The sequence below is a fragment of the Wyeomyia smithii genome, chromosome 3 (assembly GCF_029784165.1).
Source record: "Wyeomyia smithii strain HCP4-BCI-WySm-NY-G18 chromosome 3, ASM2978416v1, whole genome shotgun sequence".
NCBI lineage: Eukaryota > Metazoa > Arthropoda > Insecta > Diptera > Culicidae > Wyeomyia > Wyeomyia smithii.
In genome coordinates, this window is record NC_073696.1 from 116,904,601 (window position 1) to 116,969,423 (window position 64,823).

The 64,823-nt window shown below is 39.3% G+C and overlaps 5 protein-coding genes and 1 long non-coding RNA gene across 6 annotated transcripts; 3 read left to right on the forward strand and 3 right to left on the reverse strand.

Annotated features, from left to right (window-relative positions):
- Nucleotides 1-7,523: 7,523 nt before the first annotated feature.
- On the forward strand, nt 7,524-17,256 carry LOC129730326 (uncharacterized). Its single transcript, XM_055689599.1, has 2 exons — nt 7,524-7,681; nt 14,814-17,256. Exons 1-2 carry the CDS (start codon nt 7,670-7,672, stop codon nt 16,665-16,667), a joined length of 1,866 nt encoding a protein of 621 aa, XP_055545574.1. The 5' UTR covers nt 7,524-7,669; the 3' UTR covers nt 16,668-17,256.
- Nucleotides 17,257-34,830: 17,574 nt separating this feature from the next.
- LOC129730327 (REPTOR-binding partner) lies at nt 34,831-43,213 on the reverse strand. The gene is made up of 3 exons (XM_055689603.1): nt 43,032-43,213; nt 35,953-36,034; nt 34,831-35,868 (listed from the first exon to the last, which is right to left on the reverse strand). Exons 1-3 carry the CDS (start codon nt 43,074-43,076, stop codon nt 35,654-35,656), a joined length of 342 nt encoding a protein of 113 aa, XP_055545578.1. The 5' UTR covers nt 43,077-43,213; the 3' UTR covers nt 34,831-35,653.
- Nucleotides 43,214-46,387: 3,174 nt separating this feature from the next.
- Nucleotides 46,388-48,185, forward strand: LOC129730328 (protein RCC2 homolog). The gene has a single exon (XM_055689604.1). It carries the CDS (start codon nt 46,597-46,599, stop codon nt 48,031-48,033), a length of 1,437 nt encoding a protein of 478 aa, XP_055545579.1. The 5' UTR covers nt 46,388-46,596; the 3' UTR covers nt 48,034-48,185.
- Nucleotides 48,077-49,309, reverse strand: LOC129730330 (translocon-associated protein subunit gamma). The gene is made up of 2 exons (XM_055689606.1): nt 49,015-49,309; nt 48,077-48,954 (listed from the first exon to the last, which is right to left on the reverse strand). The coding sequence occupies exons 1-2, from the start codon at nt 49,145-49,147 to the stop codon at nt 48,533-48,535; spliced, it is 555 nt and encodes a 184-aa protein (XP_055545581.1). The 5' UTR covers nt 49,148-49,309; the 3' UTR covers nt 48,077-48,532.
- Nucleotides 49,177-50,744, forward strand: LOC129730329 (uncharacterized). Its single transcript, XM_055689605.1, has one exon. It carries the CDS (start codon nt 49,778-49,780, stop codon nt 50,726-50,728), a length of 951 nt encoding a protein of 316 aa, XP_055545580.1. The 5' UTR covers nt 49,177-49,777; the 3' UTR covers nt 50,729-50,744.
- A 3,586-nt stretch (nt 50,745-54,330) lies between these two features.
- LOC129730331 (uncharacterized) lies at nt 54,331-54,806 on the reverse strand. The gene is made up of 2 exons (XR_008728838.1): nt 54,704-54,806; nt 54,331-54,649 (listed from the first exon to the last, which is right to left on the reverse strand). It is a non-coding gene; the product is annotated as an uncharacterized LOC129730331 (long non-coding RNA).
- Nucleotides 54,807-64,823: the final 10,017 nt, after the last annotated feature.

Below are 64,823 nucleotides of genomic sequence, written 5' to 3' on the forward strand. Positions count from 1 at the left end.
GAACTAATCAACTAAATGGAACCATATTTGGCAGGTGAATGTTTTTAGTGGCAACAAATATGTTCCATAATCGACCTCAGGCAACATTTTGGATATTGTTTTTGGCACATTTTGCAAGTGTAGGATAAGTACAACGATACACCCTGCTCCAGTGCTGAGTCGAGAAAATTTCCAGTTCAAAAAGATCCTCGACATCGCTAACCACAGAGCCACGGGGACCACAAGAAAGTTACACAGGAGCTAAATTCGACCACAGATACCATTTTGAATTCTAATATGGCGACTTCCGGCTACGGAAAACCAGCGGCAAACGACCAAATACCACCCAATATGATTATTTCCGGAATCGTAATGATGCACTGGAGCCACAAATCGACTTCAGACACCATTATGAATTGTAGGATGGCAACTTGTGGTTTCTGGAAAACAGCCAAAAAATCGGCCATTTCCGTCTAACATGAGTATCTCCGGATCTAGAATGATACACAGCAGCTGAAATAGAAAATGATCAAATTACACCCAATATGGGTGTTTTTTTTCAACCAGAATGACGCTCAGAGGCCAGAAATTATATTAAATACCATTTTGAAATCCAAGATGGCGACTTCCGGTTTGTGAAAAACAGCCTAAAATAACCAAATACCATCCAATATGAGTATCTCTGGAACCAGAATGATGCAATGAGCTAACAATTGACCTCAGGCACCATTTTGAATCGCTAAATGGCAACTTATAGGAAACAGTCGAAAATGACCAAATAATACTCAACATGGATATTTCCGTAATCGAGATGATGCATAGAAACCAAACATTGACCCTTGACACCATTTTGAATTTAAAGACGACCACTGTTAGTTTCTGGAAAACAACCAAAATAACTAAATACCTCCCAATATGGGTATTTCCGGTGCTAGATTGATGCCAGAAAATTTGCTGAAAATGACCGAATACCACCCAATATGAATATATTCAGAATTAGGGCGATGTACAGAAGCCAAAAGTCGAGGATGTTGTCATTTCGATAAAACCAATAAAACCGATAAACCAAACGATTTGTCTTTTGACTTTGATCATATCCTATGGCCGATTCGTCGTGCATTTGCAGACATTGTACACATCGCAAGGAATCAATAACTTTGGAACGTTCAAATAGTTCAAAACCACATTCAAATTATGTTGAGGCCACATAAATATATCAATCAAAGCAGGTATAGTTTTAAATAGTCTTTGAATTTCTTTTTTTTTTTTCTATAACTTTTGAAATTGTTATGAAGTTTGTTATTTGTAAGTTTGAGAGATGACTCGTTCGTATGACTCTAATTATGTTCAAATAAGTCATGTGAAATAATAGACTATCATTGTTCTATTAACAATTTAATACATAACGGTGGCTTAAGTTCAATTATAATCAAATGAAATGGGAACGTATAGGGCAGCCAAACTTTGAAACCACGTGTTCAATCATAATTCATCAGTTAACCCTTAACTAGCCCGCTCATCTGATAATAATATTGATCAAATCGGTTGTGTAGTTTTTGAAATAATGAAGTTTCGTGATTTTCACATTTCAGTACTTTACAGACGAAGTTACAGTTCGATTGCAGTAAAATTCAATAGGGTGTTACGAGGCAGCTAGACATATTAGTTGACACTAATTTTGTGGAAATCGGGTCAGCCATCTCTGAGAAAAGTGAGTGGCAACAGGCAAAGTAATAGTCCGATTGCAAAACAAATCAATAGGGTCTTATGGGGCAACTAGACCTTCCATTTGACACTGATTTTATGAAAATCGGTTCAGCCATCTCTGAGAAACATGAGTGAGATTAAGTAGTCTTCAAAACACGTTTCTTGTCATAACTTTTGAACCACAAGTTCAATCTTTATGAAATTAAAAACTTAAGGGTTTTCCAGGTAGCCCGTTCATTTGAGACCAATTTTGTTCAAATCGGTTGTGTAGTTTTCGAGATAATGATGTTTCATGATTTTTACATTTTGATACATAACCTCTAAACTAAAAATCCGATTACAATGAAATTTAATAGGGTCTTATGGGACATTAAGACCTTTCATTTGCAATTAATTTCATGAAAATCGGTCCAGCCATCTCTGAGAAAAGTTAGTGAGAATAGAAATCTGCACATACACACACACAACACACACACACATACAGAAAATGCTCAGCTCGTCGAGCTGAGTCGAGTGATATATGCCATTCGGCCCTTTGGAGCACTTTTATACTTTCGGTTTTGCAAGTGATTGCTATACCTTTCTAGGAGAAAGGCAAAAAAAAACAAATCGGTTGTATAAAAAATCACAGAAAAAACCTAAATTAATCCACCTAGCGGTCAGACCCAGCCTTTCTCATTCAATTTATTATTTGTAAAAATAGATTTACATGAACGCTTCAATCCAATAAATGTATATTCACTCTTTAGGTTCTAAAATATTGATGTTGTAATCTTTACATATAAAAATGCAGTCAAGTCTGTCTGTCTGTCTGATCCATATAGGCCCGAAAACTACCGAACCGATCGACGTGAAAATTTGTATGTTGGGGTTTTTGGTGCCGATAAAGGTTCCTATGATAGTTTGAGACCCCTCCCTCTTCTGGAAGGGAGGGGTCCCATACAAATGAAACATAAATTTCTGCACAACTCAAGAACAAACCAAGCAAATGAAACCGAATTTGGCATGTGGATGTTTTAAGGGGTAACTAATATGTCCATAATAGTTGGATGAAACACAAATTTGTGCACATCTCGAGAACTAATCAACCAAATAAAACAAAATTTGGCAGGTAAATGTGTTTAGTGGTAACAAATATGTACATTATGGTTTGAAACCCGACTCCCTCTTCTATAAGGGAGGGATCCCATAAAAATGAAACACAAATTTCGCACAGCTCAAGAACCAATCAAGAAAATATAACCAAATTTGGTATGTGAATGTTTTTAGAGGTAACAAATATGTCCATAATGGTTTGACGCCCCTTCCTCTTCTGGAAGTCATGTTTCTTCACAAATTTTTGCACATCTCGCGAACTAATCAACTAAATGGAACCATATTAGCAGGTGAATGTTTTTAGTGGCAACAAATATGTACATAATGGTTTGAAACCCGACTCCATATTCTATAAGGGAGGGATCCCATGAAAATGAAACACAAATTTCGCACAGCTCAAGAACCAATCAAGAAAATACAACCAAATTTGGTATGTGAATGTTTTTAGAGGTAACAAATATGTCCATAATGGTTTGACGCCCCTCACTCTTCTGGAAGCACATGTTTCTTCACAAATTTTTGCACATCTCGCGAACTAATCAACTAAATGGAACCATATTGGCAGGTGAATGTTTTAAGTGGTAACAAATATGTTCTATAATCGACCTCAGACAACATTTTGGATTGTAAGATGGCAACTTCCGGTTCCTGGAAAACAGCCGAAAATGGCCGATTTCCACCCAATATAATAATATCCGGAACTAGAATAATACACAGGAGCTAAAATCGACCACAGATAGCATTTTAAATTCTAAGATGGCGACTTCCGGTTTCTGAAAACAGCAGAAAATGACCAAATACCACCCAATATGAATGTTTCTTTAACCAGTATGCCGTTCAAAATCCAGAAATTGTCTCCAAATGCCATTATGAAATCCAAAATGGCGACTTCCGGTGTCGGAAAAACAGCGGCAAATGACCAAATACCACCCAATATGGGTATTTCCGGAACCGTAATGATGCACTGGAGCCACAAATCGACTTCAGACAACATTTTGAATTGTAAGAAGGCCATCTCCGGTTTCTGGAAAACAGCCTGAAATGGACGATTCCCACTAAATATTAGTATTTCTGGAACCAGGAAGATGCACAGAAGCTAAAATTGATCACAGACACAATCTTGAATTTTAAGATGGTGACTTCCGGTGTCTGGCAAACAGCCGGAAATGACCAAATACCATTCAATATGAATGTTTTCGGAACCAGAATTACTCCCAGATGACAGAAATTGATTTCACAGGCAATTTTAAAGTCCAAAATGACGACTTTCGGCTTCGGAAAAACAGTCCAAAGTGACCAAATATCACCCAATATGAGAACTTGGAACGTTCAAATAGTACGACACCACATTTAAATTATGTTGAGGCCACATATATCGATCAAAGCAGGTATAGTTTTAAATAGTCTTTGAATTTCTCTTCTTTCCATAACTTCTGAGCCACATATCAAATTGTTATGAAGTTTGTTATTTGTAAGTTTGAGAGATGACTCGTTCGTATGGCACTAGTTATGTTCAAATAAGTCATGTAATCTTTGAGATGATAGACTTTCGTTGTTTTATAAACAATTTAATACATAACGGTTGCTTAAGTTCGATTATAATCAAATGAAATGGGAACGTGTAGGGCAGCCAAACTTTGAAACCACGTGTTCAATCATAATTCACCAGTTAACTCTTAACTAGCCCGCTCATCTGATAACAATAATCAAATCGGTTGTTTAGTTTCTGAGATAATGAAGTTTCGTGATTTTCACAAGTCGGAACATTACAAATGAAGTTACAGTTCGATTACAGTAAAATTCAATAGGGTCTTCTGAGGCAGCTAGACCATTCATTTGACACTAATTTTGTGGAAATCGGGTCAGCCATCTCTGAGAAAAGTGAGTGAGTCCAAGTAGTCTTCGGAATATGTTCCTTTGCATAGCTGGATTTCACATTTTTAAACATAACAGGCAAAGTAATAGTCCGACTGCAAAACAAATCAATAGGGTCTTATGGGGCAATTAGGCCTTCCATTTGACACTGATTTTTTAAAAATCGGTACAGCCATCTCTGAGAAACATGAGTGAGATTAAACAGTCTTCAGAACACGTTTCTTTTCATACCTTTTGAACCACAAGTTCAATCTTTATGAAATTAAAAACTTAAGGGTTTTCTAGGTAGCCCGTTCTTTTAAAACCAATTTTGTTCAAATCGGTTGTGTAGTTTTTGAGATAATGATGTTTCATGAGTTTTACATTTTGATACATAACCTCTAAACTAAAAATCCGATCACAATGAAATTTGATAGGGTCTTATGGGGCACCAAGACCTTTCATTTGCAATTAATTCCATGAAAATCGGTTCAGCCATCTCTGAGAAAAGTGAGTAAGAATAAAAATCTGCACATACACACACACACACACACACACACACATACAGAAAATGCTCAGCTCGTCGAGCTGAGTCGACTGATATATGCCATTCGGCCCTTTGGAGCACTTTTATACTTTCGGTTTTGCAAGTGATTGCTATACCTTTCTTGGAGAAAGGCAAAACTATTCAAGTACTGACTGCGATAGTTCTCAAGTTGTTACTCACCCAAACGAAATTCTCATGCAGTCCCTCAAACCTTAAGTTTCACCTCACACATTTTTTGTACAGAAGAGAGTAAGCAATAATTTACATACATGCAGATATGTAAACACTATCGCCACACTGGATCATTTCTGGGAAACAGATTATCAACGCTCAGCTCGGTTCGCACAGATGTTATCTTAAAAACATGGGATTGTCTAAAATAGCATAGGTTTAATTGAATGCATTTCTTTCATGCTTGCGCTTTCTCTCTCACGCCATGCTGTTTCATAATTCTACATGAACGAGCAATCGTAAGAAACGTTGTGATACTAGCCATAGCTTTATAGCTTACCATCCATTATAAAACTTTGAAATTTGAAAAATTCTGGACTTGGTAACCGTAATAGATTTGATTATTCAACCGAGGGTGTTATATTTCCTTGCAGTTTGCTACGTAATGTTGGAGTATGATTCATGACACTTTAAAACAACATTGTATGTAATGATTAATTACAATTGTCAATTGTGTATAATTATATTTACAACTCAATATGAAAAAAACGCGGATTGTTCAACATTTTAAGCGACGAACCAAACTGGAAAACCTCGCGACAAAGACACGGATAAAAACTTATCAACAATAAATCAAACAACATAAACATGCATGCCAAAATCCGCTAAACAAGGAACTAATTCCACGCGAACGGTGCCGCTCGCCTTAAACTATTACTGCAGCCTAACATCATATAGGCAGTGCTTGTCAGTGGGTTATAACGCTTTAAAGTGCTGCTCGGAACATGACGGAAATTTGTGGTACGCGTTAGCGCTGGTGTTCATATCGCGTACATGCACTTGTGCAAACGACGCAAGCACCTGCCGCCATCATCGGTAGACACAATTCGCGGAAATCGAGGACAATAAGTATGCAAGCCCAAGAAAGTTACTGAAGCACTAGTACTGCACATAGTTGAACGAACCTGTATGTGAACGCTGCTAGCATGGGGCTATTTATGATCGTCTTTGTGAATTGCGATGCCATTTCATCATGTTTTTATCGTACCGCCGGTACAATACCAATATTTCAAAACCTACCAGACTACACTAACGCAGTCGAATTGATAACGGATCAAGAGTTTATACTAGAAGACACAATTAATCGCACAGACAACTGAGTAACACTGTAAACCATCGGTGCATTAATTTATTATCCACGATAGTCAGCTGATTGCTGGGGATGGCTCAATTATCATGAAGTAGAGCCAGTTTTTTACAGAGATTTAAGCTGTTGTATTTCAAATTGAGTCAATATTTTATGAAGAGATAACACAAAAAAAAATCCAGCCGAAAAAAAAATTTACAACTCATAGAACGAATAAAAATAGTTTTGCATAAACTTTATTGTTGATACCATTGGGATACTAGGCAACATTTTCATATTTTGTACATGATAGAGTACAATTTTATTATCAGAGTAATATGATGCGATGTCACTCGTAATTGTACCAGAGAGAAATCAGGAATACAAGGCACATCCTTGAGGTTTAAAAATCCGCTTCAAAATAAATTAATTTCTTTTAATGAATGTCACCCCTAGCTCACAGCGCCAATAATAATAAAAAAAGTTGATTCAATTGTTGCAATGCTTCACCATTTAGGCACCGTTCCTCGATAAACCAAACGATGTGTAGAGCCATAGAAGCCGCGTCGTTGTGGGTGGCGTGCTTGCGCATCATGTTCGAAGGGTGGCAAGAGCGAAACGGAAAATAAAGCATCAACATAATCCAAAAGGCATCACTAATTTTCAACCGTCGAACAATTGGTAGCGGGAATCGTTTGTTTATACCAACGAAAACAAACCTAGTCACGAAGAGCCCCTCACGGACTCGTGCATTGTTATCATCCGCATGTTTCCATTTCATTTCCTCGCGTGGCTCAGCCGGAAAACCAGTCATAGTTAGTGGAAGAAAAGCGAAAGTACACCGCGAGGCGTTAGTTAGAGAACATAATTGGTACGAAAAACTGGCCCCTTTTACTTACGAATTATCTTCGTTTATACATGCCTTTGTTCTACTAATACTAACGGCACTGGAAAAAATATCACGAACACAACCCTATAGGCTCGCGTCCTGCAATATGCATCTGGAGCTGGGAAAACCACCCCCGTTGCATTAGACTGGCTTACGAAATATGTACAGCACAGGTGGTAGCAACAGGCAGTTTTCCGCCCGCCACGCTTCAATTGTTTAATTAATATATAAATAGACTAAGGCTCGGAAAATTCGCAACCAGTATACTTTCCTCTCTCAAACCATCTATAGGAGTATCGCAATGAAGTTAACGGTAAGCTGCCCCGATCCAGGTGAACATGACAATGAGAATGTGCTAAATGTTCTAAAAAGAATGAAGGACTTTTATAGTGACACTCTGGATAAGTGGAAAATTTGTGATAACATGTGCTTTGGACAATGAATAAAAGTTATGGTTTAAAATGTGACATTTGTAACAGATGATATGAACATAATGGAATAATGCATGATTTGGACTGGAGATGTGAATGACCATGGCAAGGACACATTCGTATTTTCGAGCAGTCTCAAAAAACTAATGTGATTGAGAAATGTATTGAGTGTAGCCGTAGGACCACGGAATTTTCATTACGTGTTTAGTTATTGTATAATTATGAACATCATACTCACCAATCATACATACCCGGAAATGACGCAGATTTACTGATGGTATCAAGGAATCGTTGGTATTCATAAACCGTTGAAAACATGACAACCTGTGAGCTTTGCAACCGGAAATATTTGGGATCTCAAGTGATGTGATCATTCTACTTCAACTGTTCTCCTGTTAAAATGATCAATTAGTGCTCTCCAGTTTCCAGTTTATGCCTCCATGAAAGCTATCGTGTTGCATCGCATTATGCAAATGTAATCTCTTCGAGTTTGATCAGTTATATGGTCAAGGTCTTACTGATAGTAACAGACAACAACATATCATTAACGACAAATAAGTGACTACGCTCTACTTGAGGCCTAGTAAACAGGTTCAGCATCCATGTCTAGTTTTACAGCTAACATGACTAATCAAAATAATTGTTTCGTAATCCTTGTTGAGTTCGTATCTTTTGTTTATAATATATCATGCTCAGATCAAATATTAATCATCGAGAAATTTGCAAAGGGGCATCATTGTGGCACTGAAATGGAAAATGCTGATACCAAAATTCACATGCCAACTTCACTGGTTAAAAGGTGTATATGAATTCAAGTACTTTTAGTCAATTACCAGCTGTTACTCGTGTACTAAAGCATGCTTCATTCAAAATCCGAACAAATGAAATAGCTTTATCTCAGTCAGTCAAAACGAAGTTGTTTTATTGTACTTTCAGAGGAAAATTTCAGAATGTTGTTCCGTCAGTCATCCGATTTAATTGCGAATTATTTGCTGCCCACACGCCTGGTCCACCCTAGCGACTATACCAATTTGTCACCATCTGTGAAGCATCCCGCATCATCTTTCTAGTCGTCTTCATTTTTCGTAATTATTGCCCAATACTTTTCGATTGGGCGGAATAGGGGGTATTAGGTTGGGTTGATATTCTTTGTGACGGAATCCACTAAAATACCCCCCGGCTGTAGTGGCAACTTACCAAATCCGCAAAACTCAACAGGAGGACCTCTGTATGCCCTAATAAACGGTAGAACTCGCTTGCTTGTATACCGTTGAGTCCATTGTGACAAAAAAACGTTGGTTTTCTATCTACAGCTGCAAATAATCAGCCCGATCATTAGTTTAAGTTATTACAAACTTAAACTTGGTGGGGCCTCACCCCGTGTTGTGGCGAGACGTATTGGAAAAAGGAATGGGTGACCTCTCTTTCTTGATTGAAAGGAATACAAAATTTTAGAGCATTACGGATAAGAACTGAATAATTTCGATGATTTTCTGGTGCTTAGTAATGTCTAGAGGTCCGAAGTTGTCCAGGGACCAGAACATGATGTTCGACAACATTTAAAATTCAAGATGGCGGGTTCCGGTTTCTGCGAGCTTTGTGAAACTGTGGAAAATAGTCGCAAACCACCTAAATATTGCTAATTCCGGAGCCTGGATGTCGCTTACTTACCTTAGCAATCAGACAAGAGCCGTGGTGACTCGAGCTGTATCAAGAAATTTTCGCCATGTTGCTCGGTTTTTGGCTGTGTTTCGCTAGTTCCTCAGGCGTCTTATCACCCGCAAGTCTCCTTCGATCTGGTCGAGCCATCGTGCACGCTGCGTCCCTCTATTTCTGGTGCCGGCAAGGTTGCTGAAAAAAAGTGATTTCACAAGATTGTCGTCCGGCATCCTTAAGACGTGATCGGTCTACCGCAACCTATTGACTTTCGCCAGGCGGGTTCTCTTCAAGCAGCGCTTGCAGCTCATGGTTTATGCCCCGTCTCCATTCTCCGTCGTCTATCTGTACTCCACCGTAGTCTGCAGCTCCTTTCGTTCTAAAGCACTAAGAGCGTTAAGGTCCTTCGCGAGAAACGTAGTTGTCTTGATCCGGAGAGGACTACCGGTCTTAACAGGCTTTAGTGTAGCGTCAACTTCGTGCGTCGTTGCACTCGACTCGATCGAAAGGCGTCCGAAGTGAAGAGTAGGCACGATTTCCAGCTTGGATGCGTCTCTGGAACTCTTTACTGGTATAATTGTCGGCGGTCACCAGTGGCCTCACATACACAAACTCGTTGACCACCTCAAGCACATCGCCGTGTACAGAGACTTGAATTGGGGGTTTGATGTTGTTCTCCTTGTATCCTCTTGCTCGCATGTATTTCGTTTTCGACGCATTTATTCGCAGTTCGTTTCATCCGACTTTAGCTTTTAGTCGGGCGTAAAGTTACGTGTTTTGATGTCAAAGTCATCCGCGAAGCCCAGAAGCTGAACAGACCTTGTGAAAATCGTGCCTCTCGTGTCAATGCCCGCCCTCCGGATCACACCCTCAAGGACGATGGTAAACAGCAAACAGGAAAGTACATCACCTTGTCTTAACCCTCTGCGCGATTCAAAGCGGCTTGTGTATCCCCGAAAAACGCACGTAACACATCACTTGCGCCACGGTGGCCTTGATCAATCGAGTCAGTTTATCCGAAAATCCTTTGTCGTGCATGATCTGCCATAGCTGTTCTCAATTGACTAACGCCGTGAATTCAATGAGGATGTGATGTGTGGGCACGTCATACCCGCGGCATTTCTGTAAGATCTGTCGGATTGAGAAGATCTGGTTCGTGGTAGCACGGGCTACCATGAAGCCCGCTTGGTACTGGCCCACGAACTTCCTGGTTAAAGGTGATAGGCGACGGAACAGGGTCTGTAAGAGTGTTTTGTAGGTGACAATGATAAGTGGAGTACCGCGATAGGTGCGGCCCTCCAGTTTGTCGCCTTTCTTGTAGATGGGGCAGACGACTCCCTCCATCCACTCGTCAGGTAGTTTTTCCTCCTCCCAAATCCTGGAATTGCAGCACTCTAGCCAGCGCCTCTCTCCCATGTTTAAATAGTCACTCGGTAGCTGTCTTTGCCTGCGGCGTTGGTGTTCTTCAGGTTCCCGATCATACAAAGAACTTCATGAACAGCGTGAGCTGCTACTCAGTCATCTGCTGCTGGTGCTCCTAGGTCAGTTTTTGCCCCGCTTCTGTTTACTGTATCACTATTCAGGTGTCCATCGAAGTACTTCTTCCACCTGTCGGACACCTCGCTGACATTCATGAGAAGATTCTCATCCGCATCGTTGCACATGTCGGCTTGTGGCACATAACTTCTGCGAGACTGGTTTACCTTCTCATAGAACTTCCGCGTATCACTTGCACGGTGCTGCTGCTCCAGCTCTTTCGTCTGAGAATCGTCTTCATGTCGTTCCGTGCCCGTTTGTAATTAGCCTTGTTCTCTCTCGTTGACCTGCCCAGGTTTATCGCCCAGGGTCGGTTCTTCTAATTCACCGCTGCCTTGCACTCCCCGTCATACAGTCGTTTCTGCCACTGACCACACAACTCTACAAACTGCCCAGCACTATCCAGCAGTAGCCAGCTCATTGGTTGTGCCACCGCTTTGGTAGCACTGTGCCCTGCGGCCACAAATCCTCTGTACCTTCTCCCTTTACGGCGAAGCTCCTGGAGCGCGACAATGTCGATGTGGCGGGGTTCTAGCTGATCCAGCAGAATCAGGTCGCCACCCGGGGCTTTCAGCGAACTACACTATCATGTACCGAGCTTCCAATTGTCGTCTTCAATTTTTGATTATTCGTAGTATTTTAATTTTCCGGCATGACGCCTTACTGGGGCTGCGGATACTTAGTCTCGCGGCGGGGCTGCCGTCTTGGGTGTAGCTGGCGAGACACCGCATTTCAGAATTCAGCCATTCTTTCCGATTCAGACGCTGTTTGAGCCGCCCCCAACATGAAGTACAGACGACCAGGCAAGCTACCCTCCTAGGAGAACAGCTCCCCCTACCCTGTCAGCATACGACCAAGTTGTAACCGGCTCACGGATCTTCCCCGTGGTTGCTCCCAGTCGGTACCATGTGGAAGTGGGGATAGGAGTTGCTGGGCATTATGCTTTGGACCACACTGGAGTATACTTTATGTCAACTAGAACGGGTGTATGGTGGTACGCACTGCCCAGCCGTTCATCAACCCAGGATGACACTTAGGAACCGAAAATCGGTGTCTGACGACAAATTGAAATTCAAAATGGCGACTTCCGATGTCGGGAGTTCTCCGAAAACCGAACATACTCTGCATTATACCTATGGATAACTTTTATATTCCCAACACTGTACGTAAAATATCGCGTTCCGACTGAGAGTGTAGAGTTTACATGGACCCTAGTAGAGGTGGGCAATCCGCTCACGAACTGATCTAAAGAGCTGGTTCTTCAAAGTGAGTGAGTGATCTATCGCTCTTTTTTAAAGAGCGGTAACTCACCCCTTACTTCAAGCAAAAAGCTGAAGCCGATTTTGTTGATCAGACACCGCAAACGAGAGCCATATGAATGTTTTACACCCCAAGCGCAAAGCGGCGTGCGACACTGCAATAGAACTCCCAGAAAATAGCTGCCGCCGGCTGCCTGCTCTCCTTTGCATAACCATCCACCCGCCGCGGGAATAAAAAATAAAATCTACTTGCCACAGTTCACACACAGCTCACGGGCTGGCTAACGCCGGGACGCAAACGAAAAGTGGAACGAAAAGAGCGAAAGAACTGGTTCACTGATCTTTTGAATCTATGCAGACAACCCGCTCCCGAGCTGATCAGAAAATCAGTTCTTTAAAAGATCGAAATCTTCTGATCGCGAGCGGATTGCCTGCGAGCTGAACAAAAGAGCCATCGGAAGAACCAGTTCTTCTGAGAGCGAAAGATTTCGCTCTTTCAAAGAGCTGAATCTTTTGATCAGCCTGCGAGCGGATTGCCAGATCAGTGAATCAGTTCTTTCGTTCTTTTCGTTCCACATCCATTCGTGTGCGTACTCGGCGTTAGTCAACCCGTATACCTGTGTATGGACTGTTGCAAGTTGTTTTTTTTGCATGCTATTGTGGCTGGCTGGTGGCTGGGTGATGAGAAATGCAAGTCATGCATATCAGGGCAGACGTTTGGTGGCAGCTTGTTTCTGGGAGTTCTATTGTAATTTTGCGCGCGACCTTGCGCTTGGCAAATCGGGTGTAAAGCTTTCACCTGCCTCTCGCTTGCGGTGTCTGATAATTAGCTACACTGATAAAAACCAAAAATTATGTAGGAACGAAAAGAGCGAGTGAGCTGTTAAAAAGAACTAGTTCATCTTAGTGAGCGGAACCGCTCTGATCCGCTGAACACACATTACGTAACGCTTAAAATCAAGAGTTCAGACCTTCTCCCACCCCTATGTAACCCCTAAAACTAAATAACGCTGAAAAAACCTGCACCTGCAATTCTACAAAAAAAAATCAATTTCTACAAATAAAAATGAAACTTGAATGCTAAACTAACAACTGAGCACTATTCGAGTAAATATCATTTAAAAAATATTGATCGAGTGCAAGATGACACTTGTCGCTCCTGTGGAAATTTAAACCTCAGAACATCTGCTATGTAGCTGTGGTGCACTGTACACGAGCAGAATCAAGTTTCTAAACAACGGTTGCCTACTACCCAGTTAAATAAGGTCTGACTGGGTGAGTGTCGGTGTAATCAACCAACCACTCGATCAATAGTGGATGGCACTCCGCAATCAGAAAATCCACGAAAACTGATTACACATCTTTCATTACGAGTATTTCCTGTACCGAGAAGACGGCAGAAAACCGGAAATTGGTGTCCGAAAGTTTAACCAAGTTATGATGGATTTTCTACATTGGAAATGATTCAAAACTTGAAACTTGTATTATGGAAACTTTTTGGATATACTCGATAGTTTCCTGGAAGCCGGAATTGTATGTCCAGAAACACTCCAGAAAAGCTTCGTGAAGTATTTCCGGAATCAACCCGTGAGCCCGAGAAAACCCGTGAAAATCGTTCATATATTTTCAATATGGTCTTGTAGAAATTTTTTATGATCTTTCAGTTATTCTCAAGGTACGATGCTGGCCTAACAAACCAGTCGTCGTAGGTTCTAGTCTCAGTTCGGGAGAGAGACTGTTAGTGTCAGCAGGATCGTAGCGATAGCCCGCAATTGTCTTTACATTAAACAGTTGACTGCGAAATTTCCGAAGGTCAAGTTCCGAATCAGAACCAAGGCTCTGCTTTTATGGTCTTTTTTTAATGATATGGCGACCAGAGACCGATATGTGACACCATTTTTGAATTCAACATGGCGAATTCCGTTTTCTGGAAAGCTGGGGAAGGGCTCAAGTACTTCCCAATATTGGTATTTCCGGAACTGACTTGACACCAAGAAACTGCCAATGAACAACACGAAGTAAAACACGTCTAAATACTCTCTAATATTGATATTTCCCGAACCGGGAATATTCTCAAGAACTGAAAACCGGTGTTTGATATTATCTTGAAATCCATAATAGCCATTATAGCCATCCATTATAGCCAATCTATCTAGAAAGATGAGAAAAGCTAATGAAAATATTTAAACACTTCCTTGAAACCGAAACTGGTCCCTAGATTGCGATTTCCAATTTGCGGGAGACTAGCACAGGTGTTTCTTGACATGCCCCTGATTGGCGAAATGATCCTCGTACAGTTTGAAATTATATATTCAATGGTAACCTCAATAGCTTCTAAGCCACCATAACAACAAGAGCTCATATTGAATTCCGAGCATGATACTCAGTTAGTATAATATTTGTATAAAAATTAATGAATATGATATAAATTTTCACAAACATCTTTGTAAAACTGCCATTTATTACTGTAGAAAATAAGCTATTATTCCATTATCGTATCGTTACATTTCTCCTACTTATCATGTATTTTGAAAAAGCTGATATTTTTTAATATCTCTTCCAGATACTAGCCGCTACCCTGGCCGCGGTATGCACAGCGGCACTGGCAATAGAGTCCGACAAAAAGGCAACCGCAGAGCGTGACACACGTGTGGAACAAACTCCAGCAGAGGATCGACAGTGGCCGACAGCCACCGTACGCAAGGTGGAGAAACGGCACAGTGGCAAGAAAATACACATCTATCTCGGTAAACCTGGAAAGAGCAAAAAGTCCAGCAAAAAGCACTCGGACAGCGATGGCGCTGAAACTCAAACAAGAAAAACTCCCGAGTTGACCACCCGTTCGGATAAGACCGAAGATCTGGCCGCTTCTGCAACATCAGACGCGCCGGATGTTGCCGTTGGCGAAAGTCAACACTTTGAAATTCCAGAACATCAAATCGTAAAAGAAAAGATCAAAATTAAACATCATCACCATCATCACCACCATAATCACGTCAAAACGGTTGTGAAGAAGGAGCCATATCCTGTGGAAAAGGTAGTACAGGTGCCGGTTGAAAAGATTGTTCACGTGCCAAAGCCGTATCCTGTCGAAAAAATTGTGGAGAAAGTTGTACACGTTCCAGTAGAAAAGATCGTTCATGTGCCAAAGCCGTATCCAGTTGAGAAAATTGTCGAAAAGATAGTCCATGTGCCGAAACCGTACCCTGTTGAGAAGATTGTTGAAAAACCAGTTCACATTGCTAAGCCTTACCCAGTGGAGGTAAAAGTTCCATACCCAGTAGAAAAAATCGTTCATGTTGACAAGCCCTATCCAGTGGAGAAAATCGTTGAAAAGGTGGTTCATGTTCCCAAGCCTTACCCGGTGTACAAGCAAATTCACGTTCCCGTCGAGGTGAAGGTTCCTTATGAAGTTCCCAAGCCAGTTCCATATCCCGTAGAGAAGAAGGTACCGTATCCGGTGGAGGTCAAAGTACCAGTTGAAGTAGAAAGGAAGGTACCAGTGCCGGTAAAAGTTGAGGTGGAGAAAAAGGTTCATGTACCATTCAAGGTTTATGTGCCTATAGAGAAGAAGGTTCCGTATCCTGTGCCGGTGAAATCTACTGCATATCAGTTCCCATTCGATAAGGACATTGGATACTCGAGCACAAAATTACATCCGTTCGAATCACAACAACATGAAGTAAGACATTATGACGATGAATATTCCAACGGTGAGGAAGGATACCGAAGGACAACAAAGACTACCTACAAGAAAAAATCATCCAAAAAAAACAAAAAACAACAACAAAACGAAGACTACAGGCAGCAACAGTCAGGCCAGCAATCGGCACCAGTGACAGAGGACATCCAGGAAACTCAATCAGGTTTGGGGTCGTACTCCGGTAGCGCTAGCGCAGAACATCAACAACAAGTCCATCAGAACGGAGCTCATTATTCACAGACCACGATCTTTACTCATCCATCCTCTCAGCAGCAGCAGCAGCAGCAACAACAACAGCATCAACCACAACAACAAGATCAACAGCAATACAATAGCCAGGAAAGTAGTAATTACTTCAACCAACAGCTAATTCAATATCACCAACAGCCAAGATACGGACCCTCGGTGTTCCCTCAGCAAAATGACTATCAGGCACAGTCCAGTAGCAATGAGAACCAATACAGCCATCACGATCACTACGGTTCCGGAACGTCGCAACAGGAGGTGGTCGTCACTCCACCATCAGCAGCAGCTGCCCCATTCAGTTTCGACATGTCCCAGCAGGGAATTCCACAAGCCTTCGCATTAACTGCACCTTCCAATCCAGGTTCAATGCTGCAACTCGAATCTCAACCCCAACCATTCCAGCTTGTTCAGCTGTCACCATTCCAATATCAAACTCCAACGGGATTCTCTTTACCAAATACTAGATAACAGCTATATCTTCCAACTTCGGCTGAATAGTAGATCGTTGCCTCTGAACAAGAAGACTGTGAATCAACTGAATTCCCCCGCACCGTTACCGTGACCGTTGGACCTGTTCCATGGTTTGCAAAGCTATTTATAAAAATGAACCTACAAATTTGACAATCTCCCGAAAACTATTTTTGTAAAATAGTATTTTACCGTGGTTTTTATCCAGTTGTTTTCTAGTGCCCTAGCTTTTAAGCGTTTTCACGAGGTCAGTTAAACATCGCATCATTGCACACTGTCACCGTGAATGTTATCGAGTGGTTATGTCCCGAGACGGATCTTGTACTGTTTTAAAATGTATTGATAGGATGAAACCAAAGCTCATTATCAATGTAAGCGTGATATTAAAGTAGTTTTCTTTTCCGGGCGAATTTTGTGCTGAGTTAACTCTTGGCAAACTCTGGGCCAACCTAACGGCCAGCCAAAAATGAAGCCATGAAAAGAAAAATACCGTTAGCGAATCTTTTTGTAAATAACATACTTCCTTCTATTGAAGAAACAGATTGTGGTTAAACTAATGGATGCTAATAGTTGCAAATACACACGAATATCGAACAAAATAACTTGGCTTTTTTATTTTCAAAAGGAATGTTTATGTTTATGCGACATCCATAAGTTACGTAACGCAAAAAACCCAATTTTCGGTCCCCCACCCCCCATATGTAACGAAACGTAACGCCAACGTTAACTAACCCCCCCCCCAGAAAAATTACGTAACGCTGAGAAGAATTTGCTTAATAAAAATGCTCGTTTTTGGAGAGTCTCTTCAAAGCAAAGATTTTTTGTTACGTAACGCTGATCTTACCTCCCCTCACCCCTATGTAACAAATCGTAACGCTTAAGGACACCCCCAGGGCCGAATTTAGATGCGAGGGGGCCCGGGGCAAATTTGTCTGTGAGACCCTTTTCTTAGAAGATTTAGAGGTATCGTTCTGGAAGGCTGCGAGCAAAAAAAAGGTCGCCCTAGGACCAGGGGGGGGGGCTTTAATCGGGAGGCCCGGAGCATTTGCCCCCTTTGCCCCCCCTCAAATCCGGGCCTGGATACCCCCCTCCCCCTATTAGCGTTACGTAATTTATGGATGCCGCGTAAAGCACCATCATGGATGCACGGTCTTTAAGCACATTTCAGTGGTTAGTTTTTTTTTAAGGGGGGGGGGGGGGGTATTTGTGTTTATGATGAATATTAGTAAATAATGAGTATGTGTGTCCAATTACAAATGGCGACTTCTCAACACTGCTAGAAATTTGAAATTTCAATTGTTAGGATTTGTTTGCTTTCGCAATTGGGACTTATCATTCGTAGGGATTTAAACCTACTTGTAAAAAAGGGGAAGTAAACTTACAACTAACTTAATTGCTAACTGATTGGCTATAAAGAGAGCTCATCGTTGCAATTGAGGATTGCAACGATTTTTGTCGAAAATTGTTAATAATTTTATTTGACATAGCTTGTTGTTTGATGTTTCAACACCAGTAAGTCTATGTAATTCGAGTGCACCAAACCAAGGAGGACGCTTCAAAATCATTTTCAGAATTTCATTCTGAATCCTTTGAAGCGTTTTCTTCCTTGTTGAACAGCAACTTGACCAGATCCAGCATAAAGCATTGCTGGTCTAAAAATTTGCTTGTAAATCAAAAGTTTGTTCTTTAAACAAAGTTTAGATTTCCTGTTAATGAGAGGATATAAACATCTCGTATATTTGATGCACTTGGCTTGTATACTCTCAATGTGCTCTTTGAAAATTAGTTTGTTATTGTAAATTAGTCCCAAGTACTTAACCTTGCCAGACCAACTTAAAATAACCCCATTCATCTTAACAACGTGATTATTGTTTGGCTTGAGGAAAGAAGCCCTAGTCTTATGGGGAAAAATTATCATTTAAGTTTTTAAAGCATTGGGAGAGATTTTCCACTTTTGCAAGTAAGAAGAAAAAATATCTAATCTTTCCTGCAATCGACTGCATATGACACGAATACTTTTTCTTTTACGGATATGCTTGTGTCATCGCAGAACAATGACTTTGTGCATCCTGGAGGCAAATCAGGAAGATCTGAAGTGAATATGTTGTACAGAACTGGACCCAAGACTGAACCTTGAGGCACACCTGCTCTGACAGGAAATCCATCAGATTTTGAATTCTGATAGACAACCTGCAGAGTTCGATCAGTAAGATAATTTTGTAAAATTTTGATTAGGAAAATTGGAAAAATATAAAGTTTGCAATTTCGCAATCAAACCTTTATGCCAAACACTGTCGAATGCTTTTTCTATGTCTAAAAGATCAGTTCCAGTGGAATAAGATTAGCTCGTATCATATAAATAACTCTGAGCAATTGATGAGTAGTGGAATGCCCATGGCGAAATCCAAACTGTTCATCTGCAAAATTGAATGATGTGTAACATCATTCTGTTAAGAATAATTCTCTCAAACAGTTTACTTATTTTCCGAGACACTTTGTTTTTGGCAACCGTATCCAAAATCAAAACAAACTTCGATTCTGACAGCACATAGAATGATACCACTAAGTGTTTTGACTGATTTTTGTGTTCCGTTGGTGATTAGTAGATTTTCCTGATACATTAACAACGAAAATTTATGCAGACAAAAACAGCATACTTCACAAATTCAGCGTGGTGTTTGAGATAGGCCGCGTTCAGTTTGGCCAAATCTATCAATAATACAGTTCACTAGATTACTAGATAATCAAATTCATGAATGCGAAAAAAAACGTTTGATGTTGGGAAGGCGACCCTTCAATGTCAGTTCCCCGAAGTCTTTACAAATGAGATGGGACCCGTCTTGTCCACTTACTCATTTTTCAACACATAAATTGCTTCACATCAGTTTGTTAGTAGGCATTGTGATGAGCAAATAAAAAAGCACAACGTTCTTGAGCGGTGCCTTTGCGCGTAGAGAGTGCGGAATATGACTACACATATGAGTAGGCGAGCCAAAGCTGCGTGCTGTTGAGAAAATTAACTATGTCTGAGCTAAATTTATCATAGACCTGCACCGTGATAGTAAAAAAACTCAGTGAGCATAACACAGTGAGCGTAGCGCAGAGCCTTACGTAGACGCTACAGAACACGTTATTAAGGAAACAGCCAGAAAAGTTTTCAACCAGCTAAAATTTTCATCATGGTGCCCTTATCAATGAGCAATACATGTGCGCTATCTATATTTTATCAGTTGTAATCGAGAAAGTCTCTCTGCGAGAGCTTTATGCGCTTGCTCTTCACAATACAAGCTTTCTGATGTTGCGTGTTTGGCTTTCTATACACAGTGTGCATTTGCTTCCAGTGCACGAAAAAAATAATCAACTCATCCGTTTTTTGAAGTAGAATACTTCTCTCAGGAAGTTCGGCTACATAGGGATGTGAAATGAAAATCTAAAACCGAAAAAAGTGAAAAATATGTCCAATTTCAAATGCTAATAGATCGGTTAGTATTCGATGGATTTCCTTCGTTCTTGCAGCAATAGATTGGAAAATCTTCTAAGATTCTTCCCAAAAGAAGATAATTGTAATTTTATTATTTACACTATTGTACTATTGAAAATAGTCAAGCCTTGTCAAAACGAAAAATTCGGCCTCTGATTGGTCGTTCTATGATTGCTTCCCAAGCACGGTCGACAGAATCATATACCTTGCAATTGAGAACATGCTATTTGGCCTTTATAAGAGCCTGTTTCAACTGAAGTCGCTCATAATTGTTCTAGACAGCGACAGCCGCAGTCGTCCTTTCTTAGCAGCAGCACTAGCCCTGTGGATGATCACCACGTCTCAGGGGCAGCGCGGTTCTTCTCAGCGTGTGTCGCCATACTGCCATTTTTTCCCCCACGTTAGGGCAGCATGAAGATTGCCATCAGGAAATCCAAATTTGGAAATCAAAATGCCTTTTCCAAGGCAAATAAACAAGTCATTGAAAGTTAACAATTTTAGCGCAAAGGCTGTGATAAGCATAACCGATTTTGAATAACAAACTGTCCTGTTAGAACGCATTCACAAAAGCAGTTAGTTCGACTATGCAGTCAATATGAAGTCGATTCAATCAATCAGCATGAACAGAATTTCGTCGTCTCCCAGCTGCCAAGTTGCAACATGATGCAACACGCAACAGCGAGCAAACGAAATCGCTTGATGTTACAAATCGCAATAAGATACGGGTTAAAACCGTACCGTGTGTGAGAGCACCATCGGTGTTTATTCGCTGGATACAGAAATCATATGCGAATTGTGGAATAATTCGTCTAAAGAACATTAGGAAATGGTAAAACTGGAATGAAAGGCGTGGCCTATTACGTAGCACCCTTCGGCTATAAAAGAGTGTTTCTGGGAAAACTAGCTACATTCATTAGTCGGAAGGTGAACTGGATGGACCGTCCACAACGTTGACAGCAGTAGCAGCAGATATCGGCACTCGGCAGTAACAGACCATAGCAGCGGATCGCGCCTGTGGCTGGCTTCAAATTAAACACTTGCCCTGTGGTTGGTCACCACGTCTCAGAAGCAGCGCGGTTCTTCTCAGTGTGTGTCGCCAGACTGCCATTATTCCCCCACTGTTGAAGTCATTGAAAGTTAATAATTTTTGACAACGCAAGCAAGCATTCTGTGTTGGATCCTAGCAATTGAAATCTGTCGCACCAGTCTAATTTACTGAATGTGAAATAGCTTCCACAGTGCATGTTGTCCGTGTATCTTGATCCCCGTACTGTTAGGGCAGCTCAAAGGTTGCGATCAGCAACCGATTTTAAGTTCACCATAACTCCCGCTATCGGCGCAACACAGAGATGCAATCAGCGTCATATCCGATTTTAAATTCAACAACAAACTGTCATTTTTAGGACAACCAAACAAATGAATTGAAGATTTAATATTTTCTCGTTCTGAGCTTTAACCAAAAGATAATTATCTTAATTTGAATTTACATGTACATATACTCTAACAGTTGAAACTTGTTTGCGCCGCAACGAGTTTGTTCTTTTCCTGTTTAGTGAGGTCGTATTTATCAAGGTTGTTAATACGATAGAATATCGTCGACAATCGTCATCGCCGTTACCGATAACGTATGGTATCGTTATTGACGATGACGATACCGTCTTCAAACATTAACGTTATCGGCGATGACGATAGTCACTAGACGTTATCAGCTCACTAACGTCTTATGTCAATTTTGTTTGCTGTTGTAGCGAGTGATGTAACGATTTGACCAAAAAGCAGGCACGGGGTGAGGAAACGTTTTTTCACTACGGAGGGTTGGAGACGAAGCATCACTAGGCAACAGAAAGAAACTTTTCCTTATTTGTTTATGTTTCGCTTCTCATCAGGAAAATAAATGTCCGAGTTTTGATTGTTCTAGCTTTTAAGGCACTTTTTGTAGCACGAAATAGCAAGGCATTGAATAGCAAGGTATGTTGCATTGTCATATTTGCGTTTGAAATGCATCTAAATGATATATTTAATGATGCAAAAATTGGTCTTGCAGTGGTTGTTAATAAACAAAACAAACGTTATCGATTCGATACCATCCAGCAGTTATCGCCTTTGACAATGACGATAATGTTTGAAGACGTAAGCGTCATCGTCGATAACGATAACAGACGGTATCGTTATCGGCGTTTTCGATAGGTTATCGATTAACAACCTTGGTATTTATATGTGCAAACTGAAATTGAGTAATACTTCAACTTCATTTGCACAAAATTTTCAATACTGCCAATGAGCGGTCAACATTTATTTGCTAGGAAAAATGACTGACACGCAAGCAGCCGGGTTATCTTTCTTGTAAAAGTATTCTACTTCAACCTTGCGGTCGTCGCTTTGCATACAACCTTCCTGTGGTTTTTTTTCAACATGCTTCTGTGTTCTGTGCAAATTATATGAGCCTCTTTGTTACACACGATGAGTATGCCAAGACTGGATGGGACTATGTAAAAAAACTCCCGTCAAACTGGTTCTCAAGGGCAGTCCCAAGCCGTTCTTCAGACAAACGTGGCCGGTAGCTTACGCTATGGACCGTCTTCTAGAGGATGAACTGTTTCACCTGCAAAACCTTGCCATCCTGAGAAAGGTGGATTTCAACGTCTGGGCGGCACCGATCGTCGCAGTACGGAAGCCAAATGGAACCGTCCGTAGATGGAACAGTGTCCTTTAGCCGAACCAGTATCCATTACCATTGCCCGATGATATTTTCGCGTATATGACCAACTGTCGGGTTTTAGTCACATTGACTTATCCGATGCGTACCTACTAGGGGTGGGCGAAACAGCTCTTTTGCTAGAGCGACTCTGAACCGCTCACTCACCGTTCTGAACCGACTCATATGAACGGCTCATGGTTCATAATGATTCACGAGCGTTGACAGTTCGTGTTTTCTCGGTGAACTTCGGGTTCGCACAAACCTATCAGTTCTGGTGCGCTCAAAGAACCGTGGCTCTTTTTCGTGAGCCGTTCGTTCTTTCCCTCTTTTCTAGGAACCGGTTCATATGAACGGCTCGTGAGCTGCTCGCCCATCCCTAGTACCTACAGGTAGAGGTGTATCCGGTTAGCCAACCGCTACTCACCCTCAACACCCATAAAGGCCTCTTCCAATTCACGCGCCTGTTACCCGGCATCGAGTCAGCCCCGGGCGCGTTTGGCATGCAGTAGGTCAAATTGATGAATACAATGTTGGCTGAGCTCAACTGCACTGTTGGTTAACTCGACGATATATTGGTTGGAGGTCGCTACGAAAAAGAGCATCGACGCAATCTACAGCTAACCCTCGAATCGCTCATCAACCTCCTGACGGGACGTTCAAAGCAATTTGTCACGAGTCAGATCAAAAAGGAAGGTTTGTCGCTAGTGTTCGCCGTTACCCGCTTTCATCGAATGTGGTTCGGCCGGAAGTACATCCTCGAAACCAACCACAAAGCGCTACTCGCTATTTTTGGATCGAAAAAGGGGATTCCCACATATACGGTGAATCGTTTGCAAAGATGGGCAATGACACTGCTTCTTCGTGAGTTCGATATTCGATACGTTTCAACGGAAAGTTTTGGTCATGCGGATATTCAAGATGGTTTTGCTTGAACCGATGACACACAACAAGTTATTCGGTTCGTCAAGGTAAATAGGCCTTAAAGGAAGAAATATCTACGCAACCCGGACGAACACATACGATTCGCATAGATTCTCTAGGATTCCTCACATTGGATTCGTGAGCGTCCTTGAAAAGGATTCCTGAAAAAAGAATCCTCAGGAATGCCCTGTATATGACTCTAGGATTCTTGAATAAGAATCGTGAGTGGGAATCCTCCGGATCGTGTTTATTTATTCATTTTGTCAATCAGAAGTAGACAATATACAATATTCTAATATTCTAATACAATGTTTACTTACAAACTATTTTTTTCAATAAGCGTTGCGATTGCGTATTGAGCTAAAAAAGTGTTTAAGCTCTTGCCGAGACATTGTTAAGTCAATGGTTTCGCAGTATTGATTGTAAGCGGCCATCATACGATTCAAGGGTTCGAATTTTGCATAATTTGTGCGGTAATGATTGGTGGCAAACGTGTTTCGATTTCGAAGTTGTCTAAGAGGTGCGTAGAAATTTAGCTTAGATAAAAGTGTAGCTGAATCAATGCGCTGCGAAACGATGTCGTTTACAAATGACACTATTGCGAATTCACGACGCTCTTCCAATGATTGTATGTTTATGAGCATGCAACGAGCTTCATATGATGGGAGAGGAAATGATGTCCAACCTAATTTACGAAGAGCATACAATAGAAATTGCTTTTGTACCGATTCTATTCTTTCTTCGTGTGTGATTGTATAGGGTGACCATACAATGCTGCAGTACTCCAGTATCGATCTTACACAGGCTATATATAATTTTTTGATGGTATACGGATCCTGAAAGTTGTAACAAAAGCGCTTTATAAATCCTAGCATGTTATTAGCTTTGTGGATTATTGTGTTGTAGTGGTCAATGAAGGTTAGTTTGGAGTCTAAGACAACTCCTAAGTCCCTAATTCTTTCACAATTTGCTACAGTTTGGTTTCCTAATGATATTGTAATGTTTGGTGTTGTTCTTTTTCGACAGAATGATATGTGGTTGCATTTTTTTACATTTAACTCTAGTAAGCTTTTTTTACACCATGTATGTATATTTGTATATAGTAGAATATGTATATTTGTATATAGTAGAATATGTATATTTCATTCTGGAATGCATTGATGTCTTCTTCATTTCTTATTTCCAAAATGAGCTTCATATCGTCGGCATAAATTAACACTTTTAGTTTTTTGAGAATAAAGGAAATGTCGTTAACGTACAAGATGAAAAGAAGAGGTCCTAAATGAGAGCCTTGGGGACCACTAGAAGTGACTAGAATCGGATTTGAGTTTTGTCCGTTAAATTTAACTATTTGTTGGCGATTGGTTAAATATGATTCGAGCCACTTCAGGAGTTCTGGCTCAAGTCCCGTTTTTTGCAATTTGAAAAGTAGCATTGATATGTCTATGCGATCAAATGCCTTACTGAAAGCTGTGTAAAGAGCTTCTACATGGTTTCCATTATCCATTGCATTTAATGAATAATTTATAAATTCAAGTAAATTGGTCGATGTTGAACGGCCCTTGAAGAAGCCATGTTGCTTCTCAGTTATTCGGTTTTTAATTTGGGAAAATATTTTTTCATTTACAATTGCTTCGAATAGTTTAGGAATGCAAGAAATTAGGGCTTTTCCACGATAATTACGTTTGTCGGATTTCCGGCCTGATTTGAAAATAGGCACTAGAAACGAGCTTTTCCATTTTGATGGGAAGCATCCATATTCCAATGACATGTTGAAGAGCCAGAACAATGGAGCTGTAAGTTCCGTTGCAAGATTTTTCATAAATACTGGCGGAATTCCGTCAGGTCCAGGACCTTTAGAGGCATCTAAGCTATTCAACGCCTGAAAAATATCCTGCACATGAATTTGGTTTACACCAATATCCCTCGAGAAGTTTGGATAAAATGCAAAATAATCGTGGTCGCGATCCTCTTCAGAAAATGTTGTATAGATTTCTTAGAAAAATTTCGCAAAAAGATTGCAAATCCTTTCCGAGTTATCCCCGAGATTTTCGTCAAGATGCATTATCGAGGGAAAATTGTCAGATTTTAGTTTAGTTTTCACGTAACTATAGAAGTTCTTCGGACAGGATTTTATTTCAAGTTCAGTTTTTGCGTTATATTCATCAAACGCATTACTGATGGCAAGATTCAGTTGATCACATATATCCAAATAGATTGCTAAATTTTCACTACTGTTGTGTCTTTTATAGATTTTATGTGCTTTTTGTTTACGGTTTTTCAAATTTTTGATATGACTATTATACCAGACAGGATTTTTTGTATTTCCAGTACGTCTCCTTTTCTTCAGAGGTATTTCCTGTTTAATTATATCAAATAAGATTTCAGAAAAAGTATCCACCGCCACGTCAACATTTCCTCTATTCTTAAGAATAAATTGCCAGTTAACATTGTTTAATCTATTGCGAATATTTTCATAATTTGCCTCTCCATATTCAAAGACTTCCTCGTATTCATAGTCGTTGGGTTTTTGGTGCGCATGTATAAATAAAGAGTATTTGATTGCCGTGTGATACGCCTCATTTTTCCATAGAGGATTCAATGATTCAGTCACACAGAAATCATCATAAATGTTTGTAAATAAAAAGTCTAAGTAACAGTTCTGTTGATTTTTGATGTGGTTGATTTGGTTCAGTCCGAAATTTGCGGTTTTGTCAAAAATAAGTTGCAGTGTTTCATTGTCCCCAACGACTGGAAGAAGAATACATTCATTTTCTGAGTCCTTCATGAAATCTGCATGGCGTTGATTAGTCTCCATAAATATGGATTTTAGCTTCGGGAGGAAGACAAAATTTGTTCAGTAATTTGGAAGAAGGTTTCATAAGTGGTTTTGTGAGCCTGGTCAGGAGGAAAATACACTGAGGCAAACACGTGTATTTCACCTGCTATGTGGGATTTAACCCACACATGCTCAAATTCCTTTACTTTTGTTGTTTTGATAGTTTCGGAACTATAGTTAGACGAAACAGCTATCAATACTCCGCCGCCTGACTTCTTTTGGGACTCAACAAAATTCCTATTATCTCTGAATACATTATAGGCGCTACCAAAAATTTCTTCACTTTTTATACTTTCATCCCAGCTGGTTTCAGTAGCCAGAATAATAGAAAAGGATGCGCTAAGTAAATTTTTATAAATTTCCTTCATTTTTGCAGGGCTTCTCATGCGATTGAAATTTTGACAATAAATCAAAATTTCATTCGCATTCTGTTTCAGTGAAGAAATTTTGGGAAGTAGGTCGATTGACTGAGAATTGTTTACCTCTTTCTCATCGAAAGGAGTCATTATTTTCGAAAAATCGGTCTATAAAATTTGTCGGCACTTTCCCTTGCGCGTTGCAGGGATTGAATCCTCTGGTTGTTCAAGTGTCTACTATAAAAATTAAGGTCTACGGAAGCCGCTTGTTTCGGTACGCCGAATTCTTCATGTACCTCGAAGAAAAATTTCCTGAGCTCCTCCGCAGCTACTGGTAGTCCCTCTGATGCCAAAGTAATTTGTATGCTGGTTTTCGTCATACCGTCGTAGCAAACCGTTGGGTCTTTGTCATGCATGTACGCAAGGTAAAGACGTACAAGGTGCATAATTTTTGGATCTCGTAAACGCGCCTTCAGAAAACGCCCGTCTCCAACAGCTGATTGTTGTGTTAGGTTGACAACAGGAGGCCGCATGGGATCGAGCGACCACGAGGTTGGGTGCGATTCTAATGTTGCTGACGAAGTAGTGTTCTCATTTGGTGGCGATTCAATATTATGTTGGTTCTGGTTGTCTGAACGGTAAGGGTTTATAGTTTCACCCTTCCGGAAGTTGATGAAATTTGGAACTGCGAGGCCTGCTATAGGGTGGTCAATAGTTGATGGTGGTCCGGCAAATTTAACTTTGGCGGTTGCCAGTAATTGTTTATCCGATCCATTGACACGGATCTGGTCGTTTTGGTAAGTGTGTGTGAACTTGTGGTTGTTGTTGATATAGTTACTATTCGTTGTCTTGTTACTGTTGCTGTTGCTGTTGATGGTATGGTTTCGATTGCTGTTGAAGTTTTTCGATTCAATATATTGTCGCCTCCTGCGTTTCCTGTTTCGTCTAGATTTTTCGGCAGCCTTTTCTTGGAGCCTACGAGTCCGTTGTCTAGCATCATATTCCGACCAGTCTGGCATCCAGCGCCATTTATTGCCCAAAAATCGCCATCCTGGCGAAGAATGGTCCATTATGGGCTTCGTAGCTTTATTGTTAGCTGCCAAAGTTTGATTTAATTCTTCATGCAGTGACTTGTGTTGTTGTGATGCGCTAGTTTGATTAATTTGGAGACTGGTAATAGCTCCAGAGACAAATTTTACCTCGTCGAGAATTTCACGAAGAGCAGAATCAGCATTAGACTGCGCTGAACCGGTTTCAATTGTAGCGAGTAGTTTGTTTATTGACCCTGTCGTTGAGTTTGTAGCTGCTGCTGCTGCTGCTGTCGCTGCTGACGTAGCCATCGCTTCAACAGCTGCTGAGGTGTCCGAATGTGTATCAAGAAGTGTTGACATTTTGTTTTTTATTTCTGCGGCACTGGCTTTGTTGCTGCTCGCGGCGTTGGTGATGGTAAGTTTAATTTCATTCAGGCTTTTTTCAATATGCTCCAGCAAGTTATCATGAGTCGCGCTGAGATTTTTATAATTCGAAAGCAGCTTATGGTTTACTTTAAGCGTCTTTCCGATATTTTCTGAGATGTTTCTGAGATGAGATGTCAGAGCCTTAAGATTTAGGTCGGTCACGAACTTTTCCTGGCAGTCCTGACATAGCGGCAGCATAAAAGTCCGCAGGATTTCCTCGTGATTTCTTTGTGCACCTATGCACGCAGCATGAAATGTTCGGTTACAGATACCGTGACAACGCCAGAGGGAGCGATTGTCACCGTGCGCACAGTTTACGATACCGCACTTCATTGCACTCGCTACGTTAACAAATGACCGTATCAAGTAAAAACAAATAAACTACTTTTGAATGCTTGCGCGCGTTCCACACGTCGTCGGTTGGATGAAAAAAAAATGTTGAGGTACAAAAAAAAGTTAAGTAGTAAAAAAAATGTATATATATATACAATAGTGCAGCACGCGCGTCCGAACTCGACGACGGTCCGTAAGAGACGATTTGCGATTCCTTTCACGATTCCGTCACCGTGTTAATCGGTATCCTGGGGATTCTTACTCAGGATTCTCTGCGTGTTAGTAAGGGAATCCTCAAGTAGAACAGTTTTACCTGCGACGCGATTCAATCAACGTCGTAGCCGGTTATCTGATGTATGGAGAGCGCTTAGTTATTCCACCCAAGTTTCAGAAAAGGGCGCTTCAGCAACTGCATTAAGGGCATCCGGGCATGGAATGAATGCGGTCGATAGCGCGTCAGTACGTATATTGGCCTCACATCGACGAAAACATTGCCAAGCTCGATCAGACCTGCAATGAATGCACCAGCCTGGATGAAACCGACCAACAAACAAATCTGGAGTTCTGGTCAGTTCCCGAAAAGCTGTGGCAGCGAGTCCATCTGGACTACATCGGTCCAATGGATGAATGGTTCTACCTCATTCCGGATTCTTTTAGTAAGTGGCAGGAAGTTATTCGAACCAGAAAGAACACCACACTAGCTACTGTAGGAATTTTCCGAGGAATCTTTGCAAGGTTTGGAGCTTCAGAAACGTTGGTGACTGATAACGGGACACAATTTACTAGTGGTCCTTTTGAATACTACTGCGATCAAATGGGTATAGTCCACCTCAAAGCAGCTCCCTTCCATCCGCAATCACACAAGAGCGATAATTCGAAACAAGAAGCACACTTCAACCAATCCAGCAGCTTTTTTGTTTTTCAGCCGAAAAACCTGCCGTCGATTAAAACGTGGTCGATTTGGTTCTCTGTCTGTTGGTCGGGTGATCTCCAGGTGGATTTGTGGATACCTTTGCGGGGGAAGAAGGTACTCCGGACTACCATACCACGGGAGGCCGCAAAGTTTACGCACCGATGGCCGTTATCATTAGACACGGCATGCAGGCTATCTGGTCCGATTACCGGTCTGTACATTGCCTCCCGTCCTACCTTAGCATTCAAGTCCCCAATAACGATCTTCACGTCCCGTCGCGGGCAGCTATCGTAGACCTGCTCCAGCTGCGCGTCGGGTCTTCCGTTATGTGGGCAGTGCACGTTGATGATACTGTAGTTGAAGAACCGGCCCTTTATCCTCAACTTGCAAATCCTTGCGTTGATCGGCTGCCACCCTATCACGCGTTGGCGCATCTTACCCAGCACTATGAAGCCGGTTCCCAGCTCGCTGGGGGTACCACAACTCTGGTAGAAAGTAGCCGCCCGGTGCCGGCTTTTCCATACCTTCTGTCCTGTCCAATAAAGTTCCTGCAGCGCTACGACTTCGAAGTTGCGTGGATGTAGCTCGTCATATATTATCCTGTCGCATCCTGGAAAGCAGAGTGATATGCAGTTCCATGTCCCAAGTTTCCAATCGTAGTCCTTATTTCGTTGCCTAGGTCCATGCCGATTGTTCCGATCCGTATTATCTCTTACGTTGTTTGTAACATGTTGTTTTCCGGGGCGGCTCGTTGGGCCTTCCCCAACCCCCTGTCTCGCCGGGGGACCATCGTGTCAGCTCTGTTTAGAGTCCCACGCTGCCACCAGGACCAACTTCCCGGCGAGCTATTGAAATACGGTGGGGGAACACTGGCTAGAGCCGTGCACTGGGTCATTGTCAAGGTTTGGGAGGAAGAACGAGTACCGGAGTGGATGGAGGGTATTATGTGTCCCATCTACAAAAAGGGCGACAAACTGGAGTGCTGCAATTACCGGGCAATCACTCTGTTGAACGCCGCCTACAAGGTACTCTCCCAAATACTTTGCCGTCGACTATCACCATTTGCGAAGCAGTTCGTGGGGCACTACCAGGCGGGATTTATGGGTGCCCACGCCACCACGGATCAGATATTCGCGGTTCGGCAGGTTATGCAGAAATGCCGCGAATATAACGTGCCTACACATCTTTTGTTCATTGATTTTAAATCGGCGTACGACACAATCGATCGGGACAAGCTATGGCAAATTATGCACGACTACGAATTTCCGGACAAACTGACGCGGTTGGTCAAAGCGACGTAGATCGAGTGATGTGTGTAGTTCGAGTTTCGGGGGCACTCTCGAGCCCCTTCGAAACCCGAAGAGGTCTAAGGCAAGGTGATGGTCTCTCGTGCCTACTGTTAAACATTGCCCTGGAAGGTGTCATTAGAAGAGCGGGGATTAACACGAGTGGCACGATATTTCAAAAGTCGGTTCAACTGTTTGGTTTCGCCGACGATATTGATATTGTGGCTCGGACCTTTGTGAAGATGGCGGATACGTACATCGGACTAAAGGCTGAAGCCAAACGGATTGGACTGGTCATCAATGCATCGAAGACGAGGTACATAAAAGGAAGGGGTTCACGAGAGGACAGTGCTAACCTCCCACCTCGAGTTCAAGTTGGTGGTGATGAAATCGAGGTGGTTGATGAGTTCGTGTATCTGGGCTCACTGGTAACTGCCGACAACGATACCAGCAGAGAAATTCAACGGCGCATTATGGCAGGAAATCGTGCATACTTTGGTCTCCGGAGGACGCTCCGATCGAGTAGAATTCGTCGCCGCACCAAGTTAACCATCTACAAGACGCTGATCAGACCGGTAGTCCTCTACGGGCATGAGACATGGACCAACGCGCCCTTGCAGTCTTCGAGCGAAAGGTGTTGCGTACCATCTTCGGTAGACTGCGGATGGAAAACGGAGTGTAGAGAAGGCGAATGAACCACGAACTGCAGGAGCTGCTTGGGGAGCCATCTATCGTCCACACCGCTAAGATAGGCAGGTTGCGGTGGGCTGGACATGTTGTAAGGATGTCAGACGATAGCCCGGTAAAGATGGTTCTAGAAACCAATCCGTCAGTGACGAGACGGAGAGGTGCACAGCGGGCAAGGTGGATTGATCAAATGGAAGACGACCTGCGGATCCTACGCAGACTGCAGAGCTGGCGAACTGTGGCCATGGACCGAGTGGAATGGAGACGACTCTCACGTACAGCAAAGGCCACACCACGGCTTGGGACTGTTTGGTAAGGTAAGGTAAGCACACTTCAACCGAAAGCATTGAACGATCGTACGGTCATTAAGATGTCGTCTGGGCCGTAACAACCAATGGACCTGGGAAGCAGGAACAGTGGTAAAGCGTATTGGAACTGTTTTGTATAATGTTTGGCTGCCGACGAAGCAAAACCTGATAAGACCACATTACAGCCAAATGCGAACTCGCAATCAATCCGACGAGATTCAACAATCACCAGTTTCCAGTCCCTCTAATCATCCTGTTGGATAATAGCGACCTAACTTCTACATCGGCTGCAGACACAGATGATCCTCCGAATTTACCGGAACAATCTGATCGTGGAAACCAACGCCGTGTCAATAAAAACCAATTGAAATCATCGATTCCTGTATGCCAGTCTACGTGGGCTCGTATACAACCCGTTAGGTATGAAGCCTACCAGCTTTTCTGAATAGGGTGAGGTGTTGGGAGGCCCCCCACCGTCATCAATACAGAGCTCATCGACTGGCAGCCGTCAGCCTGACAGATTCCAACGCGGACGTCGGTGACCGGATGAGAGAGCCGACGTCATCTTGTTGTTCATGTTCATATCGCAACATATGGAACGCATGATTACAAGAAATAGGACTATAAGAATAACACTTCAATAGCATGTTGTGTTGTCTAATTAGGTTGCAAGGCAGGCCCATTTTTCCTTGATGCAGTATCACATAAATATTTTACCAAACGTGGAAAAAGCTGAGGGGAATCCTTTTGACGTAGGACTACGTCTAACCGCACTATATCGAGATACATTCCGCGAAAACTAAAACCAAGATGTAACGCCGGAATGAAAGATTTCAGACGGTTATACTGATGTAACCACATGATGGATCACAATAATCAATATGTCGTTGGATTGATAAAATGATGGACAATTTTGTGGTTCTTCAATTTTCATTATCACTTTGTTGTTAAACAGTGAAAATTGAATAAAAGTTTCAAGGTCGAATTTTCACCAACAATGTACCAACCATATGCGAGCACGCCTGGCACAGACTTCATGAATAGACACCAACTGCCTGCTGAGATATCCTGTATAGCAGTGGCAAAAAAAAATTTGACATAATCTCCCCGTCCCAATTGGTCAACTAATGTTAGCTTCCATGAACCCAGACTATTTTGATGTCTTGAAGGTGAAGCTTTTTCGGAAAGTTCGTAACCACCTCCACTATCAGACAGTATTACGTTCTGCTGTTAATAAATATGTTAATGTTAATAAAACTGATGTCCTGAAGGAAAACATGCTGGCACAGGCAACAGTACTGCACCGAGCATTGTATGAATAGAGCGCTGGTCACTCGTAGTCTATCAGTGCAGTAGAACTCGATATTCATTTGTGTGCAGCCAAGCCAAGTGAAAACTACACTGCCGCTGTTGACGCACAGTGGGGCGTGGAACACAATCGAATTGCCGTTTGAATTGTCTTCTTCTTCTTCTTCTTTTTGTTTCGTATAGCAGCAAATATCAGAATTCATTTCGATTTTTCGGGTGCCGCAAAACACGCTGCGCCAAAGACAATAGAAAACTAAAATGCTCCGTACAGATCTTTGAATAGGTAGTTAAACGAGCTGTACTGATGATTATATTTAACTAGCTAAATGAATCTAGTCCAATATGACAATACATTTCATCTTGCTATTAGAGTTCCGACATTAGTATTTGTATTTTTCAATTGAAAATTTTTTTGAATTTGCATTTGCAAGGAAATATTACTTTCCATAACCTTACTTGTAATTGAACAACGCTATGCAAACATTAATTGCTGAGGCTAATGCTGTTCATCACTCTTGCCCAGTTTTTTTTTTTTCGAAAATAACAGACATATAACCTTCAAATATGGTATCTTCGTTGTTCTTTGGTATCTTGAAATTGATCAAATTTGTTCTAATTGATTCTGTATACTGATAAAATGTTTAAATTGACCTGAATTGAATGGTAACATGTTCATAAAATTCTATGTCAATTTCCAATTTTCTGTGAATATACATTTTCTACTAAAACTGTAATTCGTTATCTTTATTTTTTCCACGAGCTTGTAACTGCAGAAAAAAAATTGATGTGATATCTTTGCCGCTTTGTGATCGGTGAGTGAGCCAACTTTAACAAGACAAATAGATATAGAAGGAAGAAGTTTAATTTCTACTAAACCGTACTCAATTAAATATTTGCTGGTTGCCTTTTCGCGTATTAAAGAAAATTCGCTGTATTAGAATGAAAGGTATTCATCAATGGTCCAGAAACCAAATTTAGGGAGAAATTTGGGTCTAGAGCTCTATAGCAATATTTTAGAGAAAAACTTTCTTCTACAAAGTTGTTACATATGATAAAGCGCTTATTGAAAAAGTATCAAAAATTAGGGTGACCATAATTTTCGATGCTATCAAGTATCTAACTTTTTTATTTTTGTAGATAGAAAACCTTGTTCTTCAATTTTATGGCTCCAATAATTTTAAGTAACTTTGAACAAAAAGATTTTCTCTAAAACATTGCTATAGAGCTCTAGACCCAAATTTTCCCCTAAATTTGGTTTCTGGACCATTGTGAATGTTAAAGAGAATATTTTTTCTTCTAAGATAGAGTGCTACAAAGAATATAATCAAAATACAGACCCCGTTCGATTTTGGCAACACGCTAGAATATTTTCTGTTGCCAAAATCGAACCATGCCAAAAATGAACGGTTCTTTTTTCATGACTTTTTTGACTTTTTAAGTGGTCAAAGACGACCTTAACAGTAGAAATGGCCACCAATGAACTAGTATTAGTTCCAAGTCGTTAGAGGTGCCGCTTGATGAATATGGGCTGACGACCTAGATACTTGATATTACCACCCGAACCAAAATACCTTCCTTTTGGAAGATGTTGAGTTTTAATTGGTTAAAATAAATCAAGCAAACTACAAAAGTAAAACGAGCTCAAATCAAACATAGCTGCAAAATAAAAATATAAAATTATTATAGTCCTACGTCAACTATGCGGTCGTGTCTTGGATACCACCCTTCTACTATTTTTTCTCATTTTATAATAAAACAGCAGCTTTTCAATCCTTTAGCATTGATGTTGAAATCTGTATTATAAAAATAGTCATTGGTTGTATTCTGTGTAATATTTTACATTGCTCTGGAAACAATTGTATCGATAGTTAAGCTGTTAGTATATTTTCAGTAATCACCATGAGATTAAATTATAACAGACTGTAGTTACTGCTATTTACATAAAAGGGCCATATAGGCATACTGTGATTAACATTAAGATACATTTAAAGCATGTTGAACTTTCGATAGGTTTCTGATACAACAGCAATTGTATTTCGAATATAATGCATATCTTGTATATTTGGGCTGGTTGTACTTACTGTTACCTATTTATGAGGTCAATTATCAAACCGTTATTTTTTCAGCTTTTTCGTATTTTTCAATATTTTTGCGAGTTTTTCCTTTCACATTTTTAAAAACACAAATTTCTAGATTACTAAGTTTAAAAACAAAAGTTACACAACTACATAATTTTACTCAAACACCATTTAAACGCAAATATTCAAATCAACTTACCATAATATGGATAAAGCGAATTCATAATCCAAACAATAGTACGTACTTATAAAATAATAAAACATATTCGACCGAAAACAAAAACGAAAAAACAAAATCGCTCCGCTCAGTCCGACAAGAAATTACTCCTGCTTCAGGGCACCCAGCTCTTCCAGTAGTTCCTGTAAGCCCTCTGGAAAGCGGCCAGCATCGACTTCCAACGCCCAGTAATGTAATTTCTCCAGTTCGCGGCGTAATTCGTACACGGCCTTCTCACGATCGCTGACCAATTCCTCTAAATACTGATAGCGCAGCTTCTTACGTGCTCTGCACTCCCGGGCACTCTGTCTGCTACGTTCTGGAACCGATAGAGTAAAAATCCAAATATGATCGATACTGCACAAAGAATACCACACCGTTATAGATTATTCAAACAACTTACCTAATTTAGCTTTCATATCGACCCGTTCAGCTGATGCTTTGCGGCCTGGTTTGCGCCCCCGTTTGCCGCTTTCTTTCCTTTCCTAAAATTCGACAAAAGAAAATGTAATTTTTTAGAAATTGTTTTTGAAATTGGTTTAGCTGTTACTATTCAGACAGTAAATGTTATTCTTTTACAGAAGAAATTTGAAACACGGTGTAAAAGTAATACTTCTCGAATAAAATAATAAGTAGTAGTAAAAATAACTGAACTGAAAGATTTGAGTTTGAACACTCTTTCCTTGATCCTTATCCACCCTTTTATTAATCCAACCTTTGTCGACAAACTTTGATATTTGTTTTTAAATGTTTTATATGTATGCGGTCGAAAAAGTTGTTTTTTGCGATTTTTTCAATATTTTGAACTTTAAGGGAAAAAAATTGATCTTGCATTTAAGCTTCTCCCAAATACAAACACTCATTTTAAAATGATTTGCTAGAAGCGGATGTGATATCTGATAATTATAACCGAATGTAAAATGTGTTGTTAACTGAGTTTCGATGTATTCTAGTAAATCTGAAATACATGTTATTGTGACTTATTCATGAAATACGTAGCGAAAATACGAAACATTGGCATTTTTAAACAAAATACAAAATTTGTCACTTACTGTAAATGAGATAATTAATTATAGAGTTTGTAGAGTTACAGCTGCACTATAATAGTTTTTAGTACAGTAATATCTGAGATAATAAGAGAATTTTCAAACAGTTTGAAAAATCAGCAATTATTTCAACATTTCAAAGTTCAGAAAGTTCACCAAAACAATATTTGTTTTGTCGGTATTTATACAAGTTTCATAGAACTTAACTATATATTCTGTTCTATTTCGTATATTATCTGTCTAGCTTTCCTGGCGTAATGAGGGGCTAAGCCTTCAATTCGTACCCCCGTACAGTCTTTTGCGTATTATGTGCTGCATATATCTTTGGTAGACTGCTGGGAGACCATGTTGCGGTTTTATGCTTTCGACGCCCACCGCTCTCCCCCTTTTCGGTACACTTGCAGATTTTTTGCGACGTAATAACCGTTTTTATAACTCAAGCGCAACAGAGCATCGCCACTACCACTAAAAACAAACAGGCCGCGTGAGGAAAAGAAGGCGCAATTTTGAATGTTGTCGGTCGACAGTCATCGTGCCCTTAGCAACAGGCAATCCGACAACTGGTGGCCAATTGGGTCAGGGTTCATTTAAGAAACTACTGGATCGGAAGAGGTACTGACCTGCTTATCAAACGAGAAGCTTATGTGCGTTTGAAATCTACGCGTAAGCCTACTGCGCCTCAAGATGTTCAATGTCGGTAGGTTTTACGAGAAATTTTCTTATAGAGCACTTTGGAGACCGCTTGGCAATCAAACACACCTCACCCACCACTCTGGCACACTCCTTCACTCACAAACCTCTAGCGGTGGCACACGGACTGACCCCGCAGTAACAACTGACCACTGATCACGGACGCCGTCAACGGAGAGCGCCTTCCGATATGATGTTACATTGGAAAGAATTAAGACGCAACTGATTCATATTCAGTCACCGACCAGTTGGTCTACCGCTAGAGCCAGAGCCAGTCCCAAAAAAGCGGTACACAGGCAACAGTGCACGATATTTTCCTCTCTCTCCTACTTGCCGTCACTATAATGCGTTGCAGCAATGAACGTAACGACGCTCGCGTTTTCTAGCTCCGCGATGTAGGACCAGCAGTGATGCTAAATGCCATACCTAATGCTTTTGGAGGTGATTGGGAAACAAGGTATTCTATTTTATATTTGACCATTGCATTTATTCTAATGTTATTATTATTTTGTTGAATATAAGACAACGAAACTTTACTTAGCAACACGATTGAGGTATCTTGTAGTATTAATATACATTTAGAAATTAATGAAGAGATAGAATTTGGGAGAAAAGAGAATTTAAAGCTCAAATCATAAAAACGTGAATTGGGCACAAGCATCTTCAGTGTCCTCCAAAATCAAATTTAAAAACCATCCCAACTGGTAACACTGCTCGATTTGCTCAGCAAAAACCACTCTCTCACTCGCGTTTACTACTTTCAGGTATAATAATTGAAACAGCGCAATAAACGTTGCGATTGCACGTCTTTCTTCTTTTACAACCGGCGCGAGTCGGCATTCATGTTGGTCTCCTATGTGTCCAAACAGTCTCCCCCCAACCTAACGCGAACCCCACAACGGTGAACATACTACGCATTTTGTTTTGCCGCCATGTAGGTATCACGATGATTGTGTGTTATCTATCAAAACGCCTCATCTTCCCCACAGTGTACGGAACGGAAGACATTTGCGTTACTACGCACAATTTCTCTAGCAGAATTTATGCCAGAATCTTTGACATGAAGCATGTAAATTTGAAAGCTGAGTGAAACATAATTTTATAATTATGTGCTTGAGTCGGTTTTGTATCTCAGTTTGTCTTTGTATCTAATTTATTATACGCGCACAAAACTGTCTACAAGCTGACTATCAATGCTGTGTCGGAGAACTATTGGTACATGTGATATAGCATTTTGTAATTTTAAGAACAATTACTAAATTTCAAACCCAAATGTTGCCTATATTTTAAAAATATTAGTTTTTTTCTTTTCAAGAAAACTGCTTTTTCATAAAAATCATTGGAATATGTTTTCACTTAAGTTTACTATCCAGCTTTTTAAGCTCATCACGAAATCAGCACAACAAATTTAAATTTCATTTCCCAGGTAAAATTCTTCAAAATGCTTGATCATCAACGATGATGACCTAACAAACAGTCATTTTCTTTTGAATCCGAGCTGGTAGAAACCCCTACGCGTCGTAGCGCCAACCGCACAATTGTCCCAGACGCATACGAATGCCGGCGAAATACGTGTCGAATAAACGGACTGTCAAATTCCGAATCCAAATGTAGCACCTGTTGTGTTTAACAGGGCATACCTAACTGAATTCGTTTAAAATTTACATCGCATTTTTGTAAAGACATACCCAGGGCTAGTAGCGAACTTGGAGCAAAATAATAGTGACTTTAGTGACTTTTTTTATTAAAATAGTGACCAAATAGAGATTAAATAGTGACCAAATAGTGACCAAAAATATACAAAAGAGAGTTTTCAAATTTATTGTTGAACCATAAATGAATTAAATTTTATCTGAAATTTATGTCTTTAGAACATAAGATGTGCAATGATTTTTTTTTTTCTATTCTCGCTTATTTTCCGTCGGTCTAGTTCCGCCACTGTTGTGGCCAATCGTCGGCGTCGAGCGTGGTTGGCGGAGACGTTACCAACCACACTAGGCCCCCGCTCTATGTGCAATGATTTGTTCTCATAGAAAATAAATAAAATCTGTATCATAATTTCACATTGAAATGGTTGTAATAACACCTTGTTTAATATATTCGAATACAAGTTTTCGAGTTATAAGTGTTAATGAAAGTACGTGCACGAATATATGCACTCTCGAATACGCATTGGTGTGTTGGTGGTCTGTTAGTTGTATTTAGTTCTTGATGTGCGATGTAACAAATCCGGAAAGTCGTAGTAAAACGATTTTTGGTCAGTGACTGCCCTTGCACAATATTCAAACATCTCAAATCATGTGAAGCTAGGCGAGATTTCGTTTATTAAACCATCGAAAAATACAAGGAAACATTCTCTTTGGGGGATCGTTGAAAATTCTGTCGGCCACGATCTGCAAGGATGCCGCAAGTCGTAAAATTGTGACTGTTATGAAGAAGCGTGTCCGGCGAAATGATAACGTTCAGTTTGTAATTCCCACCCATCTGAGTGTAACTATTGAATCGGTCCACAATATTTTGGCCGATTCTTTTAGAAAAAGATAGAGTGAAAATGATACTTTCACAACTCGCTGTTCGCGAGTTCATTGTTTCTGATGAGAAACTATTTGGCCTGGAGTGTGACTGGTTACACAAAACAATCGAGCGTGGGCAGCAGCAAGAGACAACATTTCAGAGTTCTAAAGGAGTGTTCCTCGATTGCAGAGTACAGCTTTAGTGATGGTCTCGGGAGCAATTTGCAAGCGAGTAAACTTCCTCTGATTTTCATTTACAAAGACGCCGAATTTAATGCGGTTTATTATAAAACGGTAGTTTTGGAAAAAAAACGTTACCCCGTGTCTGCGAAAACTCTTCAGAGCTAATTACTATTTGTTCTAGCAAGACGGTGCATCAGCGCATACTGCGAACTTGACTCAAGGTTGGTATAGGGACAATTCGAGGGACTTTTTGCATAGAATTAAATTGCCGTTAAGTTCACCTGATCTCAACTCAACAAACTTTTTTACAAAATCTCCAACTTGTAAAGCGGTTAAAGCGGTTATCCAGAAAATCTGGGAATCCGTGCCGCCTGTGACAGCTTCGAAAAGCGTTTGAAGTTGGTTAAGCTAACTAAGGGAGGGGTTTTTCAAAATATATTAAAAATAGCATTGTTCGTTCCGAAAATCTGCAAAAACAATACTAAGCCTGTTTGTCCCATCAATGATTTTCCACGCATATTTAACCCACTTGACATTCTCTCATCAAATTCGTCCCACTAAACACTCGTTTGTTTGAACGGGTTATCATTATGGAATTTCGAAATGGTATCTGGTAAACACCGATAGGTTCGGATGATTGAAAGCAAAATCCTACGAATTGAGACCTCAACACGACTATGCACAATATAAGCTCCAAATTTTTGAATCCACTTCAACCAGGAGGAACAGTTGATTTGAGACAAGCAAATCAAATTACAAACGTAATTTCACGCACAACACTGGTTTAGGACGCGAGTAGCTTGTAGAATAAACCTTTACATTCCTTTGCAGCTCTTAGACAATTCGTTCGTAACTATTCTGCACTGTTCACTTCGATGAGAAATTTGAAATTTGATTTTCCTGGCATGAAACTTCTATGATGGAAAAGTTAACAAAAATGTCTTACAAACCGAACTGTCCAAAAATGCTGTAAATGAGAAGCAAGCTTTCTAAAGTATGTTGCAATACAACAATAGTTAATTTATACATTTAAAGCTAAAAAAGTGACTTTAGTGACCATTTTGTCGTAAAATAGTGACTTTAGTGACTTTTTAGTGTAAATAGTGACTTTTTAGTGACTAGGCTCAAAATAGTGACAAAAAGTGACTCGCTACTAGCCCTGCATACCTACCGGTTCTCCCGATTCTATATTTGAAAAAGCTTTATGCAAACATTTTGCTGCAATTTCAACTCACTATACTCGTTCTTCAAATAGTAATGAATGACAATGTGCACAGCATAGAACAAATGCAACCATGTAAAAAAATATACACACCGAAAAACAAAATTTTTTGTGCGAAAATTTTTAAATGAGCACTAAATTTTGATTTACAAAAAAGACTTGAATTTTTTTTTATTTTTTTTTCAAAGAGGTCCAGGATGGAGAAATAAAAACAATTTTTTTTATTGAAGTTGAAATTTTAGAAAAGTTATCAATTTCATCATTCAAAATAATTATGTTCTACTCTAATGATGCTAAAAAACTCAATTATGTAGATAAAAATCAAATTCAAATGATGCAGTATGATTTTAATAGAAATTTTATACATAAAACTCTTGGTAGTAAATTCTCTAAATGCATCTATTTTCTAGGTATTTTAAACTTAAGTTTAAGAATTTTCAGTTTCCTATTAAATTACACCTTTTTGTGAGTCATTTTCTCCAGCAACAAACAAAGATTTATTGAAAAGTACGGCAAAAGAGTGAAAGAATGATTTCGGGCCCAGTGTGCACTGTTTGAATGTTGACAGAGTAATTTTTGTTCATGAACCGTTCGCAAGTTGATTAAAGTATAAAAGGGTTAATCTTTTCTGCGTTTTTTATCTTTGGTTCTGATTTACAATCCTACAAGCATGCGGTAGTTATCATCGAAGACATATTTTCACTACAACAGCAGTTGTGTTAAACTGAAGTTAAATACATTTAATGAGCTGTTGAGATGCTTCCGAATATCAACTTTTGAAGTTACGGAAAATAAGGAATCATTGTACATATAGTGAAACCGAGTTCACGACTAGCGAGGTTGTATTTTTTTTTAATCGATTGTTTATTTGACACGGTTCATTATTATAAAAAAATGCGGAGAAAGCAATCCTCTTGTAAATTGTCAACAATGCCGTCGACAAACTATTTTCGAATGATAATAAACTTTTTTTGTTTACTAATTTCTTTTTGATAACAAATTTTTCCGTCTTCAAAAATTACTGTTATTAAAAATATAACTACTTTTTTCCTGATTTCTCCATGATCGTATAGTTTCCATTGTTTAGGTAATCGTTGATAGTTTTTATAACAATCTCGGATCAATACCTATCCAAAATAGCATTTTTGAAAATAAATCTTGTTCCAAAAAATTAAACAAACAGCATAAAATGCCATCTTTTGCCCATAGAAACGTCTACGAAAAGTTTCAGCCAAATCAAAAATGACAATTCAAAAAATATTAAAACTGGGACATTTTTGTGGAACTGCTCTACAGTAAGAATCTTTCAAAACAAGTAATAATCGCATATTCACACAACACAAGAAGCAGACACCCTAAACGCAACAGGATATCATTAAATTTCAATGATTCCTTCAAAATATTGAAATTCAATCCGTTTTTTTTGTACAAATAACGACGTCATCAAACTGGTCTCGTTTTCATTCGCACACAACCAATACCGATATACATTGTTGCTGATTCAAGTCACAGATAGTCAACAATGTGGTGGTCAACAACTGGTAGCATAACATGTTTACCCGTGCTCATCATTTCGCAAATTCTAGAACAGTTTCGTCATTCTGTTTCTTGTCACAAAGCATTGCTCGAAAACCTTGAATCACGTGTATGCTTTTTGAAAACTTATTAACTATCCACCAAATATCAATAAAATTCGTACGGGACATCGTTTTAAGAATTCTGCAACCAAAACACAAACAGCTTACGTTTGTTATTCGTCGCCATCTTTGTTATGATGGCCAGTCATATGGTCCCACCAGGTTGAGAATTGTATTTTTCGCATACTTACCAACTGATTTTGCTCCTCTACTACCGTTAATTCGTCGTAGTCCATCGTACTGATCAATTCTCCACCTATTCTTCACTAGTTAATGAACTTTTTTCAAAATTGTACCAGAATTTTCACCTCACCAGAAGTCAGCACAAGCGCTTTGTTTTGAACTGTGCAATGCAATGAAGCGCTGATACCTACTTTAGCTACTTTACCACCATCAACGAGGCGCAACAAAAACAAAAATTTGTAGAGAGAAGGAAGAGCGATGAATGACGCCGTAGAATGAAGTTGTAGTTGTATAGTCTGAGAGGTCATTGTGTTTGAAACATGGGATCGACGTGTATGAATGAAGCAGAGGTGCCAGCCAAATTTGAATTTAGTGGGTACACACAAACTCTTGCGTATTTCGACATCTGTAAATTACGTAACGCTAAAAATCCAATTTTTGGATCCCCACCTCCCTATATGTAACCAAACGTAACGCCAACACCATTCCCCCATAAAAATTACGTAACGCTGTAGAAGAATTTGCTTAATAAAAATGCTCGTTTTTGGAGAGTCTCTCCAGGATTTTACCTCCCTCCCTCCCTCATCTATGTAACGCGTTACGCTTCCCTGTATGAGCGTTACGTAATTCATGAATGCCGCCAAAGTACTTTATTTAATGCATTAACGCTTATTTTTTATTACTCTAAACTGAGTAAGATATCACTCATTTTTGTTGAAAGTGGAGGTACCCTAATCTGAGTTCTTTTACGATTACTCACTTTTGAGTAAAGCTTCCATACGTCAAAAACTGAGTAAAACTTACTCTGTTCATGCAAGCCTGAAATTAATAAAATGGGTAGAAGTTACCCAGTTTGAGTAAAATGATGAAGTTTTATGTTTGTGGTTTTTTGTAAACCTGACCCAATGAATATAACAATTTTAAAACATTCAACAACTTACATTTATTTTACACTGAAACCTTATAAATGTTTTAAAATCACCCGTATCTTCACATGTTTTAAAATCACCCGTGGAGCACATGGGGATTGCGGCGAATTCTTCACAAATAATACCACCAATAAGAGCTGATTCATATATTTCCAAACCCGCTGTGATTCTGACGTTTGGCTGAAATTATTGTGGAATATTGATATCTGTTGTTTGTAATATAATTTATTAGGAAATTGTTGTTTCGATGACCGATTAAATACTCACTGCTAGCCAATGAATAGGAGCGATGCCAACTGTTCTTCGGAAGATTACTCAAAACTGAGTTAACATGGCCATTACTAAAACCTGAGTAAATGCTACCCATCTTGATTACTCACTTTTTGACATTTTGCATAAGAATACCAAACTAAGTAGATCTTAATCAGATTAGAGTAAAAACAATGGAGCTTGCTGGAAATATTGTATTGTAGCGCCAGTTACTATGAAATATATGAGATAACAGAGTTATTATCAAGTATATCATAAACGTTATTGATTAGGCTTTCAGAAAAACATATGGCCACGTTATGTGGCTTTATGGGTGGAAAAAAGATAAGCATAACAAACAAAAGAAAATGAATAAAATTCATTATTTTTTTCGTCAATGTTCAGGTGTCTTCTAACATTTTCTAAAGAGTCTACCTGCAATTACCTGCGGCCAAGCGTTTAAAACTTATTTGAATTTGTTTGGCTTTTACAGAAAATACACAAAATATGAAAAAAAGAACAAATTTTTTGATCATGACAAAAGAATAACTGTTAAGTGCTTTATATTCGCAGAAACGTTATTGATTAGGTTTAACGACAAAAGTGTAGTTAAGTGGCTTTATAGATGGAAATAAGAAGTTAAAGCATAACAAAAAAAGTAAATGGGAGAAAATATCATTTCCAATTTTGCTGAACGGCATCTTTTTACTCCTAGCTCCTGGGCTGACTCCTTGTTTATTTTTAAGGTTTGTGTTTTTACTAACAAGTTCTGAAGAGTTTTTTGAAGTGATCGCATCACCTGCGACCAAGCGATTTGGAACATATTGGAAATTTTTGGGGCCTTTAGGAAATACATAAAATAAAAAATATTATCACCCTATTTTAACACTGGACACCCTAATAGGCAAATACAAAAATGCGGGTTTTTTTCTGTGCAAAATTGAAGCACTTAAAAAAAATTGTTTGTTCTAGAATTGCTGTATTTATACATGATCTATCATATCTCTGGAACGCCTTGACCGATATTCATCAAACTCGACATACATGTTCCGCACATGTATTAGAAGTATTCAAAAGCCTATGAGAAATAAAAGGGTAACCAATGAAAAGGGCCCCCCCCCCCGAATTCCGAAAAAGTCCATGCATAATTTCCGCTTTTTATACAAAAAAATTTGACTGTAATACAGCCACAAATGATCCTAAGCAACTTGTTCACATCACTCCGCGGTTATTTAAAATTGCCAAATTATGCGTTACGTATATACTATTGTAACCATACACGCTCCTTTAATTTTACTCTAAATTGAGCAACTTTGACTAAGTTTTACATTGTCTTTTAGAACGTCAAAAATTGAGTAATTTTCATTTACCCAAAAATATTTGAAAACGTTTCGCTAAAAATAAGTTGTTTGGAAAAACGTGTTGTATTGTTGTTTGAAAAAAGTGTTTTCTATTCGTGTATTAGAGTTCTTCCAGTTATAAGAATGGTTATGGATTTTTTGGCATGTGTACTATTTTAAAACCTCAAGTCACAGTTCCCGGGTAACAGTGAACCGTATTGCTGTGGTTTTTAATGAAGCTGCTAAGGCAGAAGATACACTAATGATTTAATAAGGTTTGTTTTTTTTTATTACATATATGTATATGCAAAATACAAAGATTTGAAAAAAACTTGTGATTTTGTTATAATTGTATGCAACAATCCTCTGGCAGTTTCATTCATCAAAGGGATCAAAAGTCAAAACGAGCAAACTGAGTAGCCTTTACTCAGTTTCATTTCAAAGCGGTTTTATAAGAAGAGGGTAATTCCTACTCAATTTCTTACACATGGTGACTCTACCCATAAATGTAGTGAACCTATAGATATGAGAAATGACAAGACACTCACCGTTAAGGCAACTGTCAACATCAAAACGGATAACGGCAATGCAAAATTATACAGATCGCCCGTTTTGATGTTGACAGTTGCCTTAACGGTGAGTGTCTCGGCGTCTCTCTGGTGAATAGGCTGACTACATAAATGAGTGATATCATAAAAACTCTGTTTAGAGTAGGTTCACTTTTAACAAAAGTGAGTGACATCTCACTCAGTTTAGAGTTAAATTTGACGAGCGTGTAGACCAAATTCATCAAATGTAATACGTAATAAACAAATAATCCTCATTCGGGTCCCTTGCTCGAACATCTGTCATTCACTTTGTCAAAATGGCGCTAGAGTCGGCCTAGACTCGGCGTCAATGCTGTTGTCTGTTTGAGCCTTTGTGTGCTACCTGGGTCCGTGGACGCCATTAGTTTTTGTGCTTGTTAGTGCAGCTTTTATTTTAAGTGGATTTCAGAAAAAAAGTAGTTTAGAACTCCACTTTCAATAAAGAAAGTCCGCCCTGTCTGTGCAGCTATGTCTTCGAAACGTAAATCTGAACCAGTTAAGAAACCGGCAAAGCGTAATAAGAAGAAAATCGACGAAGATTATGAGTCGGATCAAAGCGACGACTACAATGCTAATGATGGACCTTCAGCAGAGGTGATAATTCCGTCCGACGATATTAACAATCATGAACAATTGCCAGAGGACTTACTTAAAACTTACGATAAAGGACCAGGTCGGTTACTCATCTCTGGTATGGTTACCTGGGACATGACAGGAAGAAAAGCCGGTACCAAAGGTACCGCTAAAGTTCGACCGAATCTCTACTCGTTTCATCGCTTTACTTCAGAAACGTACCGCTCCGTGGTGAGTGGATGCTGCTCGGCTCATTCAGTGCTGATAACATCAGATATGAAGGCATTAGCATTTGGTCGCAACCAATTTGGCCAACTGGGACAAGCGGATCTGAAAACAATCGAAAAACCTACACAGGTTTCCGGTTTGGAGTGTTTCAATGTCATCCAGGCAGCTTGTGGCCGAAACCATACACTTTTCTTAACAGACGCGGGTATCGTTTATGCATGCGGCGACAACAAAAGCGGACAGTGCGGTGTTGGTAATACCCAGCCAATGATTTTAAAGGCAACTCGTATTAATTACGGAGGACCGCCCATTATTCGGATTGGATGCGGCGCCGATTTCTCTATGATACTTGATATAAAGGGCAATTTGTATTCTTTCGGGCTACCGGAATACGGCCAGCTCGGACATAACACTGATGGCAAGTATTTCGTAACGTCCAATAAAATGTCTTTTCATTTTGAAACATCGCCCAAAAAAATTGTTTTATACGTTGAAAAGGCTAAAGACGGCCATGTGACACCGATCGATGATGTTAAAATTGTGGACTTCTCATGCGGCAACAATCATACAGTCGCGATTGACTCGAAGAATAGAGCGTTCAGCTGGGGATTCGGAGGAATTGGGCGACTAGGCCACTCCGAGCAGAAGGACGAGAAAGTTCCTAGATTGATTAAATTTTTCGACTTTCAAAATCGTAAAGTTCTGCGTGTTTTCTGTGGTACTTCCTATAGCCTCGCAACTACCGACATAGGTAACCTTTATTTGTTTGGTCAAAATAAGAAGACTGGTGAAGCGAATATGTACCCGAAACCAGTACAGGATTTAGCCGGATGGAACATTACCAGTATTGGGACTAGTTACACTTCAATTGTCATTTCTGCCGACGATTCTCTAATTGCTTGGGGAGCATCTCCGACGTACGGTGAGCTAGGTCTTGGAGATTTGCAGAAATCATCTTCGACACCGAAAGCGGTTTCTCGTTGCGATGGCATGAAAATACCGCAAATTTCAATGGGTTACTCGCACACTTTGCTTCTCGTGAATACAGAGCATGAACTGACTAAACAAAAATACAACACATTCCCGGAATTCATTATAGATTAATCAAGTTCAGGTTTAACTTTTGTGTGAGCCTTACTAATATCCGTTCGTCTATTTTGGCAGGTTCAACTGCTTATTTTATTCTTTTACTTATGTAACATTAATGTTAACTCCACACAACACGTCTCCTATAAATAAAATCATTTTATAATGGACTTGCCTTCTTCCAATTCATATTACTCGCCTTCGTTATTGTAAACCGGTTAGTTCTATCTATGTACTCAAAAAACAAAATTTCGCAGTATTCAGGGAGGAATTTTAATTAAATTTATTTCTTATGAGTTACTGTACTGATATTGAGTTTTTTTTTTCGTAGTTACAACACTAGAGAGGAATTCACAGATACTCTAGAAATTAAACCTCTCTCGTCCTATTTAAGATTAACACCGGTATATGATGCACTCATTTTGAAACAAAGCCTGTCTCGCCTAAACTTAATGCTTGTATTATGTTGTGCTAAGAAAAAAACATGAATGAAAATGACGGATGAACTCCTCTGAATTTAGGACGACTTTCCAGTGGACAATAAAGCCATCAACCCTCCAGCACCGGCTACCGACAGGATATAGTTGAAAGTCGGTGTGAACGAACGCAGCAGATAGAAGCTTGCGAAGATAACAACGGCCAGGAAGAGGGCGTTGTTATAGAAAATAGAGAAGGTCGTTGCTTCATACTCCGCAACGTCGTTCTTCTTCCACAGGATTCGTTCGTCCTTGTCTTTGCGGCTCAGTTTCTTATCATCGGCCAACAGAGCAGTCATTTCACGTGTGACGGCATCCTCACGTTTGTTTGCGATTTTGTGTTTCAGCGTAAATTTAGTGTTTTTGTAGGCCATAGCCATTAAATATGTACACAGGCCGGTGACGATGGCAAAAAATAGTGCCGAAGGAAGCAGCTCCATTTGGTGAACCCTCCAAAATAGCCCTACGGATTTAAAATAATTTATTTTCTAATTCCCCGTAAATTCGAAGAAAATATACTTACAAATGGGAACTGCAGAAATAATAAAGGCATTTCCGTAGAAAACCGCATTCGACTTGGTGCTCACGTTCCGGCTAAAGTCCTGAAGCAACAACTCCTCCTCTTTTGTAAAACCAGAACCCTTTCCGTCAACCATTGTGAACAAAATCTTTTACTTTATTGAAGCAAAATAACAAATGGACCAGAATTGAACCGTCCTGCGAAGAAATCAACTGCAAATGAACCAGCGAGCTGCTCAGACGATCGCACATGCACAATCGAAAACGTACCCGCGACGTGTCAAGATTTTGACGATGTGGACCCGAAACCGAAACTATGCCCACCTAAACGATATTTACGCCCGCTGACTGTCAATGTCAGTTCAGAAGGGTCGGCTTCAAATTCCGTCATCAATATTTTAAGAGATAAATCTAGAGCAACATGTCAAAAGGATCTATCTCGAAACTGATATTTCCGAGAAAATTACCTTCGAAGTTTGAGTTTCCTTGTTTAAATTCTATTTAACATTTCAAAGCGATTTTATAATTTTTTTCTATTAGAATCAAGGCAACCCATGTTTGATATTTAGTTGTACCACAGTTAGCGAAAATAAAATATCTTCACTTTGTATTTAACCTTCAAACGAAACACACGTATTTTTTTAATAACCTCTGGCTATCAGCTTATGGGCCCAGAGTAGTTTCGTTAAAAAAAATGCAGTCAAATACTTAAAAGGACTGGTTCCGGAGATACGGCGATCTTAACAGGAACTCGAACTCGCGTAGGCATGCAAAATCAATTGGCAATCGAGCGTTTGATTGGACGCGAAAACTGGAGAACTTGCAAGTTTGCAGTGAAAACTTATTTAGAAGTTGAAGACCTATGGGACGTGGTGCAGCCAACCCCGAATGCCGACGGAAGTTTTCCTGTAGTGGATGCGAGAAAGGATAAAATTGTGCGAGGTAAAATTATTTTACTGATCGATCCGGTGAATTATATCTACGTCCAGGAAGTGAAAACGGCGCGTGAAGTTTGGGAAAAGCTGACCAACACCTTCGAGGACACAGGATTGACCCGCCAGTGGGCACTTTTGCACAAGCTCATTATGACAAATTTGAATAGCTGCGGTTCAATGGAGGCATACGTGAATCGAATGATTTCAACAGCACATCAATTAAATAGAATTGGGTTCCCGCTAAACGATAAGTGGATTGGCATGTTGCTGCTGGCTGGACTACCCCAGGAATATCGCCCGATGGTAATGGGCCTGGAAAATTCTGGAATCGAAATAACAGGTGACATTATCAAGACCAAGTTGCTCCAGGAGACGGATTTATCGGTGGTAACTATGGGATCAGCGTTTATTTCGGCGAAGAAAAAAACGAATGGTTTTCATAGCAACACGAACAACAGTCATTGTAATACAAACTACAGTTTTAACAACGCAAACATTGGCCATGGCCATGCATACACAAACTCGAAAGGTAAAGGACCGAAATGCAGACGATGTGAGAAATTTGTTCATATTGCGAGAAATTGTCAAGCAAAAGAACCAGCAAAACGCAGCGGTCCAGACAGAAAAGGGATGCTATCTGCACCGTGTTGTCAGTACGAGATTCAGACACGGACGACTGGTATTTTGATTCAGGTTCTGCCAAGCATCTTACCAACAACAAGCAATTGTTGGAGAACTTGCGTGAAGCGGATGGTAGTATATACGCGGCAAACAAGGGTGTAATGAAAATTGTTGCGGAAGGGTCTACCAGGCTTAAGCCCACTTGTAATTCAGAAACGATAGAAGTTCGAAATGTAGAACTAATTCCTGAGTTAGCAGTGAATCTACTGTCAGTAGGTAAGATTGTTGACCAAGGCCACACAGTTGTTTTCAAAAAGTCTGGGTGCGAAGTGGTAAATCCCAGCGGTAAAATTATTGCTACTGGATGCCGAACAAACGAATTAAATAGGCTAGAGCAGAAAAACTCTAAGACGCTTGCGTGTTCAACTCGAGCAACAGCAAAGTTGTGGCATCGACGGATGGGACATCTCAGTTCCGGATCTTTAGTTAAACTTGGAAAAGGATTAGCTGTTGGTATCAACTACGACGCAGTGGATTGTGGAAGCTGCAAAATTTGCGCCATTGGAAAACAAACGAGATTACCGTTTAACCATGTTGGATCACGGGCGAATGATGAACTGGAACTCGTTCACTCGCACATTTGTGGGCCAATGGAAGAAACTTCATTGGGAGGTGCTCGTTACTATCTGTCATTTACAGACGATAAAACTCGTAAAATTTTCGTCTATTTTTTGCGAAGCAAGGCACAAGAGGGAGTACTGCAGAAATTCAAAGATTTTCGTAACATGGTCTTAAGACAGAGTGGTAAACAGTTGAAGGTGCTTAGAACGGATAATGGCTGGGAGTTCAAAAATAAGAGCTTTGAGAATTGTTTAAAACAATTAGGCATCCGGCATCAGACTTCAACGGAATACACTCCCGAACAGAATGGACTCGCTGAACGTGTCAATCGGACCGTGTTGGAACGAGCAAGGTGCATGCTATACGAAGCAAAGCTGCCGAAAACATTTTGGGCAGAAGCTGTAGCAACAGCAGTTTACCTCATTAATAGATCACCAACTAAAGGTATCGACACAACACCAGAAGAAGCTTGGACAAAACGGAAACCGAATCTGTCCCACGTTCGAATTTTTGGTACGACTGTAATGGCGCATATTCCAAAGCAGAAACGTCAAAAATGGGACCAAAAGGCTGAAGAGTGCGTGTTAACTGGTTATGACGACGAAAAAAAAGCATACCGCTTGTATAACTTGAAAACAAAAACAGTCATCAGAAGCCGTGATGTAACTTTTATCGACGACGGAATCGATGAGCGTGAAATGATAACAGTACTTAGACCAAAGGGTACAGAGCGAAACTATGTTCAGCTGGATTTCACAATGCCAGATGATGAAGTTAATCCCGAAACACCAGAAAATGATGATCATGACGAGAGAGAAAATGATGAAATTATTTCAAGTGATGAATCATTCGAGGATGCTGCTGACACTGTAACAGACCCTACGATCCCACCACAACAAATTTCAAAACCGCCTAAATCACAGGCGTTGAGGCAAAGTGGTAGGGAGCGCTTTCTTGCAGGCAAGTATAAAGATTAAAAATTGGAGACCAAAGGATTGCCGTCTTTAAAATTTACAGATAATCAAAAAACGATCTCGTCTGTACAAATAACCGAGGAATCCGCTGCGCCCTCATCGTTTTCAAATCAAAGACCTACTAGCAATTTGTTGCAAGAAGGGTTGATGCTCTGCGATGGAGGGCGCCTGCCCCAAGGCAAGTATTTAAATAATGTTGTTGGAAGTACCGAGTCTGGTGTCTGTTTTCAACAGTCAATTTTGGAAGATCCTGCCACGCATCAAGAAGCACTGTCCCATGATGATGCGGAACGCTGGAAGCAAGCAATGAAGGAGGAGTACGAGGCCCTCATATCAAATGACACGTGGACATTTGCTGATCTACCAAAAGGACGCAAAGCAATCAAATGTAAATGGGTGTACCGCACAAAGCTAGATGGTAGCGGCAATATTGATCGGTATAAAGCAGGATTGGTGATAAAAGGATACTCGCAGAGAAAGGGGGTGGATTATGAAGACACCTACGCCCCAGTTGTCCGTCACAGTTCTTTGCGGTATCTCTTTTCATTAGCAGCACGATGGAATCTACAGATCGATCAAATGGATGCTATCACTGCTTTTCTCCAGGGTAATCTTTCGGAAGAAATTTACATGGAGCAACCCCCTTGTTTTATAGATGCACAAAATCAAACCAAGGTCCTCCGTCTGAATAAGGCGCTTTAAGGTTTAAAGCAATCTAGTCGAGTCTGGAATACAAAGTTGAACACTGCGCTTCGAAAATTTGGCCTCGAGTGCACCGTGTATGACCCCTGTGTATACTACAAGATTAGAGAAGATAAAGTACTGTTCGTAGCGGTATACGTGGACGATGTTATCAGTTTTACAAACTGCAAGTCCTGGAAAAATGAAATAAAAGCTAAGTTGAATCAGGAGTTCAAAATGAAGGACATGGGCTCGATTAAACACGCTCTGGGAATTCGAATTATGAAAACTGATGATATGATTACTCTGGACCAGGAAACGTACGTTAAATCGGTATTAAGCAGATTCAATATGATGGATTGTAAGCCAGTGAACACGCCAATGAACGTAAGCGAAAAGTTAACGCAGGCAATGTGTCCGTCAACTGCGGAAGAAACCGAAGCTATGAAGGGCATACCGTATCGAGAAGCTGTAGGATGTCTTATGTACTTGGCCCAAAGTACACGTCCAGATATATGTTACGCTGTAAACATTTTGAGCCGTTTCAATTCCAATCCTGGTGAAAGGCACTGGAACGCAGTGAAACATTTATTGCGCTATTTGAAAGGCACATCGCAGCATTGTTTAACGTACCGTCGAAATAGAAACCCGACTATACAAGGGTTTGCTGATGCGGATTGGGCATCTAACGATGAGGACCGGAAATCAACTACTGGCTACGTATTTACAGCTCAAGGAGGAGCAATTTCATGGAGCAGCAAGCGACAGCAGACCGTTGCTCTCTCAGCTTGCGAAGCCGAATATATGGCAATGTCGGCTGCAGTGCAGGAGGCGTTTTGGTGGAAGCGACTGCAGGGTTTATTTGAAAAAGAAAAACGGATCATGATTCACTGTGACAATCAAAGTGCTATAGCCATAGCTAAGAACGGAGGATATCACCCTAGAACAAAACACATAGACATACGCCACCACTTCATCCATGATGCCTTAGAAAAAGAAGACATCAACATAGCGTACATCAGCACACAGCAGCAGATTGCTGATAGCTTAACAAAACCGTTACCTGCTGCAAAATTAGTTCCATGCCGTGAAGCAATGGGAATCCTGAAACCATGAGTTGAGGAGGAGTATTAGAATCAAGGCAACCCATGTTTGATATTTAGTTGTACCACAGTTAGCGAAAATAAAATATCTTCACTTTGTATTTAACCTTCAAACGAAACACACTTTTTTTTAATAAACTCTGGCTATCATTTTCAACGCAGAAACAATTACGAACATTTGAAATTAAATTTATTGAGATATTTTTGTTGAAAACCATCAATGTCACTGAAAAGTTTTGATGATTTTGATTTGATTTTTGAATAGTCCCTTTCAGGCATCCCTCTATATCACAACTCCTTGACGTCACATTATCATCGGTGAGATGATAAACGATAAACATCAAAATATATCATGAATAGATGAAGAAAAAAAAATATCATGAAATATTTTACACGAAAATAAAATTGTCTAGCTTTTGGACAAATTTGACATTTATTTTCGAATCATTGTTTGCTCGAAATCAACTGCAATGAAATGGGTATGTCGAAAATAACTCGCAATACCAATCCCCCTTCGAAACAAGTTTTTTTCTCGATTCGAGTAAGTCAAAGCGAAATGCGCAATGTTACCCTTGCTTGTTCTTGATGAACAGTGAACATTAAGAAGTCGGTGAGCACTTCTTCACTGTTCACTACGGTTGGCTATTCACAAATAACCCCTATTTCAGCAGTTCTGTCCTCATTCCTGATGAGTTCTGCTGCTTCTGAAATATAAAAATATTAAGCATAATTCAAACATAATTTCAGCCTATATTCACCTAACAACATGTGCTGTCCTACATTGCGTCCATTATTGTCCAAAAGCAAAAATCCTTGATGCTAGTAATCTGCACTCGCTCCACTGTAGCACTAGCCATCAACTATTGTAAAAAATAAAAAATATCAAAATTTTAAACAAACCTCCTATTAAAACTTTCAAAAGAACAAGTGGTTTACAAAAAAAGTCTAATTGTTTAACAATCCAATTTTCAATTGCAAGTAAAAAAAAATAAATAAATAAATAATAATAACACTTTATTATCATTATTATTATTATTTATTTCAATTGCATTTTGACGACACTCTCGCTGTCACTGGACTTGTTTGTTGCTTAATAAAGCATTTATGCTGTCGGAAAATCAATTAAATGAACAAAACGGTTTGAGCTTTTTTTTCTTCCCCTTCCAATATTCAAGATTTTTGAAGGGGGGGGGGGGGGGGGTTGACATAAAATGAAAATAAAATTTGTAACGGCCTAACTTTGTAAAAAAAGTTTTTCTCTATCGTTGAAAGCAACCGATTTATATTGAAAAAACACATTTTACACTCTAACTTTTTTATTGCAAGTTTCATCTCAAAACTGTCTTTGAACGACTTTTAGAGTTTTTTGAGAGAAACAATTTAGAGCTGAATGACCCCTCAGGTTAAAGGCTCTCTAATGAAAATCAAATCAAATCAAAGAGAAACAATTTGCAATGCTGACATCGTAAATATCTCAATTTTACTCAAAGTTATTAATATATTTCATCACAAAATATGCGTTTTCCATTTGTATGTCATTCTTTTTGGGGCAAACATAAAAAATATCTCTTGGTCTCATTATGAAGGCATACTTGGCTCTATGAATTGAGAAATTTTTGAAAATATGTTATTTTTTAAATTTGAGTAAATTCAATTTAAAAACAAGACAAAAATTTCAATAATTCTAGACATTATGCATATAAAAACACCCAGATTTATTTTTTGGTATTTTTTCTCATAACTACCAAGGAACAATTACCTTCAATTTGATCCAAAAAGATTAAAAATCGGTCAACTGGTTTAAAAGTTATGAATTTTTTTTTAAATCAAATACATTGAACACAGTCGTTTTTTTTCGGTCACCCTATTTCGAAGTTGGTCACGCAAAGTGCTTGAATTGTGCTCAAAATCGTAGGGATGCTTTTATGTTGAAAATAATCAAACCCGTATTGTTTCGTTGGGTTGTTAAGGGAACTAGCTCCGAAATAAGGTGAGCATATAAAACGGCTATATTCGATGCATTTTATATAAAAAAAAATTCATAACTTTTGAACCAGTTGATCGATTTTCGATCTTTTTGGGTCAAATTAAAGGTAATTAAGTTAAGGTAATAAGAAAAAATAGCGAAAAAAAAAATCTGGGTGCATTTATATGCATATTGTATAAAGTTATTGAAATTTTCGTCTTGTTTTTAAATTGAATTTACTCAAATTTAAAAAATAACATATTTTTAAAAATTCCTCAATTAATAGAGACAAGTATGCCCTTCAAAATGAGACCAAGAGATATTTTTTATGTTTGCCCCAAAAAGAATGACATAAAATGAAAAACGCATTGTTGGAGATTGCCAACCGTTGGGATAAATTCCGCAATAATAATCCCCAAATAAAACGACCGTAACTTAGGATTTACTGATAAGGGGGATTATTGTTTTCCTGTAAGGTTTATAAACTCTGAATTACAAATTCAATTGAGGTTAACAATTATTAGTTAAGATAGACTTACGTTTAGTATTTTCCCGTAATTAATTCTTCCCGTAAATAACGCGTGATATATGCTTAACGTTCTTCCAGTCCGTACTACACCTTAGAGTTAAGTTAATTTGAATAATTATAATTGTTTGAAATAGAATTGGTTTTACCTTAGCGCATGTGCTTTTAGCAAAAAATAGTTATTTCGGTTCTATTCAAAAGTGTTCCTATCTAACATAATTCTTTTTAATTTAGTTATAAATAGAAATTAATTTTAGCATTACCTTTAGACTTATATTATATATATATATATATATATATATATATATATATATATATATATATATATATATATATATATATATATATATATATATATATATATATATATATATATATATATATATATATATATATATATATATATATATATATATATATATATTATATATTATATATTAATATTCTAGTTTAAACTTTTAAATTCAGTAGAAGTTACAGGTGTTACCGCGAAAAGAGTTTATTCGGGAAAGTGTGTTGTGTTGTGTGTGCTGCGAAATACTCACTTGATGTGTATCGTAGTGCCGTGAAGATTAATCGATGAAATGGCTGAATTAGCATAAGGAATGGTACTACGCCACCGTCGTTTGCAGCGGATTTTGTCTTCGTTTATTGCGTCCGGAGTTGTCGCGTTTTGTCGTGATTTATAATATGTGGAGGGCGTAATTCGTGTTGTAGTCATGGTTGAGAATGTTTTGTTCAGGGTCCAGTGTGTTTAAAGTGTATTACGAATAAAAAAATAGATACTTTATTGCCGGTGTTCTTACAATTTATTGCTCTCAAAATGGCTGTCTTCGAATCGTAGTGTTGTGTTGGTGATCTTTCTCAGACATGGTTGTGTGCATGCGGAGAGCGTAATGTGTCTGAGAGTCTATCGCAGTGTGAAATAGTAGTGAAACCTTTTCTTCTTTGTCTGGTCTGCTGAGAAGCAGAAACGAGAGAGCGACAATTATCAACAAAGAAATGGTTTGTTTATGCCGGTCCGTGTGCGAGTGGCAGAAAACGCTGGTGAAATGTTTGATCTGTTTAATCCTGTTCGATATCTAAGATAAGTGAATACATTTTCCAGGAGCTTTCTTTTTAAGTCAGATGAAGTTTATGGTATTTTCAGACTCAACAAAATGATTTTGTTCTTTCATAATCGTGAGTGTGTGTTATGCCTTATGATTCCTCTAGCGATGAGTTTGTACGCCATTTAGTTGGTGGCTATTATAGAATTTTCACACTGTAACTGGAATCAGAATTGCCCCAATAGGTGAGAGCTTTAAACCTTTGTACACGCTGGCTCTCACAACACGGAACTGGTAGCATTAAAATATAATTCAGAAACTTATCGCGGCCTGACCGAACGGTTACGAACATTTGGCCCAGTTTTATACCCTTGTTTTATGATTTTTCTAGCTTTTGACCAAATATTGAAACACATAGGCAATTTTTATTAAAATCTTGTTGGTCGGAATAGCAACTAAATTTTGATTGCGATTGCTTTGGCATTTTATCAATCAACTTAAAATTCTTGTTCGATATGCATATTGCATTTTTTTAAATATTTGAGCTATGAGTGCATGAAACTTTGCCAGTTTTTATACTCAGTAGGTATCTTAACTTGAATACAAAACAAAAGATTATCGGGGCAAAGCACCGTGTCCTCTCGCGTATGCGTCGGTGAGAGGGAATAAAGCGGTCGTACATAATGCTCCGGTGTAAACGTGTCTTCGGCCTTGGTGAGCTTTGCTCATTTAAGGATTCTCGGTTTATTGTGATTTCCGAGATGTACTAAATCATTATTTCGGAGACTGTACGCCCATTGGTTCTTTTTTAGCACGTTACGATTCAGAGTAGGTTTCGTTCGTTCGATAAATATTGTAATTATTCAATCGCGACAAAGACAAACCCTACATGGATGCCAAATATATTCCTGTTTCGCCGGTTCCCTTTTTTTTCCTTTTTTTTCTTTTTTATAAAACGGGTGTTTTGGCTTTTTCGTCATACCAGTGGTCGACACGCTCTTGTTTGCTTTCGGAGAAGGCAGTTCAGTTTCGCGCGCATTATTTTGACTGCGCTCAGTGTGACTATCTTAATACAGCGCTCTATCGGTTATTTGAGCTGGTACCAGTAGTTTGCGTTCGGCGTGCGGTTGTTGCGTTTTACGAAATCCATTCGTTTCTAGGTAAATTTGAATTCAGTTCACGGCATTAAAAGCGAAGTTTGGTGTGATACAGACTGACAACGATTGGTAGGTTGCCGAAGATAACTAGATCGTGGCGCGGTTCTATGTATATCGTCTCCTGGTGACCGGTTGCCCAGAGACCGAGAAGTAACCATGTCGTGCGCGAATTGGGGTAGAAAAGATCGCACCATCAACCTCGATGGATCCAGATCAATTCCTTCCCACTAATACTAATTCCTTCCTTTGATACTTGTGGATGATGCAGAGGATTCCTCGGTCTCTAGTAGCAACAAGTATTGAACTAACACTCCCGATATCCCTTTCTCTATTGATCTGCATTGGGCGTGGCCAGCTACGTTATTGACCAGTGATAAGAAAGATCGCCAGGAATTGTACACTGAAAATGGCTTGCTACTCCTAGGCACCATTTTGACGGTTCTTTGTACAATTTCAGCTGATTCTGGTCAATCGCGGGCAACACACGGGCGATCAAATATGCTATGCTATGCTATGCTATGCTATGTTATGCTAAACTTTTAAATTCAGTAGCTTTTAGAGAAATAATTAAATGCCAGATCACTTTTGATCTCTTCACATGACTTGCCACTATTCCTCTCTGACAGCTTGCTGACTTCAGATCACTTGACTGATCGTGCGGGGGACTTACTTCCTCCCCTTTGAGCTATCGCTTGTCAGTGGCTGCGCACAGTGGGACGCACTGACTTAAAATAGTCAACACGCATATTTTTTGATGAAAAATATTTACTTTGAGTAAAATTGAGATATTTACGATGTCAGCATTGCAAATTGATTCTCTTAAAAAGCTCTAAAAGTCGTTAAAAAAAGTTTTGAGATAAAACTTGAAATAAAAAAGTTAGAGGGTAAAATGTGTGTTTTCAATATAACTCGGTTGTTTTCAAAGATAGAGAAAAACTTTTTTACAAAGTTACTTAAAATTAATGGAGCTATAACATTGTAGAACAAATTTTTCTTCTATCTACAAAGATAAAAAAGTAAGACACTTTTTTGCATTGAAAATGTTGGTCACCCTAATTTTTGATAATTTTTTTGAAGCACCCTCTTATATGTAACAACTTTGTAGAAGAAAGTTTTTCTCTAAAATGTTGCTATAGAGCTCTAGACCCAAATTTCCCTCTAGATTGGGTTTCTGGACCATTGTGCAATGACATAAAATTAAAAAAAATCACGTATTGCTCAGAGAATTACACTCTTTCAGTCCTTCGATTTTTGAATGAAGAATATAAATCGCTCTAAATTGCTACAATGACAGTTGGTGCATGGTCGAACTATCACTGTAGTGATTTCGACCAGTTTAGTCGTAATTCAAAAATTGAAGGACAACGATAGAAAATTTTTGAAAATCACGTTTTGCTCAGAAAATGCAGCTCTTTCAGATGATATAAAAAAAACTAATATAGCTAAACAACCCAATTGGGTTGTTTAACCATTCACAGATTTTTGATTTTCTTACATCGGCTGAAAGAAAGTAATTTTCAGAGCAAAGGTGATTTTTTGTAATTATATATCATTGACGACTCAAAATGAAATAAAAATCGCTTTAAATCGCTTGAATTACAGTTTGTACATGAGCGCGAACAACACCACCAAATCTTCGAAAAATGTTGGTGGAAAAAAAATCTACTTAATCTAGGGGCTAGACACCTTTATTTTTATGAAAAATATTTCGATAATATTACACGATATTGATTGATATATTTTAATATTTATCGTTTATCTGTCAATTGACAACCTCCAACGATAATGTAACGCTTGATGTAACGGCAATGAGCTATGATATAGATAGAGGGGTACCCGACAATGGAACGGTAAATACTTTTTACCTTTCTCCTAGAAAGGTATAGCAATGATTTGCAAAACCGAAAGTATAAAAGTGCTCCAAAGGGTCGTGTGATATATATCACTCGACTCAGCTCGACGCATTTCTGTATGTGTGTGTGTATGTGTGTGTGTGTGTGTGTGTGTGTGTATGTGCAGATTTTTTTTCTCACTCACTTTTCTCAGAGATGGCTGGACCGATTTTCATGAAATTAATTGCAAATGAAATGTCTTATTGTCCCATGAGACCCTATTAAATTTTATTGTAATCGGATTTTTAGTTTAGAGGTTATGTATCAAAATGTAAAAATCATGAAACATCATTATCTCGAAAACTACTCGACCGCTTTGAACAAAATTAGTTTCAAATGAACGGGCTACCTGAAATACCCTTAACTTTTGAATTTTATAAGGATTGAAAAAAGAAACGTGTTCTGAAGACTGTTTAATCTCACTCATGTTTTTCAGAGATGGCTGAACCGATTTTCATAAAATCAGTGTCAAATGGATGGTCTAGTTGCCCCATAAGACCCTATTGATTTGTTTTGCAATCGGACTATTACTTTGACTGTTATGTTTAAAAATGTAAAATCCAGCTATGAAAAGGAACATATCCCGAAGACTACTTGAACTCACTTACTTTTCTCAGAGATGGCTAACCCGATTTCCACAAAACTAGTGTCAATTAATAAGTCTAGCTGCCTCATAACACCCTATTGAATTTTGCTGTAATTGGACTGTAACTTCGTCTGTAATGTACCGAAATGTGAAAATCACGAAACTTCATTATCTCAAAAACTACACAACCGATTTTATCAATATTATTATCAGATGAGCGAGCTAGTTAAGGGTTAACTGATGAATTATGATTGAACACGTGGCTTCAAAGTTTTGCTTCCCTATACGTTCCCATTTCATTTGATTATAATCGAAAATAAGCAACCGTTGTGTATTAAATTGTTAATAAAAAAGTCTATTATCTCAAAGATTACATGACTTATTTGAACATAACTAGTGTCATACGAACGAGTCATCTCTCAAACTTACAAATAACAAACTTCATAACAATTTGATATGTGACTCAAAAGAAATTCAAAGACTATTTAAAACTATACCTGCTTTGATCGATATATGTGGCCTCAACATAATTTAAATGTGGTATCGTACTATTTGAACGTTCCAAATTCATTGATTCCTTGCGATGTGTTTAAAATCTGCAAAAGCACGACGAATCGGCCATATGATATGATCAAAGTCAAATAACAAATCGTTTGAATTGATTGGTTTTATCGAAATGACAACATTTTCGACTTTTGGCTTCTGTACATCGCCTTAATTCTGGATATATTCATATTGGATAGTGGTGCTTATTACGGGAGCCACTTCACGGTGAAATATATTTCACTCTCACGCTCACTTCACTTTTTTAGACCTATTCTCCGTGGAGTGAGATTGACAGTGAAGTGGAATTGAGAATAGGACAAGTGAAATGAGATTGTTTCCTAGCTCAAAAATGTCCAAGTCCCAGAAAGTCGTTTTTTCCCGTTTTTTTAGATACCACCAGATCTTGACGTGTTCTGCATTTCTAAGACATTCGGCATAAAAAAATGTTTTTTTCGGTATCGCAAATTTCCTGAACTAGTTTGCATTTTTTTCATCGGGCAAAAAAAAATGAAAATTTGACCGCTTTAAGGCACGGATCAAATTCTGATTCGCTTCGTTACTAAAGAATAAATTCAATATTTACCATTAGATCACAAATCGATCAACTTTAAGACTTATGGCATCTTCGTGGAATAATTCCACCATTCAAAATGGTCTTGAAATAATTCCACGCGAAACGTCGCTTTTTCCGTTCTCACTTCACTGATATGACACTCATAATAACCCAGATTCCACGGCAGATGTCACTTTGCGACGTTTTTCTCACTTACGTCAGTCCCGTAATAGGATTTTGTTCACTTCACTCTGATTTCACCGTGAAGTGACTCCCGTAATAAGCACCAGTATTCGGTCATTTTCAGCAGATTTTCTGACATCAATCTGACACCGGAAATACCCATATTGGTAGGTATTTAGTTATCCGGATATTATTATATTGGGTGGAAATCGGCCATTTTTGGCTGTTTTCCAGAAACCGGAATTTGCCATCTTACAATCCAAAATGTTGCCTGAGGTCGATTATGGAACATATTTGTTACCACTAAAAACATTCACCTGTCAAATATGGTTCAATTAGTTTATTAGTTCGCGAGATGTGCAGAAATTTGTGCAGAAACATATGCTTCCAGAAGAGGGAGGGGCGTCGAACCATTATGGACATATTTGTTACCTCTAGAAACATTCACATACCAAATTTGGTTGTATTTTTTTGTATGGTTCTCGAGCTGTGCGAAACTTTTGTTTCATTTGTATGGGACCCCTCCCTTATAGAAGAGGGAGGGGTGTCAAATCATTATGCACATATTTGTTACCTCTAAAAACATTCATCTGCCAAATTTGATTCCATTTAGCTGGATAGCTCCCGAGATGTGCAGAAATTTGTGTTTCATTTGTATGGAACCCCTCCCTTCCAGAAAAGGGAGGGGTGTCGAACCATTATGGACATATTTTTTCCCCCTAAAAAAATTCACATGCTTAATTTGGTTCCATTTACTCGGTTAGTTCTCGAGATGTACAGAAATTTGTGTTTCACTCGTATGGAACCCCTCCCTTCCAAAACAAGGAGGGGTGTCAAAACATTATGAACATATTTTTTACCACTAAAAACATTAACCTGCCAAATTTGGTTCCATTTAGTTGATTAGTTCTCGAGATGTACAGAAATTTGTGTTTCATTTGTATGGAACCCCTACCTTCCAGAAAAGGGAGGGGCGTCCAACTATTATGGACATATTTGTTACCCCTTGAAACATTCACATGCCAAATTTGGTTTCATTTGCCTGGTTTGTTCTTAAGTTGTGCAGAAATTTATGTTTCATTTGTATTGGACCCCTCCTTTCCAGAAGAGGGAGGGGCCTCAAACTATCATAGAAACCTTTATCGGCACCAAAAACCCCCAATACAAATTTTCACGTCGATCGGTTCGGTATTTTTCGAGCCTATATGGATCAGACAGACAGACCGGACTGCATTTTTATATGTATAGATTACAAGATCAATATCTTAGAACCTAAAGAGTGAATATACATTTATTGGATTGAAGCGTTCACGTAAATCTATTTTTACAAATAAAAGTTTGAATGAGAAAGGCTGGGTCTGACCGCTAGGTGGATTAATTTAGGTTTTAATATTGAATATTGGAAATATTTCGCAATATATCAATAGTGTCTTACCCCTAGACTCGAATGGTATCCAGCTTTTTACGCGCCATAATGGCGGACGCTATAATGCAAAGTATGTAATTCGCGACTACGAAGGTGCTGATATTTCTTTGGTTTTTGGATGAGAAAAAGAAGGAAGGAAATGTTTTTGCTTTTGTCATCACACACATTTTGACAATTGCATATGAGAGTTCACCTAGGTGCGAACAGCCTCAGAAATCTCTTTCAACTTCGTAGTCGCGAATTGAATACCCATCCTTTTGACAACTCTGCTTACGTCAGCTTGAAGTCTTCATATACCCGATAAAAAGACCCTCCTATTTTTCCCCATATTTAGTACATTCTCGTAGGCACAATAGGGGGTTTTAATTTGAAAAAATACCTGCTTTTTCTTATACTAATCGTTAACCGACCTTTCAGTAGGCATAACGTAATTTGTCTTAGATCTCTACGAGTTTTCTTTGATTTTAAATTGAAAAATTATATTTGTTTTAAATTTTCACTAACTGGCAAGTAGTGCACAGAGTGACATTGCTGTTGATGGCTTTTGGGGAATATAACCCTGATAGTAAGCAAAGTGACATTTCTGCTGCTGGCTTTTGGAAAATATAACCCTGGTTCACAGGGATGCCAGATGTGAAGACATATCTTAATATTGAAAACATTTGAGCGCGTGTGAATACGTGGAAGCCTATTAGTCGGTTGATTAACCGCACTCGATTTAATGTGTAGAAGTGCAACAAGAAATTTGTCTGAAAGTTAAAAAACAGTTGCTACCATCTGTTAATGATTAAAGAAGTCACATAAACGATTCATGCAACTGTGAGTAATTGTAAAATACTCAAGAATGTGTTTTTACTTACCTGAAATATATAGAATTATCCGACGAAAAATCTTATGCTGCTTCTACTCCCGGAACCATTTTGAAAAACACTACGAAATCCTATTTCGTTTGCTTACTAATCAACATGTAAAATATCATCCGATTTTACTTTAT

Bases quoted from the DNA above. Each gene is read 5' to 3' on its own strand.
- LOC129730328 (XM_055689604.1), top strand. From the start codon at position 46,597: ATGTCTTCGAAACGTAAATCTGAACCAGTTAAGAAACCGGCAAAGCGT.
- LOC129730329 (XM_055689605.1), top strand. From the start codon at position 49,778: ATGCAAAATCAATTGGCAATCGAGCGTTTGATTGGACGCGAAAACTGG.
- LOC129730327 (XM_055689603.1), bottom strand. From the start codon at position 43,076: ATGGACTACGACGAATTAACGGTAGTAGAGGAGCAAAATCAGTTG. The intron at 36,035-43,031 runs GTAAGTATGCGA...GTCGAATTTTAG, and splicing joins TAGAGGAGCAAAATCAGTTG to GAAAGGAAAGAAAGCGGCAA. The intron at 35,869-35,952 runs GTAAGTTGTTTG...TATCGGTTCCAG, and splicing joins CGATATGAAAGCTAAATTAG to AACGTAGCAGACAGAGTGCC.
- LOC129730330 (XM_055689606.1), bottom strand. From the start codon at position 49,147: ATGGTTGACGGAAAGGGTTCTGGTTTTACAAAAGAGGAGGAGTTGTTG. The intron at 48,955-49,014 runs GTAAGTATATTT...TTAAATCCGTAG, and splicing joins TATTTCTGCAGTTCCCATTT to GGCTATTTTGGAGGGTTCAC.